Source organism: Bufo bufo, chromosome 4 (genome assembly GCF_905171765.1).
Source record: "Bufo bufo chromosome 4, aBufBuf1.1, whole genome shotgun sequence".
NCBI lineage: Eukaryota > Metazoa > Chordata > Amphibia > Anura > Bufonidae > Bufo > Bufo bufo.
In genome coordinates, this window is record NC_053392.1 from 613,905,558 (window position 1) to 613,970,474 (window position 64,917).

Below are 64,917 nucleotides of genomic sequence, written 5' to 3' on the forward strand. Positions count from 1 at the left end.
TACATTTTAGGTATCGCCGCGTCCTTATCAACCGGCTCTATAAACATATCACATGACTTAACCCCTCAGATGAACACCGTAAAAAATAAAAAATAAAAACTGTGCTAAATACACAATTTTTTTGTCACCTTACATCACAAAAAGTACAACAGCAAGCGATCAAAAAGGCGTTTGCCCACCAAAATAGTACCAATCTAACCGTCACCTCATTCTACAAAAAATGAGCCCCTATCTGAGACAATCGCCCAAAAAATAAAAAAAACTATGGCTCAGAATATGGAGACACTAAAACATCATTTTTTTTGTTTTAAAAAAGCTGTTATTGTGTAAAACTTACATAAATAAAAAAAAGTATACATATTTGGTGTCTCCGCATTCGTATCGACCGGCTCTATAAAAATATCACATGACTTAACCCCTCAGATGAACACCATAAAAACTAAAAAATAAAAACTGTGCTAAATAAACCCTTTTTTATCACCTTACATAACAAAAAGTGTAATAGCAAGCGATCAAAAAGTCATATGCACCCCGAAATAGTGCCAATCAAACCGTCATCTCATTCCGCAAAAAATGAGAACCTACCTAAGATGCTCGCCCAAAAACTGAAAAAACTATGGCTCACAGAATATGGAGACACTAAAACATGATTTTTTTTTGTTTCAAAAAATTATATTATTGTGTAAAACTTACATAAATAAAAAATGTAAAATAAAAACTGTGCTAAATAAACCATTTTTTGTCACCTTCCATCACAAAAAGTGTAATAGCAAGCGATCAAAAAGTCACACGCATCCCAAAATAGTGGCAATAAAACCGTCATCTCATCCTGCAAAAATCATACCCTACCCAAGGTAATGCCCAAAAATTGAAAAAATTATGGCTCTCAGAATATGGAGACACTAAAACATGATTTTTCTGGCTTCAAAAATGAAATCATTGTGTAAAACTTACATAAATTAAAAAAAAAGTATACATATTAGGTATCGCCGCATCCATGACAACCTAGTCTATAAAAATATCACATGATCTAACCTGTCAGATGAATGTTGTAAATAACAAAAAATAAAAAACGGTGCCAAAACAGCTAAAATGGGGCCACTTTTTGGAGTTTCTCCTCTAGGGGTGCATCAGGGGGGCTTCAAATGGGACATAGTGTAAAAAAAAACAGTCCAGCAAAATCTGCCTTCCAAAAACCGTATGGCATTCCTTTCCTTCTGCGCCCTGCCGTGTGCCTGTACAGCGGTTTACGACCACATATGGGGTGTTTCTGTAAACTACAGAATCAGGGCCATAAATATTAAGTTTTGTTTGGCTGCTAACACTTGCTTTGTTACTGGGAAAAATTGATTAAAATGGAAAAATTGAAATTCCGAAATTTCTTCTCCATTTGCCAATAACTCTTGTGGAACACCTAAAGGGTTAACGACGTTTGTAAAATCTGTTTTGAATACCTTGAGGGGTGTAGTTTCTTATATGGGGTCACTTTTATGGAGTTTCTACTCTAGGGGTGCATCAGGGGGGCTTCAAATGGGACATGGTGTCACAAAAACCAGTCCAGCAAAATCTGCCTTCCAAAAACCGTATGGCATTCCTTTCCTTCTGCGCCCTGCCGTGTGCCGTACAGTAGTTTACGACCACATATGGGGTGTTTCTGTAAACTACAGAATCAGGGTCATAAATATTGAGTTTTGTTTGGCTGTTAACCCTTGCTTTGTAAAAGTAAAAAAAATATTAAAATGGAAAATCTGCCAAAAAAGTGAAATTTTGAAATTGTATCTCTATTTTCCATTAATTCTTGTGGTACACCTAAAGGGTTAACAACGTTTGTAAAGTCAGTTTTGAATACCTTGAGGGGTGTAGTTTCTTAGATTGGGTCAGTTTTATGGAGTTTCTACTCTAGGGGTGCATCAGGGGGGCTTCAAATGGGACATGGTGTAAAAAAAAAACAGTCCAGCAAAACCTGCCTTCCAAAAACCGTATGGCATTCCTTTCCTTCTGCGCCCTGCCGTGTGCCCGTACAGCAGTTTATGACCACATATGGGGTGTTTCTGTAAACTACAGAATCAGGGCCATAAATATTAAGTTTTGTTTAGCTGTTAACCCTTGCTTTGTAAAAGTAAAAAAAATATTAAAATGGAAAATCTGCCAAAAAAGTGAAATTTTGAAATTGTATCTCTATTTTCCATTAATTCTAAAGGGTTAACAACGTTTGTAAAATCAGTTTTAAATACCTAGAGGGGTGTAGTTTCTATAATGGGCTCATTTTTGGGTGGTTTCTATTATGCAAGCCTCGCAAAGTGACTTCAGACCTGAACTGGTCCCTAAAAATAGTTTTTTTTTAAATTTCTGAAAAATTTCAAAATTTGCTTCTAAACTTTGTAACATCCCCAAAAAATAAAATATCATTCCCAAAATGATCCAAACAGAAAGTAGACATATGGGGAATGTAAATTAATAACTATTTTTGGAGGTATTACTATGTATTATAGAAGTAGAGAAATTGAAACTTGGAAATTTGCAATTTCTTTACAAATTTTGGGTAAATTTTGTTTTTTGTTATAAATAAAAAAGATTTTTTTTACTTAATTTTACCAGTGTCATGAAGTAAAATATGTGACGAAAAAACAATCTCACAATGGCCTGCATAAGTCAAAGCGTTTTAAAGTTATCAGCACTTAAAGTGACACTGGTCAGATTAGCAAAAAATGGCCAAGTCCAGAAGGTGAAATAGGGCCGATAGGCGAGAATTCCGCGCGGGTGCAGTGTGTGAGGTGAACGCATTGCACCCGCACTGAATCCGGACTTATTCAATTCAATGGGGCTGTGCACATGAGCGGTGATTTTCACGCATCACTTGTGCGTTGTGTGAAAATCGCAGCATGTTCTATATTCTGCGTTTTTCACACAATGCAGGCCCCATAGAAATGAATGGGTCTGCATGAAAATCGCAAGCAAGTGCGGATGCGGTGCGATTTTCACGCATGGTTGCTAGGAGATGATAGGGATGAGCAACCCCATTAAAGTAAATTCACTGTATTATTTTCCCTTATAACATGGTTATAAGTGAAAATAATAGCATTCTTAATACAGAATGCTTAGTAAATTAACTTACCTTATCCACTTGATCGCTCAGCCGACATCCTCTTCTTTCTTCTTCTTTCAGGACCTGCCAAAGGACCTTTGATGACGTAATCGCGCTCACCACGTGCTGAGCGTGGTGACGTCAGCGCAGGTCCTGCTGAATAAAGATAGAAATCTTTTATCTTCATTCAGCAGGACCTGCGCTGACGTCACCACGCTCAGCACGTGGTGAGCGTGATTACATCATCAAAGGTCCTTTTGCAGGTCCTGAAAGAAGAAGAAAGAAGAGGATGCCTGCTGTGCAATCAAGCAGATGAGGTGAGTTAAACATTTTTTTTTTTTAACCCCTCAATCCACATTTTACTAAGCATTCTGTATTAAAAATGTTATTATTTTCCCTTATAACCATGTTATAATGGAAAACCCAAACCCAAACTTCAAGTGAAGTCTGGGTTCAGGTCTGGGTACCACATTCAGTTTTTTATCACTTGCGTGCAAAACGCATTGCACTCACGTGGAAAAAACTGAACAACGGCACGCAATCGCAGTCAAAACTGACTGAAATTGTGTGCCTACTCGCACGGGTTTGCCACAATGCACCCGGATCAAATCCGGAAGGCCCGTGTGAAAGTGGCCTAAGGCTAGGGCTACACGGCGACACCTGTTGCAGCCAGGATCGCTGAGCAGCAGTGATCCCATAGAAATGAATGGGATCGCCGCAGCAGTCGCAAGAAATCCAGCTGACCAGTGTAGCTCTAGCCTAAAGGGTCTAAAGAAGTCACTGTGCTGTTTGGTGTCATGGTGGGTACCATACTGAACATGGACCAAAGAAAGCTAAGCTATAAGACCATCTCAAACAGCTTGACTGTTACTGTTACTCTTACTCTAGGGAGGTAGATAGGCCTTCTTCCTCCTCAAGTCCGCCACTGAAAATTCTGGGATTCAGTTTTTTCTGCAGAATCTAAATCTGGGTCACATCTAAGTCTCTTTGCAAGCGGAGGAGCCAGTGAACTTACCAAGGGCATGAAAGCGGAGACAGAAGCGTGGACCTCTTTTCTTATCATCAGTCCTATGTCCGTGAGGAGAACAAGTCGTTTCTCCTTCAGTGGTTTTGAAATACATTACACACAAAGCATTTTTTTATAGGAATCCTGTAGCTTTTTACAGCAGGTGAGACACTTTCATTTTCCTTTTAATTTGTCACATCCTTTTTAGCCTAAAACGAGAAGAATGGCCATAACACCTCCTGAACTACTGGAGTTTGGTCAAAGGATCAAGCAGAGGGTTCCATCAGTGCGCCCAAAGAATGGGAGGAGAACGCTGGAGCCCAGAACCCCCTTGGTGCTGTGAAGATCTAGTTCCCCAGAACTGCGTTGTGATCCTTGGCAAAAAAACATGAACCATGCGATTGCCATATTCAGGTAAATGGTCTGGGAAATGGGCTCAGAGCTCTCCTGTGAGAGGTATTAGCTTAGGCGACTAGGAGACCTGAAGGTGAGGCCGGCACCCCCTGGTCCAGAATCAGCCTACTCTAATATAAGTCAGAGATCCTCTCTGCTCTCATCCCACACAGTGACAGGAAGAACACTGGAGGGTGGTGGCGGGAGGGGATTTGTAACCTCTCTGTGCTCCTGTCCCTATAGAAGCAAATGAAAAAATTAAAATAAAAAAACAGCATGAATAATAAAAAAGTTATTTTTCAATTTTATATATAAAATTAAAAAACAAAAATAATTAAAAAAATGTCTGAACTGTACGGCCTCTTTCACGTGAGCGATACATTATGTGTCAGGATCTGTTCAGGGAAAACACTGGTGGTCTCGCACACAATTTCAATCAGCTTTGTCTGCAATTGCTTTCATTGTTTCCGTTTTTTTCCAATCCAGATTGTATCCTTTTTTTTTGCGCATGAAGAAAAATTGAAGAAAACCAATCTCCGAGCAAACGTCAGTAAATACCGCATTGCACCCAGATGCCTTCCGTTTTTTCACACAAGCTCCATTCACTTCTATGGAGTCAGGGCTGCATGAAAAAACGGAACATGAACATATAGAACAAGCCGCGATGTTTCCTGGATGCAAAGATGATCAGTGAAAGTCTAGGCTCATGTACACAGACCCATTGAAAGGAGTGAGTCAGGATGTAGTCTGGATGCTGTGCGTTCACAACAACGGAAAAATAATTTGTGTGAAAGAGGATTATAGTAGAATTTTTTTTCTGCACAAAAGAAGTAATAGAAAAAAAATGTGGTATTAAAAAATACAACTTGTTCTGCAATAAACCTTCATAAGCCTGTGTAAACGGAAAAGTAAAAAACTTAGTGTGCTCTCCGCATCGATTCCTGCCCCATTGAGAATGAATGGCTCCGCACCCGTTCCCGATATTGCGGACCCATTTACGGACGTGTGAATGGACCCTAAAAGAGAGAATCCAAAGATCTTTGTGCCTATTAAAAAATGTTTCTAGGAGCAGCTTCTGGAAGGAACTCCATCCGCCATTACAGCCGTGATCTGTATAGAGAGGAGCGGCCAGGAGCAACTGCAATCCAGACAATACCCGAACTTATCCTAACAAGTGATAGTATAGTGCCTGCAGGACCTGTGATGATGTCATGGTCATGTGATCAGTCACATGAGAGGAGGAGTAAAGCAGTAGAGGTTTCTCACTGTGCAGCACTTCCTGTCATGTGACCAGTGTGACGTCATCGCAGGTCCTGCAGCCCCAGGAGGTGAGATCTGCAGGTCAGTTATTGATTTGATTCAACTTTATTGTCATTACACATGTGAAGTACAGGGTAACGGAATACAGCTCTACAGCATCTAATCAGAAGTGCAAAGGGCAGCAGTGCAATAAAAAAAGTTATATACAGATAAGGATAGTGTAGAAAGTAGGAATAGTTATGGACAGATTATGTACAAATAAGTTATCTATACAGGTGTCTATATTGCGATACAGAGAGCAAATATACAGATGTACTATGGACAGATATACAGATGTGCTGATGTATACATTTATACAGATATACTGATGTATACATATATATAGATAAGTGGTAGGCAATTAAGAGTGCCGTGTTTGTGTGAGGGGAGGCGGGGCTTTAATTATTTAAACCTGGCTCTCCTGCCCCCACTTGTCGGTTCGAACGCTTTCGAATCGGCTCGTGGGTTGGCTATCCGTGCCAGAGAAGTCGCGTGTCTCATTGGTAGTTCGTGCGGTCGGCTGCGTCGGGCTCATCGCTGCGGAGAATAGGTAGGCCGGGTGGCTGCACACCCGTCTCGTTATGTATGTCATGTATGCCGGTCCCCAGCCGCACCTGTGACTGCCCGCACTTCCAATCCGCTCCAGGCACCCCGCTCCCACATGCAGCGTCCCCCAGGCTAAATGGTACAACAGCCTCCTCGGTCACCCCTCACCTGTGGCTCCGCTGCGGCGAGTCACACTCCCGCTCTCATACCATCGCGCGCAGCGCATCGGTCACGCCTGCCATCGGCTCCACAGTGCGGCTCACTGGCCTTCGGCGCTCCAGCAGGTCCTGGTCTGAGAGAGGGCGACACCTACAGGCCATGCTGGTACTGCAGTCCAGGTACAGGGCTCCTTGCTCAGCACCAGTGGCTAGGCACTAAGGCAGGCGTCAGAAAAAAAATAAAAAAAGGGTTTTAAGTATTAAATAAAAAGAGGGTTTAAGGAAGGGGGATGGCCACTTCGCCTTGCGCACGCAGCCTGGCCGCCCATAAGGCCACACGGTACGTCGGGAGTCAGTGGGTCGGTTTCGAGCGCAGCCGCGACAAACCGGTGGTTAGCTAGGGAGCGGTTGCGTGGGTGAAGGGTCACTCAGCCGGGGTTCGCTCACTCACATGTCTGTCCTTGTTTATTCAGGTCCACAGGTGGTTGGCTACTTTGCGATACGGTGGGGTGAGTCAGGTGTGGGGCGCATGCCTGGGCCAACCCCCTCTTTTACTCCTGCGTGGGCTTGGGGGACTGGGTATGGTGGCCTATCAATGCCCAGGCCACTGGCGCATGTCTTGCAGGGTGGCGCCTACAGTTGTGGCCTTTGGTGGGAAGTTAAAAAAAAATAATAATAATAATAATTAAATAGATAGAAATTTTGCTTTGCCAGGTCTGTCACGACTACAGACTCGTTATAAAGCCCTGCCACGACTGCAGGCATCAGTCTGTCACGACTACAGACCCGCTCTAAAGCCCTGCCACGACTGCAGGCATCAGTCTGTCACGACTACAGACTCGTTATAAAGTCCTGTCACGACTACAGACCCGCTCTAGAGCCCTGCCAAGACTGCAGGCACAAATCTGTTACGACTACAGACTCATTATAAAGGTCGGCCACAACTGCAAGCAGTAGTCTGTCACGACTACAGACTCGTGAGAAAGCCCTGCCACGACTGCAGGCATTAGTCTCATGTCAACAGACTCGTGAGGTAATACTACCACGTCTACAGGCGATGGTCCGTTACCGCTACTCTCGATGTAGGGTCCCCTCACGACTACAGGGGCTAGTCGGTCACATCCACAGACTCGGTCGCACTCCCGTTGACTACAGGCACTGGGTGGGCATCTACGGGTAGTTGCGTCACGTCTATGCACGTGGGTCAGCCACGGCCTGGGAGGTTAGCCTTCACGGTCACAGGTAGGTCCAGTCAGGCTTCAGTCTCCCAGCGGGTTCCAGTCACAACAACCAGCCCCTAGGTGAGGGGGGGCACTCCCGCAGCGGCGCACAATACCAGGGAGCTGTGCGGCTCCTCACGCGGCACACGATTCAAACCAGCGGGGCCGGGGCCCACGGTAAAGGAAGGGCTCTCTCTGATCCGGTGCACATTGCCAGGGAGCGGCGCTGCTCCCCACGCGGTACGAGTGTCCAGCCGGCGGTGGGTCGGCCCTAGCTGAGGGGGGGGGCTCCCCCGCACTGGTGCATTCTGCCAGGGGGCAGCGTGAGCTCCCCACGTGGCTGGGGGTAAAGGCTCCTCATCTTCAATAAAATCTGGCACGGGCCGCAGATCATAGGCGGTGGCTGGCTTCCTGCTGCTGGTCGTACATAAGGTTCCAAGGGGGTTATTTAGGCACAAGATGTTAGTTAGTCCGTGCAGGTGATCTGCGTTATACCATGCTCTTCATGCTCGTACTCAGAGCTGTGCCCATACGGGAGCTGCTTAAGTGGTTTATAGTAATAAGTATAGTAATAATAATTTTTTGTCTCTCACGCATGGCTTCTCCGTTTTAGGTTACACATATGACTCCGCCATTAGAGTCTCTCACGCATGGCTTCTCCGTTTTAGGTTTACACATATGACTCCGCCATTAGAGTCTCTCACGCATGGCTTCTCCGTTTTAGGTTTACACATATGACTCCGCCATTAGAGTCTCTCACGCATGGCTTCTCCGTTTTAGGTTACACATATGACTCCGCCATTAGAGTCTCTCACGCATGGCTTCTCCGTTTTAGGTTGGCACATATGACTCCGCCATTAGAGTCTCTCACGCATGGCTTCTCCGTTTTAGGTTACACATATGACTCCGCCATTAGAATCTCTCACGCATGGCTTCTCCGTTTTAGGTTTACACATATGACTCCGCCATTAGAGTCTCTCACGCATGGCTTCTCCGTTTTAGGTTGCACATATGACTCCGCCATTAGAGTCTCTCACGCATGGCTTCTCCGTTTTAGGTTTACACATATGACTCCGCCATTAGAGTCTCTCATGCATGGCTTCTCCGTTTTAGGTTACACATATGACTCCGCCATTAGTCTCTCACGCATGGCTCCGCCATTAGTCTCTCGCGCATGGCTTCTCCGCCTTAGGTTTACACAGATGACTCCGCCATTAGAGTCTCTCACGCATGGAGAAAAAATAAAAATAATTCCTCACCAGGCCCAGCTGCGCTGGGACTAGTCTCTCATCTCACCATAGCTAAGAGACTGATGGTCAATTCCTTGGCCAGTAATACTCTGTGGGCTTACAAGACAGCTTGGCGCCTGTATCAGAGATATGAGAACTGGCCGGGGGCCTATCACTCACCTATTGGGCTTCATCAGGGTTTTGCCACTCTCAATTAAACCTGTCCTATAGCACTGTTAACTATACCTGGCAGGTATTCAGCACCATTGGTACATGCTACATCCGGACCTACCGTCACTCTTCTCCGCCCACCCGATCAAAGCGGCGTTAAAGAGTTTGCGCAAGATGTCTGTTGTGAAACGACATGTGCGTCAGCCATTTACCGGTAGCTTGTTCAGGCCGTGACAGACAAACTGCAGGGTAAACCGTTCGGGCCGCAGGTTAGCGCTCTGGTAGAAACAGCCTGGTACCTGGCCTTCCATGGATTCCTCAGGTCAGGCGAACTCATGGGCACCAATACGCTGGCTGGGTGCTTGCGGAAAGGTCAGCTCATCCGGCGCGGGTCCATCTATGTCCTCGCCTTGGCCTCGTCCAAAACGTCACGGCCGGGGGGAATCGGTGGCGGTCAGATACTTTCCCACGGACAGCAGATGGTGTCCGGTGCAGGCCTTGGAGGCTTGGCTGCGTAGTATTTAGTCCAAGCCGGCATGTTCTCCCGTACTCGAACTAGGCAATGCCCGGCTAACCACCGCGGCCTTTCTTAGGTACATTCAGGTTTAGTTGACAGGTTCAGGGGTCGGTCCTCTCTGGATCACAGGACATTCCTTCTGCATGGGCGCGGCAGCTGCGGCGTCCATGCATAAGGTGCCAGTACATGTCATCAAACGGTTGGTTCGTCGCAGTTCCGCGTGTTCCATGCGTTATATCCCGGGTCCTTAATACGAAATGTCACTGGCTTTCGAGTTTTGGTTTTGTAGTTTCTGTTATCAAAGTCTTTCCAAACTCCTATGCATGGTTCTTTTGGCCCCTTTAGGCTACCCTTCGATAAGCAGTTCCGGCATAACTCTGCTGCTTCTAGGTAGGAGGGGGAGTATAGGCTTAGGTAGGGGACCCTCTTATCATGAGCCGATCCGAGCACAAGTGGTAGGCAATTAAGAGTGCCGTGTTTGTGTGAGGGGAGGCGGGGCTTTAATTATTTAAACCTGGCTCTCCTGCCGCCACTTGTCGGTTCGAACGCTTTCGACCCACCCAGAAGCCCTCCCTTCTTCTCAGGACTCATCATTGGTGTGGCCCCCTTTAGGCTACCCTTCGATAAGCAGTTCCGGCATAACTCTGCTGCTTCTAGGTAGGAGGGGGAGTATAGGCTTAGGTAGGGGACCCTCTCATCATGAGCCGATCCGAGCACAAACTGTTCTATTGCTATACAGACGGCGAATACACAGATGTACTAAGTATACAGATGTGCTACGTCCTCAATAGCAGGGAGTGTCGTCCCTGTGATGCTTTGGGCGGTTTTCACCACCCGCTGCAGCGCCTTGTGGTCAGCAACAGAGCAATTCCCATACCAGACTGTAACACAGTTGGTCAGAATGCTCTCTATCGCACACGAATAGAAGTTACCCAGTATGTCAGGAGACAGGTGGTTTTTCTTCAGTGTCCTCAAAAAAAAAAAGAGGCGCTGATGTGCCTTCTTGACCAGGCTGGAGATGTTGGTTGACCTGGACAGATTCTCAGAGATGTAGGTCCCCAGAAACTTAAATCTGGAAACCTGTTCAACAGCCTTGCCATTTATGTGGATAGGGTCATGGGTGTCTCTCTTCTCTTTCCTGAAGTCCACAATAAGCTCTTGTTTTGCTGGTATTCAGGAGCAGGTTATTGTCAGCGCACCACACATCTAGGTGCTTTACCTCTTCCCTATAGTCAGACTCACCGTTGTCAGTGATGAGACCAATCGGTGTCATCTGCAAACTTGATGGATGGAATGGAATTGGATCCATACCTAGGCCTGCAGTCATAGGTGAAAAGGGAGTAGAGGAACGGGCTCAGCACACAACCCTGTGGAATAGAGGAACAGGCTTAGCACACAGCCCTATGGAGTAGAGGAACGGGCTCAGCACACAGCCCTGTGGAGTAGAGGAACGGGCTCAGCACACAGCCCTGTGGAGTAGAGGAACGGGCTCAGCACACAGCCCTGTGGAGTAGAGGAAGAGGCTTAGCACACAGCCCTGTGAAGTAGAGGAACGGGCTCAGCACACAGCCCTGTGAAGTAGAGGAACGGGCTCAGCACACAGCCCTGTGGAGTAGAGGAACGCGCTCAGCACACAGCCCTGTGGAGTAGAGGAACGGGCTCAGCACACAGCCCTGTGGAGTAGAGGAACGGGCTCAGCACACAGCCCTGTGGAGTAGAGGAACGGGCTCAGCACACAGCCCTGTGGAGTAGAGGAAGAGGCTTAGCACACAGCCCTGTGAAGTAGAGGAACGGGCTCAGCACACAGCCCTGTGAAGTAGAGGAACGGGCTCAGCACACAGCCCTGTGGAGTAGAGGAACGCGCTCAGCACACAGCCCTGTGGAGTAGAGGAACGCGCTCAGCACAAAGCCCTGTGGAGTGCCAGTGTTGAGTGTGATGGTGGTGGAGCAGTTATTTCATGACCTAACATGCTGGGGTCTGTTGGTCAGAATGTCCTTGATCCAGTTACCGATAGGGTTGCTGATTCCAAGATCCACAAGTTTAGTGATCAACTTGGAGGGAATGACTGCTGATTTCAGCTCAGCATTCAATACAAACAGCATTCTTGCATAAGTATTCTTGTTGTCCAGATGTGAGAGTACACAGTGAAGCGCTGTAGATACAGCATCCTCTGTACTCCTATTACTTCGATAGGCAAATTGGTGAGGATCCAGTGTGGGGGACAAGCATAACTTGAGGTGTTCCAGGACCAGTCGCTCAAAGCACTTCATAACGAAGTTTTTGCACTGGTACAATAGAGGTGGTCTTGAAGCATGCTGGTACTACTGCCTGGGAAAGCAGAAGGCTAAAGATATCAGTGAAGAGCCCTGCAAGCTGCTGAGCACATGCTCGAAGCCACGTCCAGGAATGCCATCAGGGCCAGCAGCCTTGCGAGCGTTGATGCTGCTCAGCGCGTTATGGACATCTATGATGGTGAGAGTGAAGGTATGGAGGTCAGAGGGTAGGGTTTTGGCAAACTTTTTCTTATTGTCCTTTTCAAAACGAGCGTAGAAGTCATTTAGCTCATTGAGGGAGGACACAGTCATTGCTGTCAGTGTGGAATTGCTGAGCTTATAGTCAGAGATGGCCTGAATGCTTAGCCACATGCGTCGTGGGTCAGAGTTGACAAAGTGTTGCTCCACTATCAGCTTGTAGCTGTGCTTGGCCTTCTTGATGCCCCTCTTCAGGTCTGCCCTGGACATACTATAGGCCTGAGCGTCACCTTATCTATAGGCAATGTTATCTGCCTTTATTAGAAGCCGCACTTCTTTGTTCATCGGGGGATGAACAAGGCACTTCCTTGTTGGGCAGGGGATGTGTGACTTGGTTCTGGGTTCATTAGAATGGAGCGGTTCTATAGCTGATATATAGCAGGTCCAGCCAGCAGGGGGCAGCACCGGCCATAGAGAGTTTCTGCTCACACAGTCTGGAGGTCAGGAGGGGAGTTCTCCTCAGACATGTCTGCTCTCCCCCTGGAATATTAGGAGACCCCCAGACCCCTGTAAGAGGGGCTGTTCTCCTGGATTAGAGGGGTCTTCCATCACACAATGTTCTGTGATATCACTAGGATATGGAGTCAGTGTGTGATCGGTGGGGACAACCTCTTCTAGATGATGGGGCTGCAGCGATGTGTCCTCTCCTCACTTTCCCTGCACAGTGGAGGCCGGAGCTCTAATGAGCAGGGACTGTGGAGGAGATTCAGCAGTAAAGCAGCTCTGCAGCCCCTTCATTCTCAGGATTAGTGGGGTCCTGATAGAGGCGAGCCCCCACCTACCGCACACTGATGACGAGTCCTAGTGATTGTCACGGTCTCTCCAGTGACAGGGGTCAGAAGAACTAAGAGATTGGCTGCACGTGATGTTATGACAGTCCCTTTGGTTTCACTTTGTTCAATGTTGTTGCTGGTCATGACCACACCTCTCGTCTCAGGTGTAGATTAAGTGGTCATTCCAACTCCTGTTTAGTCGGACCTCACCCATCATGCTATGAGGTTGATAGCTCCTTTTGGATGTTGGAAGTGCTGGTGTTGGTTCTCCTCTGAGTTCCTGCTCGACCGCATACTTCCTTTATTTCTTGTTTGTTGTACTTCCCTACCTTTTTGGTATTAGGCCTGAGGGGGTCTGCTGTTCCTTCAGCTGGAAAGGAACAGGCCATCCGTTGTCCTGACACTATTTTAGGGCCCTGTTAGGGTGAGATAGGGCTTAGTTTCCTGTGTATGAACATTCCTACCTTCAAGGTCTGTTCATACTGTCAGTAGTCAGGGCTCTGATTAGGGACTCACTAGGTGTGACCATCCCCCTATCCCTAGTTTCCAGCCTAATACCTTTCCCCTCCCCCCTCTGTGTTTGGTGTGGAGTTAGTTCCCACACCACGCCGTGACATTATCAACCGCCGCAAACCGTCATTTCTGTTTGTGTCAGTGAGGCTATGGACCCTATTTCTGCACTGGCTGGACAATTGCAGGGTCTGTCTTTGGAGGTAGCTGACCTCCGCATGCAGATCCAGGGATCACAGGCTGCTGGTGCCTGTAGTAGTTACCAGGCCTGTCCTGAACCTAAGGTTGCACTTCCGTATCGATTTTCGGGGGGAAGCGATAATTTAATTTGGTTCAGAGAGTCGTGTAAAATGTACTTTAGAGCCCCTTTCACACGAGCGAGTTTTCCACACTGTTCCTAAGGCCTCTTTCACATGAGCGTGTCGGATTAGGTTCGGATGCGTTCAGGGTGCAATCAGTGAAACTCACACCATAGTTCAGTCAGTTTTGTCTGCGATTGCGTTCAATTTTTTCTGCGCAGGTGCAATGCGTTTTGATGCATTTTTCACGCGCATGATAAAAAACTGAAGGTTTACAAACAACATCTCCTAGAAACCATTAGTAACATAGTAACATAGTACATAAGGCCGAAAATTTGTCCATCCAGTTCGGCCTGTCATCCTGCAAGTTGATCCAGAGGAAGGCAAAAAAAAACCCAGTGAGGTAGAAGCCAATTTTCTTCACTTTAGGGAAATAAAAAATTCCTTCCCGACTCCAATCAGGCATCAGAATAACTCCCTGGATCAACGACCCCTCTCTAGTAGCTATAGCCTGTAATATTATTACACTCCAGAAATACATCCAGGCCCCTCCTGAATTCCTTTATTGTACTCCCCATCACCACCTCCTCAGGCAGAGAGCTCCATAGTCTCACTGCTCTTACCGTAAAGAACCCTTTTCTATGTTTGTGTACAAACCTTCTTTCCTCCAGACACAGAGGATGTCCCCTCGTCACAGTCACAGTCCTGGGGATAAATAGCTGATGGGATAGATCTCTGTACTGCCCCCTGATATATTTATACATAGTAATTAGATCTCCCCTCAGTCATCTTTTTTCTAAAGTGAATAACAATAATTTTAATAATCTTTCAGGGTCCTGTAGTTGCCCCATTCCAGTTATTACTTTAGTTGCCCTCCTCTGGACCCTCTCCAGCTCTGCTATGTCTGCCTTGTTTACAGGAGCCCAGAACTGTACACAGTCCTCCATGTGTGGTCTGACCAGTGATTTGTAAAGTAGTAGGAATATGTTCTCATCACGGGCATCTATGCCCCTTCTGATGCAACCCATTATCTTATTGGCCTTGGCAGCAGCTGCCTGACACTGGTTTTTGCAGCTTAGTTTGCTGTTTATTAAAATTCCTAGATCCTTTTCCATGTCAGTGTTACCCAGTGTTTTACCATTTAGTATGTACGGGTGACTTGCATTATTCCTTCCCATGTGCATAACTTTACATTTGTCAGTGTTAAACCTCATCTGCCACTTATCTTCCCAAGCCTCCAATCTATCCAGATCCCTCTGTAGTAGTATACTGTCCTCTGTAGTATATATACCGTATACTGTCCTCTATAGTATATATACAGTATACTGTCCTCTGTAGTATATATAGAGTATACTGTCCTCTATAGTATATATACAGTATACTGTCCTCTGTAGTATATATAGTATACTGTCCTCTGTAGTATATATAGTATACTGTCCTCTGTAGTGTATGTATATATATATATATATATATATATATACAGTACAGACCAAAAGTTTGGACACACCTTCTCATTTAAAGAGTTTTCTTTATTTTCATGACTATGAAGGCATCAAAACTATGAATGAACACATGTGGAATTATATACATAACAAACAAGTGTGAAACAACTGAAAATATGTCATATTCTAGGTTCTTCAAAGTAGCCACCTTTTGCTTTGATTACTGCTTTGCACACTCTTGGCATTCTCTTGATGAGCTTCAAGAGGTAGTCCCCTGAAATGGTTTTCACTTCACAGGTGTGCCCTGTCAGGTTTAATAAGTGGGATTTCTTGCCTTATAAATGGGGTTGGGACCATCAGTGGCGTTGAGGAGAAGTCAGGTGGATACACAGCTGATAGTCCTACTGAATAGACTGTTAGAATTTGTATTATGGCAAGAAAAAAGCAGCTAAGTAAAGAAAAACGAGTGGCCATCATTACTTTAAGAAATGAAGGTCAGTCAGTCAGCCGAAAAATTGGGAAAACTTTCAAAGTAAGGGCTATTTGACCATGAAGGAGAGTGATGGGGTGCTGCGCCAGATGACCTGGCCTCCACAGTCACCGGACCTGAACCCAATCGAGATGGTTTGGGGTGAGCTGGACCGCAGAGTGAAGGCAAAAGGGCCAACAAGTGCTAAGCATCTCTGGGAACTCCTTCAAGACCGTTGGAAGACCATTTCAGGGGACTACCTCTTGAAGCTCATCAAGAGAATGCCAAGAGTGTGCAAAGCAGTAATCAAAGCAAAAGGTGGCTACTTTGAAGAACCTAGAATATGACATATTTTCAGTTGTTTCAAACTTGTTTGTTATGTATATAATTCCACATGTGTTAATTCATAGTTTTGATGTCTTCATAGTCATGAAAATAAAGAAAACTCTTTGAATGAGAAGGTGTGTCCAAACTTTTGGTCTGTACTATATATATATATACATACAATATACTGTCCTCTTCAGTGTTAATTACTTTACACAGTTTAGTGTCATCTGCAAAAATTTATATTTTACTGTGCAAGTCTTCTACAAGATCATTAATAAATATATTAAAGAGAATAGGGCCCAACACTGACCCCTGAGGTACCCCACTAGTGATAGTGACCCCTCCAGTACTGACCCCTGAGGTACTCCACTAATGACAGTGACCCAATCTGAGTGTGTACCATTAATAACCACCCTCTGTTTTCTATCACTCAGCCAGTTACTTACCCACATACAGACGTTTTCTCCCAGTCCGAGCATTCTCATTTTATATACTAACCTTTCATGTGGTACAGTGTCAGATGCTTTGGAGAAGTCCAGATATACGACATCCATTGATTCGCTGCTGTCAAGTCTAGAACGCATCACTTGTGCGTTGCGTGAAAATAGCAGCATGTTCTATATTGTGCGTTTTTCACGCAACGCAGGCCCCGTAGTAGTGAATGGGGCTGCGTGAAAATCGCAAGCATTCGCAAGCAAGTGCGGATGCGGTGCAATTTTTACGCACGGTTGCTAGGAGACGATCGGGATGGGGACCCGACCATTATTATTTTCCCTTATAACATGGTTATAAGGGAAAATAATAGCATTCCTAATAGAGAATGCATAGTACAATAGGGCTGGAGGGGTTAAAAAATAAATAAATAATTAAACTCACCTTAGTCCACTTGATCGCGCAGCCCGGCTTCTCTTCTGTCTTCATCTTTGCTGTGCACAGGAAAAGGACCTGTGGTGACATCACTACGCTCATCACATGGTCCGTCACATGATCCATCACCATGGTAAAAGATCATGTGATGGACCATGTGATGAGCGTCAAAGGTGACATCATCAAAGGTCCTATTCCTCAAAGAAGAAGACAGAAGAGATGCCGGCTGCGCGAACAAGTGGATTAAGGTGAGTTAAATTATTATTATTATTTTTATTAACCCCTCCAGCGCTATTGTACTGTGCATTCTGTATTCAGAATGCTATTATTTTCCCTTATAACCATGTCATAAGGGGAAATAATACAATCTACACAACACCTAACCCAAACCTGAACTTCAATGAAGAAGTTCGGGTCTGGGTACCACATCAGTTTTTTATCACGCGCGTGCAAAACGCATTGCACCCGCGCGATAAAAACTAAACAACGGAACTGAAAAACTGACTGCAATTGGGTACCTACTCGCGCGGGTTTGCCGCAACGCATCCGGACACCCTTGTCTGCAAGGGGCCTATAGAACATGCTGCATTTTTCACGCAATGCAGAACTGATGCGTGAAAAAAAAACGCTCATGTACACAGACCCATTGAAATGAATAAGTCAGGATTCAGTGCGGGTGCTATGCGTTCACGTCACGCATTGCACCGCGTGGAAAACTCGCTCATGTGAAAGGGGCCAAAGAGTTGGTTTTATCATTTCGTTGCTTAAAGGGGACGCTCAGTCTTGGGCTTTTTCTCTACCGACCGGATCACTGTCCCTCCAGTCGGTAGACGAATTTTTCAGAGCTCTAGGTCTTATTTACAATGACCCGGATCGGATCTCCCTGGCCAAGACCAAGTTATGTGGTAATACGGCAGGGAGAGCGTTCTGCAGAAATCTATTGCTCTTAAATTAGGACATGGGCTACGGATATGGAGTGGAATGATCCAGCTCTCCGTAGCCAATTTTGCCAGGGATTATCCGAGAAGATACAGGGCGTGTTGGCTTTTTACGAAAATCCCGAGTCATTAGAAGCGGCTACGTCCCTTGCTGTACGTATAGATAGACACCTGAGAGATCTAAGGTCCCTCACTCTCAGGACGAACTATCATATAATATGGCGGCTTCCTCTGAAACTCTGGGTGGAGAGACTCCTGAGTTTATGCCTGGTGAAAAACCTATGCAGTTAGGGGGAGCTACCCCTGGACCTACTTGCAAGAGTGTTAGGCCTCTTGCACACGAACTACACGGATTAGGTCCAGACGCGTTCAGGAAAACTCGCACCATTTCGCAAGCAAGTTCAGTCAGTTTTGTTTGCGATTGCTTTCAGTTGTTCAGTTTTTATCGCGTGGGTGCAATGCGTTTTGATGCGTTTTTCACACGCGTGATAAAAAACTGAAGGTTTACAAACAACATCTCTTAGCAACCATGAGTGAAAAACACATCGCATCCGCACTTGCTTGTTGATGCAATGCGTTTTTCACGCAGCCCCATTCACTTCTAGAGCTTGCTGCGATTTTCACGCAACGCACAAGTGATGCGTGAAAAACACCGCTCGTGTGCACAGCCCCATAGAAATGAATGGGTCCTGATTCAGTGCGGGTGCAATGCGTTCACCTCACGCATTGCACCCGCGCGGAAAACTCGCCCGTGTGAAAGGGGCCTTTGATGACGTAATAACCATGTTATAAGGGAAAATAATAAAAGGAATAGAACACCTAACCCAAACCCAAACTTCAAGTGAAGTCCGGGTTCAGGTGTGGGTACCACATTCAGTTCTTTCTCACGCGCGTGCAAAATGCATTGCACTCACGTGGAAAGAACTGAACAACGGCACGCAATCGCTGTCAAAACTGACTGAAATTGTGTGCCTACTCGCACGGGTTTGCCGCAATGCACCCGGATCAAATCGGATTTAGTCCGGATGCTGTGCGTTCACAACAACGGAAAAATCATTTGTTTGAAAGAGGATTTAAAGTAGAATTTTTTTTTTCCGCACAAAGAAGTAACAGAAAAAAAATGTGGTATTAAAAAATACAACTTGTTCTGCAAATAAGCCCTCATAAGCCTGGGAAAACGGAAAAGTAAAAAACTTATAGGACTTGGAAGTCGGCGAAGAAAATATAGAAATGACAAACAAAAATGTAAGTAAAAAAATTCTGTGTAAGGGGTTCATTCACACGTCCGTGGTGTACTGCGGATCCGCAATACACCCGGCCGGCACCCCACATAGAACTGCCTACTCTTGTCCGCAATTGCGGACAAGAATAGGACATGTTCTATTTTTTGGCGGGGCCACGCTTCAGAAATGCGGATGCGGTGAGCACACAGTGTGCTCTCTGCATCGATTCCTGCCCCATTGAGAATGAATGGCTCCGCACCCGTTCCCGATATTGCGGACCCATTTGCGGACGTGTGAATGGACCCTAAAAGAAAGAATCCAAAGATTGACTGCAGATTATATATAAGTTGGGGCAACAATATTATTACTTTGTGCCTATTGCAAAATGTTTCTAGGAGCAGCTTCTGGAAGGAACTCCATCCGTCATTCCAGCCGTGATCTGTATAGAGAGGAGCGGCCAGGAGCAACTGCAATCCAGAACATACCCGAACTTATCCTAACAAGTTATAGTATAGTGCCTGCAGGATCTGTGATGATGTCATGGTCATGTGATCAGTCACATGAGGGGAGGAGTAAAGCAGGGGAGTTCTTTCACAGTTCAGCACTTCCTGTCATGTGACCAGTGTGACGTCATCGCAGGTCCTGCAGCCCCAGGAGGTGAGATCTGCAGGTCAGTTATTGGTCTTGGTTCAACATTATTGTCATTACACATGTGAAGTACAGGGTAACGGAATACAGCTCTACAGCATCTAATCAGAAGAGAGCAAATATACAGATGTACTATCTCCAGAAGTAATGGTGAGAGGGAAGGTATGGAGGTCAGAGGGTAGAGTTTTGGAAAACTTTTTCTTATTGTCCTAATCAAAACGAGCGTAGAAGTCATTTAGCTCATTGAGGGAGGACGCAGTCATTGCTGTCAGTGTGGAATTGCTGAGCTTATAGTCAGAGATGGCCTGAATGCCTAGCCACATGCGTCGTGGGTCAGAGTTGACAAAGTGTTGCTCCACTTTCAGCTTGTAGCTGTGCTTGGCCTTCTTGATGCCCCTCTTCAGGTCTGCCCTGGACGTACTATAGGCCTGAGCGTCACCTTATCTATAGGCAATGTTATGTGCCTTTAGTAGAAGCCGCACTTCTTTGTTCATCGGGGGATGAACAAGGCACTTCCTTGTTGGGCAGGGGATGTGTGACTTGGTTCTGGGTTCATTAGAATGGAGCGGTTCTATAGCTGATATATAGCAGGTCTAGCCAGCAGGGGGCAGCACCGGCCATAGAGAGTCTCTGCTCACACAGTCTGGAGGTCAGGAGGGGAGTTCTCCTCAGTCATGTCTGCTCTCCCCCTGGAATATTAGGAGACCCCCAGACCCCTGTAAGAGGGGCTGGTCTCCTGGATTAGAGGGGTCTTCCATCACACACTGTTCTGTGATGTCACTAGGATATGGAGTCAGTGTGTGGTCGGTGGGGACAACCTCTTCTAGATGAAGGGGCTGCAGCGCTGTGTCCTCTCCTCACTGTCCCTGCACAGCGGAGGCCGGAGCTCTAATGAGCAGGGACTGTGGAGGAGATTCAGTAGTAAAGCAGCTCTGCAGCCCCTTCATTCTCAGGATTAGTGGGATCCTGATAGAGACGAGCCCCCACCTACCGCACAGTGATGACGATTCCTAGTGATTGTCATGGTCTCTCCAGTGACAGGGGTCAGGAGATCTAAGAGACTGGCTGGCTGCACGTGATGTTATCTGACAGTCCCTTTGGTTTCACTTTGTTCAATGTTGTTGATGGTCATGACCACACCTCTTGTCTCAGATGTAGATTAAGTGGTCATTCCAACTCCTGTTTAGTCTCACCCATCATGCTATGAGGTTGTTAGCGCCTTTTGGACCACATACTTCCTTTATTTCTTGTTTGTTGTACTTCCCTACCTTTTTGGTATTAGGCCTGAGGGGGTCTCCTGTTCCTTCAGCTGGAAAGGAACAGGCCATCCGTTGTCCTGACACTATTTCAGGGCCCTGTTAGGGTGAGATAGCGCTTAGTTTCCTTTGTATGAACATTCCTACCTTCAAGGTCTGTTCATACTGTCAGTAGTCAGGGCTCTGATTAGGGACTCACTAGGTGTGACCATCCCCCTATCCCTAGTTTCCAGCCTAATGCCTTTCCCCTCCCCCCTCTGTGTTTGGTGTGGAGTTAGTTCCCACACCACGCCGTGACATTATCAACCGCCGCAAACCGTCTGTCATGCCCTGCTCAGGCTATGTGCGGAGGTCTGCTAGCCTTTTGTTTTGTTTTGGAGTCGAGCTAGATCCGCCTCCCTTCAGGTGCACTGGGTGGGGTCGTTGGTTTTAGTTTAAATCACACCCACTCCCAGTGTTCCTTGCGGGTTATAGCTTCTGTCTGGCTCTGTGGAAGTAAGGAAGAAAGGATTGGCTTTTCCTGCTCAGAAAAGATAAGTGGTTTTTCTGTTCTCTTGTGGTTTGCTGTCTAGGCTGTTAGAGAGACACCTGCCCCTCCAGGTTCTGAGGGTGCAGGCTGCCTCTATTCCCCTTTTACCATCTCAGGGATTCTAGGGTATTTTCAGCCCAGGCACGAGGACATGTTATTCCCACCTTAAGGGTCTGAACGTGGGCATAGCAGTATAGGGAGAGCTGGTAGGGATTTGTCAGGAGGTGACCTTGATCCCCAGCTTCTCGTCTAGAAACTTGTTTGTTTATTTTTCTATGTATTTGATATCCTGTCCACCGTGACATTATAACCCTCCAATACTTTGACTGCCATTGCTCAGCGGTTTTGAGATGGAGTCAATTGATACACTAGTTGATCGCATGCAGGGATTATCCCTAGAGGTTGCGGATCTGCGTAATTCGGTCACACGGTGTCAGAATGCTCTGGCATCAGGTGCAAGTCAAATTTATGGGGAGCCTAAAGTCGCTCTCCCTGATAGATTTGCAGGGGGTGTGGATGACTTTATCCGCTTTAAAGAATCATGCAAGTTGTATTTTCGGCTGCGTCCATCTTCGTCTGGTGATGAAAGTCAGAGGGTTGGTATAATCATTTCTCTGCTTAAAGGGGACGCGCAATCCTGGGCCTTTTCTCTGCCGCCCGGTTCTCTGGCCCTGGTCGGTGGAGGAATTTTTTAAAGCCTTGGGATTAATTTATGATGACCCCGATAGGGTCTCGATGGCGGAATCTAAATTGCGTAATTTATTGCAAGGTGAACATACTGCAGAGGCTTACTGCGTTGAGTTTAGGAGATAGGCTACAGAGTCAGAGTGGAATGACCCCGCATTACGTAGTCAGTTTTGTCAAGGGTTATCTGAGAGATTGAAAGATGCCCTTGCCTTTCATGAGTACCCGGATACATTGGAGAATGCTATGTCTTTGGCAGTACGGTTAGATAGACGTATTAGAGAGAGGTGTAAGGCTCCCTCCGCGCAAGGGATCCCTTCTGTGAGTGGTTTCGTCTCACCTGCTCCCCAGGGTGATATTACATGTAACTCTGGGGTAGAAGAGGAACCCATGCAGCTGGGTCAGGTATCTTTCCGTTCTGGTAGTAGAGACTTTAGGAGATTCCATAAACTATGTTATTACTGTGGGAAAAGTGGTCATTTTATTTTTGCTTGTCCTTTTGTTAAACCGCATGTTGATGAGAAAGAATCACAAAGAGGTTTACTTAAAGAGAAAAAAAAAACATTCCTGACTCTTGGTAGTGTGAATAGAGTGGTGGAGCAAGCAGGTATGCAAGCTCCCTGTAGTACTCTTTTTCTCCTTCCAGCTATGGTGGCGCTAGACTCAAGAATTTTTTTTGTTGAAGTATTCATTGACTGTGGTGCTGGGGTAAACCTTATTGATTCTCTTTTTCTTCAAAATCTGGGTCTAAGTACTTGCACTTTAGAAAGAGAGATTCCGGTTTTCGCAATTGATTCTTCCCCTCTTTCTCAAAGGAGTATCACTCATATTGCTCATGGTATTCTGTTAAGGGTGGGTGATTCACATGTTGAGATTATGTCTTGTTTTGTCATGAAGGACTTGCCCGCTCCTATAGTCTTAGGGTTACCGTGGTTGACAAAACATAACCCAATTATAGATTGGCAAGCAAGACAGATCATTGGTTGGAGTGAATTTTATTAGAATAATTGTCTTGGCACATCTATCTCTGGATTGTCTACTACGGCTCTACCTCTGTATCTCTCAGATTTTGCGGATGTCTTTTCGGAGGGTGGGGCTCAGGAATCGCCCCCTCATCGTGACTATGATTATCCAGTTAATCTCATTACAGGGGCTAAATTGCCAAAGTCTCGGCTTTACAATCTTTCTCAACCTGAAAGAGAGGTCATGCGGAAGTATATTGCCGAGAGTTTGGCAAAAGGTCATATTAGGCCATCTAAGTCGCCAGTCGGCAGTGGGTTTATTCTTTGTAAAGATAAAGGATGGATCGCTGAGACCTTGTTTGGATTTCCGGGAATTGAACCGTATTACGGTCCGTGATGCGTATCCCCTTCCTTTGATCTCCGATCTTTTTGATCAGATTGTTGGAGCCAAGGTGTTCTCCAAGTTGGATTTAAGAGGGGCCTACAATCTGATCAGAATCAAGGAAGGGGATGAGTGGAAAATGGCCTTCAACACGCACGAGGGTCATTTTGAAAATGTGGTTATGCCTTTTGGGTTAACGAACGCGCCAGCGGTATTTCAGCGATTCGTCAATGACATTTTCCACCATTTTGTGGGGAGGTTCGTGGTAGTTTACTTGGATGACATTTTAATTTACTCTCCTGATCTGAAGACCCATCAGGATCATGTGAGACAGGTTTTGACGATCCTTCGGGAGAATAAATTATATGCCAAATTGGATAAATGTGTGTTTTCTGTGCAGGAGCTTCTGTTTCTGGGATATCTGCTTTCTGACTCTGGTTTTCGTATGGACCCCGAAAAGGTCCGGGTGGTTCTGGAATGGGACCGACCGGAGAATCAGTAAGCTTTGATGCGGTTTTTGGGGTTTACTAATTATTATAGAAAATTTATTTTGAACTATTCTACCATTGTAAGACCTCTTACCGATATGACTAAGAAGGGCGCCGACGTCTCTGTCTGGTCGGATGAGGCATTGCAGGCCTTTTCAACTGGTTGGCCTTTTCAACTTTTCACTGGTTGGAGGGGGCATCTCACCCCATTACAGTATATACGGATCATAAGAATTTGGCTTACCTGCAATCTGCCAAGCGTCTGAACCCTAGACAGGCCAGATGGTCACTGTTTTTTACCAGGTTCAATTTTGTGGTTACTTTTCGCCCGGGGGTTAAAAACATCAAGGCAGATGCGTTGTCTCACAGTTTTCTTGGGGGATGTGATTTAGAGGATCCTGCTCCGATTTTGGCTGATGGGGTGGTGGTCTCCACCCTGTACCCTGAATTGGAGATGGAGGTGTTGGGAGCCCAGGAGGGGGCTCCTGGTTCTTGTCCCCCAGGGAAGTTGTTTGTTCCTGATAGACTGCGATACAAGGTATTCAAGGAACATCATGATATTGTCCTTGCTGGACATCCTGGTGGTAAGTCCACCTTTGATCTTGTCTCCCGGAGGTTCTGGTGGCCCGGGTTACGTAAGAGCGTTGAGGATTACGTAGCAGCTTGGGAAACCTGTGCACGGTCAAAGGTTGCTCATACTCGACCTGCTGGTTCACTTCTTCCTTTGTCTATTCCGTCTCGTCCTTGGACGCACTTGTCTATGGACTTTATTACGGATCTGCCAAGTTCCGCCGGGAAAACAGTAATTTTGGTGGTTGTTGACCGTTTTAGTAAAATGGCTCACTTTATATTGTTAGCTAGTCTGCCCAATGCCAAGACTCTTGCGCAGATTTTTGTCGATAATATCGTGAAATTGCATGGCATTCCTTCGGATGTGGTTTCTGATAGGGGCACGCAGTTTGTCTCCAGGTTTTGGAGGGCGTTCTGCTCTCGGCTTGGCATTCAACTTTCGTTCTCTTCGGCTTTTCATCCGCAGTCAAATGGGCAGACAGAGCGTACTAATTTAAAACCTGGAGACCTACTTGAGGTGCTTTGTGGCTGAGAATCAGGAGGACTGGTCCTCATTCTTGTCCCTAGCAGAGTTTGCTTTGAATAACCGTAGGCAGGAGTCCACGGGTAAGTTGCCATTTTTTGGCGCATACGGTTTTCATCCTCACTTTGGTACCTTTTCTGGGACTAGTTCCTCTGGGATGCCAGAGGAGGAGAGATTTTCTTCTGCCTTGTCTTCTATCTGGCGGAGGATCCAAGTGAATTTGGAGAAGATGGGTGAGAGGTATAAGCGAATGGCTGACAAGAGACGTATGACTGGTCCGGACCTGTGTGTGGGTGATCTGGTGTGGTTGTCTACTAAAAATATTAAACTGAGAGTACCATCTTGGAAACTGGGTCCAAGATTTATTGGACCGTACAAAATATCTGCGGTGGTCAATCCAGTAGCATTTCGGCTGGATCTTCCGCAGACTTGGAGGATCCATGATGTGTTCCACAGATCTTTACTGAAAAAATATGTGAAACTGGTGGAACCATCACCATTGTCTCCTCCTCCTGTTCTGGTTGATGGAAATTTAGAGTTCGAGATCTCCAGGGTTCCCTTCAGTACCTGGTACACTGGAGGGGATACTGCCCTGAGGAGAGGATGTGGGTTCCGGCTCTGGATGTTAGTGCCAGCCGATTGGTTAGGGCTTTTCACAGATCCCACCCGGATAAGGTTGGGCCGGGGTGTCCGGAGGTCACCCGTAGAAGGGGGGGTACTGTCATGCCCTGCTCAGGCTATGTGCGGAGGTCTGCTAGATTAGCAGCACGTGTCTAGCCTTTTGTTTTGGAGTCGAGCTAGATCCGCCTCCCTTCAGGTGCACTGGGTGGGGTCGTTGGTTTCAGTTTAAATCACACCCACTCCCAGTGTTCCTTGTGGGTTATAGCTTCTGTCTGGCTCTGTGGAAGTAAGGAAGGAAGGATTGGCTTTTCCTGCTTAGAAAAGATAAGTGGTTTTTCTGTTCTCTTGTGGTTTGCTGTCTAGGCTGTTAGAGAGACGCCTGCCCCTCCAGGTTCTGAGGGTGCAGGCTGCCTCTATTCCCCTTTCACCATCTCAGGGATTTTAGGGTATTTTCAGCCCAGGCACGAGAACACGTTATTCCCACCTTAAGGGTCTGAACGTGGGCATAGCAGTATAGGGAGAGCTGGTAGGGATTTGACAGGAGGTGACCTTGATCCCCAGCTTCTCGCCTAGAAACTTGTTCGTTTATTTTTCTATGTATTTGATATCCTGTCCGCCATGACACCGTCATTTTTGTTTGTGTCAGTGAGGCTATGGACCCTATTTCTGCACTGGCTGGACAATTGCAGGGTCTGTCTTTGGAGGTAGCTGACCTCCGCATGCAGATCCAGGGATCACAGGCTGCTGGTGCCCATAGTAGTTACCAGGCCTGTCCTGAACTTAAGGTTGCACTTCCGTATCGATTTTCGGGGGGAAGCGATAATTTCATTTGGTTCAGAGAGTCGTGTAAATTGTACTTTAGAGCCCCTTTTACACGAGCAAGTTTTCCACACTGTTCCTAAGGCCTCTTTCACATGAGAGTGTCGGATTAGGTTTCGATGCGTTCAGGGTGCTTTCAGTGAAACTCACACCATTTTGCAAGCACGTTCAGTCAGTTTTGTCTGCGATTGCGTTCAGTTTTTTCTGCGCGGGTGCGATGCGTTTTTCACGCGCGTGATAAAAAACTGAAGGTTTACAAACAACATCTCCCAGCAACCATCAGTGAAAAACGCATTGCATCCGCACTTGCTTCCGGATGCAATGCGTTTTTTACTGAAGCCCCATTCACTTCTATGGGGCCAGGGCTGCGTGAAAAATGCAGAATATGGCCCCTTTCACACGGGTGAGTTTTCCACGCGGGTGCAATGCGTCAGGTGAGGTTTTTTAGGAAAAAATTGATTTGCACCAAATCTGAATTTACTCATTCTTCGTGGTAACGAATCACATTTTTTCCTAAAATGGCTGCTGCACATGTTAGGACATGGAGCAAAGAACTCTGGGAATGAGGGATCACCCACAATGCCATGCATGCAGCCAATCAGCAGCCAGCCAGCCCTGTGATGTCACAGCCCTATAAATACCCTCAGCCATCTTGGATTTAGCCATTTTCCAGTGTATTTAGTGCAGGGAGAGACATTAGCAGACGCTAGGAAAGACTTAAAAACTTTTATTTTTGCTGAATAGAAGTTCAGGAAAAGGATAGAGAGGAATCATTCCACAGTATTGAAGCAGAACAGGGTTCAGTAGGGGAGTTTACAGCCTGGGTAATAGGAACAATCCTTGCTGCACTGACTGCGGATCCAAATTGCCATTATACAGCTGCTTTCAGGTTTGCAATAGATGATACCTCTAATTTCAGCAAACCGTTCTTGTTATTGGGGTGCAAGTGCTGTGTGATACAGCCATTAACAGGGTGTATTACTAGGAAATATTTCTATGTCTTATTAGCCCTTGTGCAGTGCAGTTATATGTTCTAAAGCCTTTTTTGGCGTGTATAAGTGGGACAGAAATAAGGGCTTATTTGTCATTCAGCTGTGAAGTTATATGTTCTAAAGCTTTTTTGGGGTGTATTAGTGGGAAAAAAGTATTATTTGCTATTGTGTGCTGAAGTTAGAAAATTACAGCCCTTTTTGGCGTGTATTAGTGGCAAAAAAAGTATTATTTGCCGTTCAGTGCTGCAGTTATATGTTCTAAAGCCTTTTTTGGCATGTATTAGTGGCAAAAAAATGATTATTTTCCGTTATGTGGTGAAGTGACAAAACTACAGGTTTCTTGGGGGGTGTATTAATTTCCTTTTTATTTACTTATTTGATCTAACAGTATGTCAGACAGAGAAGTGACAAGCCCTGCACAGAGGAGTGACAGAGGCCTAAATGTTTCTGGCGCAGGCACAGGTCGCAGCAGAGTAAGGGGGCATGGCAGCAGGGGTCACATCCAGTGGCCTGAGCCCAGTGTCAGCTAGCGGTCGTGTCTTGACCAGCGATTCTTGAATGGTTGACTTGGTCATCCACTTCATCCCAAGTGACATCAGACACCCCCAGCCAAGAGTCGGTGGGTTCGTCAGACACAATCCCTAGTTGGCATAGTCCGGGAGCAGGCCCTGTGCCCTCACCTGTCCTCAACCTGCCTCTGTCCTAGTCTGTTCCCTTAGCCAGAGAAGTATTATATGCTGTGGGATCATCTCCCCTATACAGCGAGGACGAGCTACTAGAGGACAGTCAGCAGCTACTGCCCAGCCAAGATCTAGGGGAGACATCCGCCGCTTCCTCCAGTAGGCGGGCAAGTAGTGATGAGGAGAGTGGTGTGGGAGCTGGTGTTGTGAACATGGCCATTTTCCGAATCTGTGGGCAGAAGGTGAAGCATGGCCAGGGTGTTGGCACCACGGCTCTGCGTCAACATATGCAGCGTCATCCTAAAGTGGCCTGGCAGAACCGTGGCTCCAATGTGGTGGCCCAGCCTTCAGCAGCAACCAACAGCTACATCACCCAGTGGCATGCACCTGATTTCAGGCAGTCAAGGCTTCACCACCTCAGCCGAAGGGAGCTGTCTGTCCTTCCCATCATCTACTGGTCCTGATGCTCCTGCTTCTCGCCCTCCTGCTCCTCATCAGTCATTCCGCCAGCAATCAATCACCGAAGCGATTTCCAAGAAACAACAGTATGCGTACACTCATCCAACGGCACAGAAGCTTAACGTGCTCCTGGCCAAGTTGCTGGTACTGCAATCCCTGCAGCACTGATGGCTTGTGTCAAACTGAGGTGGAGAGTCCCAAGCCGTCATTTCTTTGCCAAAAAGGCAGTACCAGCCCTGCACAAATATGTAGAACAGAAGGTTGGCCAGTCACCTTGTGCATGGCAGCGCCAACGTGTGGAGCTGTAACTAACGTCAAGGACAATATATGTCCTTTACGGCGCAGTGGGTAAATGTGGTTCCTGCCCAGCCAAAACAGCAACTTGGCCAGGTGACACGGCTTCCGCCTCCACGTTCTCATGCCGTTGGTCCTGCGACAATGTCCGCCTCTGCTTCCTCATCCTCCACCGCGTCCTCAGCCTCCACTGCAGGGACAATTCACAGTGCCCCTCCAGCATACCACATGTGCAGGGCACGGCGGTGTCACGCTGTTCTGCACTTCGTTTGCCTGGGCGAACGGAGTCACACAGGGGAGGAACTTCTCTGTGTCCTTCATCAAGAAATTAAATCCTGGTTTTCTCTGCGACAACTAAAAATCAGAACCATGGTGACCGACAATGGGAAAAACATGGTGTCAGCGCTATGTCAAGGAAGGCTGAGCCATGCTCCCTGCATTGCGCACGTGTTCAATCTGGTTGTCAAGCGGTTCCTGAAGTCTTCCACGCATCTGCAAGACATACAAAAAATGGCCAGGAAACTTTGCATGCACTTCAGCCACTTGTACACTGCCAAGGACACCCTCATTGAGCTGCAGCGGCAGAACAGCATCCCCCAATATAGGCTGATATGCGACGTTTTCACCCATTGCAATTCCACTCTCCATATGTTGGACTGACTATACGAACAGAGAAAGGCCATAAACGATTTCTTGGTGATCCAAGCGGACAAGAGTACTCCCCTATGTAACTCCGATGTCAGCCACTGGCAGCTCATGTTTGACACCTGTCATTTGCTTAGGCCCTTTGAGGACGCCACGTTATTTGTCAGTCGCCAGGACTATGGGTTGAACGTAATTCTACTGCTTCATATCCTGGAACAGATGCTGGTACATCTCTCCTGTGACAGGGGTCAGAAGATCTAAGAGACTGGCTGCACATGATGTGATCTGACAGCCTCTTTGGTTTCACTTGTTTCTGTGTTGTTGCTGGTTACGACCACATCTCTTGTCTCATATGTAGCTTAAGTGGTCATTACAACTCCTCTATTAAGTCTGGTCTCACCCATCATGCTATGTGGTTGATATCTCCTTTCTGGTCATGGAGGTGCTGGTGTTTGGTTCTCCTCTAAATTCCTGCTCATCCGCAGTTAACTGTCTTTTCCCTCTTTCTTGTTCGTTGTATTCCCCTATCTTTTCGTATTAGGCCTGAAGGAGTCTCCTGTTCCTTCATCTGGGAAGGAATGGGTCATCTTTTGTCCTGACACTATTTTCAGGGCCCTTTAGGGTCAGATAGGGCTCTAGGTTCCTGCGTATGAACATTCCTACCATCGAGGTCTCTTCATACTGATAGTAGTCAGGGCTCGGTTTAGGGATTCACTAGGTGGTGACCTTTCCCCTTTCCCTAGTTTCCAGGCCTAGTACCTTTTCTCTTCCCTCTTGTGTTCGGTGTGGAGTTTACTACCCACACTGCGCTGAGACAGCTGGTCAGGGGACCGGAGACTCAGTGTCTACATATCACGGCCACATGAGCCCTGTGGGGCTGAACTGGAGGTGGAGGAGGACATTGGAGCACAGGTGACAGGAGAGGAGGAACAGGAGCAGCCAGAGGAGTAAGAGGGAGATGAGGAAGACCAGGCAGATGACCTAGGCACACCATGGCAGTATGCAGTGGAGATGGAGGCAGGGTGTCCCTCCAAGTCACTTGCGCAAATGGCCCGCTGCATGCTCACTTGCTTTGGTAGTGACAGCTGAATTGTCACCATTTGGCAGAGGGATGACTTTTGGCTCTCCACCTTGTTGGACCCTTGTTAACCCCTTAAGGACACATGACGTATGGGTACGGCATGTTTCCCGAGTCCTTAAGGACACATGACGTACCGGTACGTCATGTGTTGTTCCGATCACTGCCGCCCGGCCGGCTGTGATCGGAACAAGGTGCCTGCTCAAATCATTGAGCAGGCACCTCGGCTAAATGCGCGGGGGGGTCCCGTGACCCCCCCATGTCCGCGATCGCAACAAACCGCAGGTCAATTCAGACCTGCGGTTTGTTGCGCTTTCTGCTGTTTCTGATCGCTGCGGTCCCTGACCGCGGCGATCAGAAACTTTAGTGTGCCGAAAATATATTTTTATCACCCCCCCTGCACCTCTGAATGATTTTAGCCCGGTGGGAGGTGCAGGGGGGGTGTTGCGGGCGGTGGGGGCGGTGCGGGAGGCGGGCGGTGCGGCAGGCGGGATCGCGATCCCCCGCCCGCCTCCCATTGAATAATCGTTGGTGTAGAGTGGGTATACCAGGGTGCCAGCACATTGCTGGCACCCTGGTATAAACGGCTGACATCGGTGATGCGATGTCAGCCGTTTAACCCTTTCCATACAGCGGTCCGTACGGACCGCTGTATGGAAAAAGTTAACAGTAAGAGGGAGCTCCCTCCCTCTCCGATCGGGGGGCTGCTGTGCCTTTGCAGCCCCCCGATGGAGAGGGAGAGAGCTCCCAGACAGCCCCCCGCCAGATCCCATCCTTACCCTTCCCCGTCTGCGCAGTTCTGAGCAGACGGGGAAGGTTCCCATGGCAACAGGACGCCTCTCAGGCGTCCTGCTGTCCATGGTGCTGAACAGATCTGTGCTGAAAGCATAGATCTGTTCAGTGTAAGTAAAATACAGTACAGAACAATATATATTGTACTGTACTGTATTATACAGACATCAGACCCACTGGATCTTCAAGAACCAAGTGGATCTGGGTAAAAAAAAAAGTGAAAAAAAGTGAAAAAAAAGTAAAAATCAAAAAACACATTTATCACTGATTAAAAATTAAAAAAATAACATTCCCTACACATGTTTGGTATCGCCGCGTCCGTAACGACCTGATCTATAAAACGGTCATGTTACTTTACCCGAACGGTGAACGCCATAAAAATAAAAAATAAAAAACTATGATGAAATTGAAATTTTGCTCACCTTACTTCCCAAAAAAAGGTAATAAAAGTGATCAAAAAAGTCGCATGTACGCCAAAATTGTAGCAATCAAACCGTCATCTCCTCCCGCAAAAAATGAGACCCTACTTAAGATAATCGCCCAAAAACTGAAAAAACTATGACTCTTAGACTATGGAGACACTAAAACTTTTTTTTGTTTTAAAAATGAAATCATTGGGTAAAACTTACATAAATTAAAAAAATGTAATACATATTAGGTATCGCCGCGTCCGTGACAACCTGCTCTATGAAATTACCACATGATCTAACCTGTCAGATGAATGTTGTAAATAACAAAAAAAAAAAACGGTGCCAAAAAAGCTAATTCTTGTTACCTTGCCGCACAAAAAGTGTAATATAGAGCAACCAAAAATCATATGTACCCTAAACTAGTACCAACAATACTGCCACCCTATCCCGTAGTTTCTAAAATGGGGTCACTTTTCTGGAGTTTCTACTCTAGGGGTGCATCAGGGGGGCTTCAAATGGGACATGGTGTCAAAAAAACAGTCCAGCAAAACCTGCCTTCCAAAAACTGTATGGCATTCCTTTCCTTCTGCGCCCTGCCGTGTGCCCGTACAGCGGTTTACGACCACATATGGGGTGTTTCTGTAAACTACAGAATCAGGGCCATAAATAATGAGTTTTGTTTGGCTGTTAACCCTTGCTTTGTAACTGGAAAAAAAATATTAAAATGGAAAATCTGCCAAAAATGTGAAATTTTGAAATTGTGTCTCTATTTTCCATTAAATCTTGTGCAACACCTAAAGGGTTAACAAAGTTTGTAAAATCAGTTTTGAATACCTTGAGGGGTTTAGTTTCTTAGATGGGGTCACTTTTATGGAGTTTCTACTCTAGGGGTGCATCAGGGGGGCTTCAAATGGGACATGGTGTCAAAAAAACAGTCGGCGCACCTTTCACTCTACGCCCCGCTGTGTGGCCGTACAGTAGTTTACAGCCACATATGGGGTGTTTCTGTGAACAGCAGAGTCAGGGCAATAAAGATACAGTTTTGTTTGGCTGTTAACCCTTGCTTTGTTAGTGAAAAAAATGGGTTAAAATTGAAAATTAGGCAAAAAAATGAAATTCTCAAATTTCATCTCCATTTGCCAATAACTCTTGTGCAACACCTAAAGTGTTAACGACGTATGTAAAATCAGTTTTAAATACCTTAAGGGGTGTAGTTTCTTAGATGGGGTCACTTTTAGGGAGTTTCTCCTCTAGGGGTGCATCAGGGGGCTTCAAATGGGACATGGTGTAAATAAACCAGTCCATAAAAATCAGCCTTCCAAAAACCAAACGGCGCACCTTTCACTCTACGCCCCGCTGTGTGGCCGTACAGTAGTTTACGGCCACGTATTGGGTGTTTCTGTAAACAGCAGAGTCAGGGCAATAAAGATACAGTCTTGTTTGGCTGTTAACCCTTGCTTTGTTAGTGGAAAAAATGGGTTAAAATGAAAAATTAGACAAAAAAATCAAATTCTCAAATTTCCTCCCCATTTGCCAATAACTCTTGTGCAACACCTAAAGGGTTAACAATGTATGCAAAATCAGTTTTGAATACCTTGAGGGGTGTAGTTTCTTAGATGGGGTCATTTTTGGGTGGTTTCTATTATGTAAGCCTCGCAAAGTGACTTCAAACCTGAACTGGTCCCTAAAAATTGAGTTTTTGTAAATTTCGGAAAAATTTCAAGATTTGCTTCTAAACTTCTAAGCCTTATAACATCCCCAAAAAATAAAATATCATTCCCAAAACAATTCAAGCATGAAGTAGACATATGGGGAATGTAAAGTCATCACAATTTTTTGGGGTATTACTATGTATTACAGAAGTAGAGAAACTGAAACTTTGAAATTTGCAAATTTTTCCAAATTTTTGGTAAATTAGGTATTTTTTTGTGCAAAAAAAATAATTTTTTTGACTTCATTTTACCAGTGTCATGAAGTACAATATGTGACGAAAAAACAATCTCAGAATGGCCTGGATAAGTCAAAGCGTTTTAAAGTTATTAGCACTTAAAGTGACACTGGTCAGATTTCCAAAAAATGGCCTGGTCCTTAAGGTGAAAATGAGCCCGGTCCTTAAGGGGTTAATGGTCCAAAATAGGGGCCTTTTTTACACCCGCTGAGAGGGAGGACAAACTGAACTACTATAGAGTCATCCTATGTAGTCAGTTGGCCGCTGCCTATCTGCGCCATCTTCCATCCTCTTGCAGGTATGATCCTGCCCTTTGTGCTCTTGTTCCACTGCCATGGCTGCTGTGGCAGGAATTTATGGGTATGAGCAGCACCAGCTCCATCAGCAGCAGATTGAGACCAGAGTTGATGATGAGCAGCTTTCTTAACCCACCTAGTGATGAAACTACTCACCAGCAGCAGCAGCTAGACATGGAGCAGAACCTGAACCAGCAGGTAGTGGCATACTTGGACAGCACCCTGCCACCCCATATTGAACATCCGCTAGACTACTGGGCAGCCAAACTGGATTTGTGGCTGCTGTGCTGTCTGGCCAGTAGTGTGGCATCAGAGCGGGTGTTCAGTGCGGCGGGGGCCATAGTTACCCCAAGGAGAACTCGCCTTTCCACCCAAATTGTGGAGAGACTGACATTTGTCATAATGAATTAGCCGTGGATCAGCCGGGATTTCCACCCACCAATGCCTGATGCATCAGATTAGATCATCCATGCTGCCTCACCCAAACCTTGAAAAAAGAGATTGGTTTCTTCTGGCTACCTGCTTCAGCTACAATTCTGATGCTGCCACCCGCCTGATGCCACACATATGATGCCAAGTGCTCCATATTATACCCACCATCTTCAGCGGGTACTGTTATTGCCACTCACCTCCCCATTCTGTCACCGGGTCACTCTGTAATCTCCTGATACTGCTGCCACGTCACTCAGGTCTCCTCATGCTGCTGCTGCTACCTCCACACTATGTCACCTTGCCTTTCTGTGGTCTCCTCATGCTGTTCTAAATCAGCACTATGTCACTGGGCCACACTGTGGCCTACTCATGCTGCTGCCACCTCCACACTGTCGCCTTGCCACTTTGTGGTCTCATGCTGCTGCTAAATCAAGACTGTGTCACTGAGCCACTCTGTGGCCTCCTCATGCTGCTGCCACCTCCACACTATGTCACCTTGCAACTGTGGGGTCTCCTCATGCTGCTGCTAAATCAAGACTGTGTCACTGGGCCACTCTGTGGTCTTCTCCTGCTGCTGCCAACTCACAACTCTGTCTCTGGGCCTCTCTGTGGTCTCCTCATGTTGCTGCCACCTTAACACTATGTAAATGGGCCACTTTGTGGTGCCATCATGCCGCTGCTGCAGCCACCTCCCCACTATGTCACTGGGCCACTCTGTGGCTTCCTTATGCTGCTGCCACTTCAACACTATGTAAATGGGCCACTCTGTGGTCTCCTCTTGATTCTGCTGCTACCACCTCCCCAATTTGTCACTGGGCCACTCTGTGGTCTCCTCATGCTGCTGCCACCTCAACACTATGTCACCTTGGGACTGTGTGGTCTCATCATGCTGCTGCTAAATAAATACTGTGTCACTGGGCCACTCTGTGGTCTCCTCATGCTGCTCCCAACTAACAACTCTGTCTCTGGGCCACTCTGTGGTCTCCTCATGCTGCTGCCCCCTCAACACTATGTAAACCGGCCACTCTATGTTCTCCTCATGCTGCTGCTGCCACCTCCCCACTATGTCACTGGGCCACTCTGTGGTCTCCTCTTGCTGCTGCTACCTTACCACTATATCATTGGGACACCCTGTGGACGTCTCAAGCTGTTCTCCCACCCTCCCCACTCCATGACTGGGCCACTATTTTGCCTTTTTTTACCTAGTTGACATAATCATTTATTTGACCCTTCTTCTGATCTGTCAGAAGGACGGAAAAATAAGACGCGCAATGGATTATTTCTGTGTAGCAGCTGTAAGGCCTGTATGGTCTCATCAGAATTGGCTTATGATTTGGTAGCCAAAAGCAGGAGTGGGTACAAAACACAGAAAACATGCAAATATTGCATTCACGTGTCATCTCTGTTTTGGATCCACTCCTGTTATTTTTTTTTTTTTTTTAGCAATACTGATGGATTATTGACCAAATGCTGACCGAGTGAAGGCAAATGCTCAAAAGACAGGATCCATTTTTTGGGTGGTTATTGTTCTGACAGACCAGAGGAAGGGTAAAATAATCAGTAACGTCAATACAAACTTACTGCTGACACCCGCTCCACTCTGTCAGGGGGGCTCTACTTGTATAAGCGTTTAATAAAACAGGTTCTGTAGACATCTATGTGGAATCAGCTGACCACAGTGTAAAATAAGTGCGCTCTTTCACGCTACAGTACTGTAGGATCTTGGGCTTCTGCACGGTTCTTTATACCTGACACTGACCTGTAAGGCTGAGTTCACACTTGAGTTATTTGGTCAATTTTGGCCTCGTAACTGCCCAAATAAGTGAAGTGTGCAGTGATTCTAAGAGTGACGCCTGTCATGTGCGTGTCATACAGACTCACAGTATTGTTTCACTACCCCAGTAGACTCCCTATGAATGTTACTGCAAGGCACAGTGTCCTACACCACTATACAGGCTTTCTGCAGCCAGAAAATAGCATTTTTTTTAACGCGATTCACCGCAAATAAATTCATATAGAATCTTTTCGGAAAATTCGGCAAACCGGCCGAATCCAAATTTTGAGAAATTCGCTCTTTCTAATTAAGGTCTATAATAAAAAAAATCATACCTCATCCATTTGATCGCAATATGTCACCACGCACAAGATATCGCGTGGGATCGTCAATCAAGATGGCGGCAGGCTCTTCGCATTCAAACGGATGAGGTAAGAATGACTTTTTTACCCCACTTCAGGGAAAATTGATTTTTTACCACGAAGCATGAGGAAATTCGGCTTTGCGGTGAATTAAATTTTCCCTGAGATTCGCTCAACACTACCCATTTATAAAGATATTTATACTCAAAATAAAGATTAGATCTGGCTGCTGTATGTGGTACACTGCCGATGTGTGTCCTGTGTAACACTGTATTTACTACATAGCACAGGCGGCTGAGTGATATGGTTATTACCAGTCTATGTAAAAAAGAGTTAGATAGCTAAGTACACTATTGGTAATGCCTTTATAATTCTTAATTGTAAAACACTTAACTTGACATGTTCTTCCAAATGTAATGTGCTCTCAATTCTCCTTGATTTCCACCATTTTCTTAGGGTACAGGACTCCCTCATTTTTAAAGACAATGGTCCTTTCCATCAATGACCCACCAAGGATGGAGAAGGACAGAGACCACATGGCTGCGAGGATATTAGACCTCACCCTGGAAATCATCTCCTTGATAACTGGAGAGGTGAGAGTCTCACATGACATCACTCTTATCTCTAGTAATAAACCAGCGAAATGACTGGAAAGGTGAAGGATTCTTAGAATCTCTGTAGTGATCAGCATCTCCCCATACACAGGATTACACAGTAGTGAAGAAGTCGTCTGGTGAGTGTGTGACACCCCGTGTGTCAGGAGGACGGAGCAGGACCCAGAGCCCCATCACCGAGCCTCCACCTCATTCCCTGATACATGAGCAGAAGATCCTAGAACTTACCACCAGGATCACTGAGCTGCTAAGCGGAGAGGTTAGTGCTGCTGGGAATGCTGGGACATTATACAATAACGCCATGGGATGGGTCTGGTAATGACCTTATTCTTGTGTTGTCAGGTTCCTATAAGGTGTCAGGATGTCGCTGTCTATTTTGCCATGGAGGAGTGGGAATATTTAGCAAAACACAAGGATCTGTACAAGGATGTCATGATGGAGAACCATCAGTCTCTCACATCACCGGGTAAGAGGAGACCTTCTATGACCGTAGAGGAGAGAACAGTATTGAAAGTTAGTGTTGAAGAAGTGGTTGTAGATCCACTGTGCCACTGAACAGATTTGGCTTCGGGCTACTTAAAAAAGGAGTAATTGGACCCCATGCTTTTCACCCTTTTATTAATATGGACTCTACTGTGGGGAAACAACCAGACCATCTCCTCTTGGTGTAGTTTCTATTCAGTGGCTGCTCATCCAGAAGTGTAATCAGGAAACAAGCTGAGGTCAGGGCAGGTAGTGTTTGTGAAATCCAGTAAACAGTCCAAAAGTCAGGCAGCAAAGGGTGAAATCCTGTTAAAAGGAAGAGATCAATACATGGCAAATGAGCAGAGTAATGATGCACCTTCGCAGGAAACTGGCAACTAGTACCTAATATTCAGGCACCCTTCTACAGGGGAGGGTGCCTAAAATAACCCTGGCTAGTTATAAGCCAGACAGATTAGGACAAACACGAGCTGGCCCCTAAAGAGCCAGAGGAAGTACACAGTCCTGAAGCAAGTCTAGTGATGGTTTTAGGGTGACACGTTGCACCAATATATGGTGGGGAAGATCTTGTAGGATATGGAACTGTGCTCTATTATAGGAAAGGAATTGTTGCTTTTAGGCTTTTTGTACAATATGTTGCAAGAATTGCTGTCAATTAGTCCCACAAAAAAACAACCCAGTTTTTTTTTTTACACAAAAGTTGCTAAAGCATATATAACATGTCACGTAAAGTAGGGAACAATGCAGCTCTAAATTCCACCCGCAACACTGTCCCTACCTACTTGGATGATCTTTCCTAAATGGCAGCCCCCAACTGGTGGAAGGTCCATAACCTGGATAATTGCATGGACCTAAACGAGAGGGGAAACAAAAGTCAGACAGGCCAGAGAATAAATGTCAGAAACAAAGTGAGAAAATCCAATACCAGAGTGGGTTAGTTGTCAGAAATCCAGAGGTACAAACAGTGAAGCAAAACATTCTTGTGTGGCAAAGAGGACCAATCACGGGCAACTTTGGCCAAAAGTTGTCTGTTTAAATACAGGAAACACATGATGCCGGCAACAAGCCTGATTGGTATCTGGTCCCTGATAGGTTGACCAGCCTCAGCAACTAAATAGTGGTGGCTAGAGGCTAGGATCACAGCAATGGTGTAGGCAAGTACATGACAGTACCCACCTTTAACCACCTCCGGACCGCCTAACGCAGGATCGCGTTCTGGAGGTGGCAGCGCTGCGCACAGTCACGCATATATGCGTCATCTCGCGATGGCCGAGATTTCCTGTGAACGCGCGCACACAGGCGCGCGCGCTCACAGGAACGGAAGGTAAGAGAGTTGATCTCCAGCCTGCCAGCGGCGATCGTTCGCTGGCAGGCTGGAGATGTGTTTTTTTTAACCCCTAACAGGTATATTAGACGCTGTTTTGATAACAGCGTCTAATATACCTGCTACCTGGTCCTCTGGTGGTCCCATTTGTTTGGATCGACCACCAGAGGACACAGGTAGCTCAGTAAAGTCCCACCAAGCACCACTACACTACACTACACCCCCCCCCGTCACTTATTAACCCCTTATTAGCCCCTGATCACCCCTGATCACCCCATATAGACTCCCTGATCACCCCCCTGTCATTGATCACCCCCCTGTCATTGATTACCCCCCTGTAAAGCTCCATTCAGATGTCCGCATGATTTTTACGGATCCACTGATAGATGGATCGGATCCGCAAAACGCATCCGGACGTCTGAATGAAGCCTTACAGGGGCGTGATCAATGACTGTGGTTATCACCCCATATAGACTCCCTGATCACCCCCCTGTCATTGATCAACCCCCTGTAAAGCTCCATTCAGACGTCCGCATGATTTTTACGGATGCACTGATAGATGGATCCGATCCGCAAAACGCATCCGGACGTCTGAATGAAGCCTTACAGGGGCATGATCAATGACTGTGGTGATCACCCCATATAGACTCCCTGATCACCCCCCTGTCATTGATCACCCCCCTGTCATTGATCAACCCCCCTGTAAAGCTCCATTCAGATGTCCGCATGATTTTTACGGATGCACTGATAGATGGATCGGATCCGCAAAACGCATCCGGACGTCTGAATGAAGCCTTACAGGGGAGTGATCAATGACTGTGGTGATCACCCCATATAGACTCCCTGATCACCCCCCTGTCATTGATTACCCCCCTGTAAAGCTCCATTCAGATGTCCGCATGATTTTTACGGATGCACTGATAGATGGATCGGATCCGCAAAACGCCTCCGGACGTCTGAATGAAGCCTTACAGGGGCATGATCAATGACTGTGGTGATCACCCCATATAGACTCCCTGATCACCCCCCTGTCATTGATCAACCCCCTGTCATTGATTACCCCCCTGTAAAGCTCCATTCAGACGTCCGCATGATTTTTACGGATCCACTGATAGATGGATCGGATCCGCAAAACGCATCCGGACGTCTGAATGAAGCCTTACAGGGGCATGATCAATGACTGTGGTTATCACCCCATATAGACTCCCTGATCACCCCCCCTGTCATTGATCACCCCCCCTGTCATTGATCACCCCCCCTGTCATTGATCACCCCCCCTGTCATTGATCACCACCCCTGTCATTGATCACCCCCCTGTCATTGATCACCCCCCCCTGTCATTGATCACCCCCCTGTCATTGATCACCCCCCTGTCATTGATCCCCCCCCCCTCTGTAAGGCTCCATTCAGATATTTTTTTGGCCCAAGTTAGCAGAATTTTTTTTTTTTTTTCTTACAAAGTCTCATATTCCACTAACTTGTGTCAAAAAATAAAATCTCACATGAACTCACCATACCCCTCACGGAATCCAAATGCGTAAAATTTTTTAGACATTTATATTCCAGACTTCTTCTCACGCTTTAGGGCCCCTAGAATGCCAGGGCAGTCTGGTATCCAAATGTCTAAAAATGCCCTCCTAAAAGGAATTTGGGCACCTTTGCGCATCTAGGCTGCAAAAAAGTGTCACACATCTGGTATCGCCGTACTCAGGAGAAGTTGGGGAATGTGTTTTGGGGTGTCATTTTACATATACCCATGCTGGGTGAGAGAAATATCTTGGTCAAATGCCAACTTTGTATAAAAAAAGGGAAAAGTTGTCTTTTGCCAAGATATTTCTCTCACCCAGCATGGGTATATGTAAAATGACACCCCAAAACACATTCCCCAACTTCTCCTGAATACGGCGATACCACATGTGTGACACTTTTTTGCAGCCTAGGTGGGCAAAGGGGCCCATATTCCAAAGAGCACCTTTAGGATTTCACAGGTCATTTACCTACTTACCACACATTAGGGCCCCTGGAAAATGCCAGGGCAGTATAACTACCCCACAAGTGACCCCATTTTGGAAAGAAGACACCCCAAGGTATTCCGTGAGGGGCATGGCGAGTTCCTAGAATTTTTTATTTTTTTTCACAAGTTAGTGGAAAATGCTTATTTTTTTTTTTTTTTTTTTTTCATACAAAGTCTCATATTCCACTAACTTGTGACAAAAAATAAAAAGTTCCATAAACTCACTATGCCCATCAGCGAATACCTTGGGGTCTCTTCTTTCCAAAATGGGGTCACTTGTGGGGTAGTTATACTGCCCTGGCATTCTAGGGGCCCAAATGTGTGGTAAGGAGTTTGAAATCAAATTCTGTAAAAAATGACCTGTGAAATCCGAAAGGTGCTCTTTTGAATATGGGCCCCTTTGCCCACCTAGGCTGCAAAAAAGTGTCACACATCTGGTATCTCCGTAATCGGGAGAAGTTGGGGAATGTGTTTTGGGGTGTCATTTTACATATACCCATGCTGGGTGAGAGAAATATCTTGGCAAAAGACAACTTTTCCCATTTTTTTATACAAAGTTGGCATTTGACCAAGATATTTATCTCACCCAGCATGGGTATATGTAAAAAGACACCCCAAAACACATTCCTCAACTTCTCCTGAATACAGAGATACCAGATGTGTGACACTTTTTTGCAGCCTAGGTGGGCAAAGGGGCCCACATTCCAAAGAGCACCTTTCGGATTTCACAGGTCATTTACCTACTTACCACACATTTGGGCCCCTAGAATGCCAGGGCAGTATAACTACCCCACAAGTGACCCCATTTTGGAAAGAAGAGACCCCAAGGTATTCGCTGATGGGCATAGTGAGTTCATGGAAGTTTTTATTTTTTGTCACAAGTTTGTGGAATATGAGACTTTGTATGAAAAAAAAAATAAAAAAAAAAATCATCATTTTCCACTAACTTGTGACAAAAAATAAAAAATTCTAGGAACTCGCCATGCCCCTCACGGAATACCTTGGGGTGTCTTCTTTCCAAAATGGGGTCACTTGTGGGGTAGTTATACTGCCCTGGTATTCTAGGGGCCCAAATGTGTGGTAAGGAGTTTGAAATCAAATTCAGGAAAAAATGAGGAGTGAAATCCGAAAGGTGCTCTTTGGAATATGGGCCCCTTTGCCCACCTAGGCTGCAAAAAAGTGTCACACATCTGGTATCTCCGTATTCAGGAGAAGTTGAGGAATGTGTTTTGGGGTGTCTTTTTACATATACCCATGCTGGGTGAGATAAATATCTTGGTCAAATGACAACTTTGTATAAAAAAATGGGAAAAGTTGTCTTTTGCCAAGATATTTCTCTCACCCAGCATGGGTATATATAAAATGACACCCCAAAACACATTCCCCACCTTCTCCTGAGTACGGAGATACCAGATGTGTGACACTTTTTTGCAGCCTAGGTGGGCAAAGGGGCCCATATTCCAAAGAGCACCTTTCGGATTTCACAGGTCATTTTTTACAGAATTTGATTTCAAACTCCTTACCACACATTTGGGCCCCTAGAATGCCAGGGCAGTATAACTACCCCACAAGTGACCCCATTTTGGAAAGAAGAGACCCCAAGGTATTCGCTGATGGGCATAGTGAGTTCATAGAACTTTTTATTTTTTGTCACAAGTTAGTGGAATATGAGACTTTGTAAGAAAAAAAAAAAAAAAAAAAAAATCATAATTTTCCGCTAACTTGTGACAAAAAATAAAAAGTTCTATGAACTCACTATGCCCATCAGCGAATACCTTAGGGTGTGTACTTTCCGAAATGGGGTCATTTGTGGGGTGTTTGTACTGTCTGGGCATTGTAGAACCTCAGGAAACATGACAGGTGCTCAGAAAGTCAGAGCTGCTTCAAAAAGCGGAAATTCACATTTTTGTACCATAGTTTGTAAACGCTATAACTTTTACCCAAACCATTTTTTTTTTACCCAAACATTTTTTTTTTATCAAAGACATGTAGAACTATAAATTTAGAGCAAAATTTCTATATGGATGTCGTTTTTTTTTGCAAAATTTTACAACTGAAAGTGAAAAATGTCATTTTTTTGCAAGAAAATCGTTAAATTTCGATTAATAACAAAAAAAGTAAAAATGTCAGCAGCAATGAAATACCACCAAATGAAAGCTCTATTAGTGAGAAGAAAAGGAGGTAAAATTCATTTGGGTGGTAAGTTGCATGACCGAGCAATAAATGGTGAAAGTAGTGTAGGTCAGAAGTGTAAAAAGTGGCCTGGTCTTTCAGGGTGTTTAAGCACTGGGGGCTGAAGTGGTTAAGGAGGAACCACTGGACCCTTAACCAACGACCAATGCTTATCCAGATGAGTTTCATGAACGTTCTTAATTCATTTGTCAGCATGCATATCTCTATAAGAAACTCATGATCTCTCCTTTTGTCCATCACATTTCCAATGAGCCAGATATTGTACTTTACCTTGTCTTACTCTTCTGGAACCTAAAGTTTTAGTGACCTCATATTCCAGCTCTCCATGCACCTCATCCGAAGAAAAAGGTCTCAGGAGGGATGAGAGAAGTGACATATTTATAGAGTAGAGACCTGTGGAACATTATAGAGTAGAAACCCTTGTGGAACATAGAAAGAAAACCCCAAAAAGTGACCCCATTTTGAAAACTACCCCCCTCAAGGAATAAATCTAGTGGTGAAGTAAATGCTTTGACCCAACAAGAGTTTCATAGAATTTAGAAACACATTTCCAACATAAAGTTGTTTTAGCATCAAATTTTTCATTTTCACAAGGGGTAACAGGAGAAAATGCACCCCACAATTTGTTATGCATTTTTTCTTGAATACGGCAACACCGCAAATGTGGTCATATACCGCTGTTTGGGAGTACGGCATCATTCAGAAGGGAAGGAGCGGCATCAGGATTTTCTAACAATTGTAGCTGTTTGGGGGCTTGATTTTTGCGGGATGGGCTGTAGTTTTTATTGGCATCCTTCATGTTTGTATATGTCTTTTTGTTCACTTTTTATACAATTTTTTGTGGGGGTGAAGTGGGCAAAAATGGCAATTCTGTCAGTGTTGTTTATTTTAATTTTTTATGTGGTTACTCTTGCGGTAAATATTCTAGGATTATTTTGTTCTGTGGGTTGATATGGCCATGGCGATACCAAATTTATATTTTTTTATGTTTTACTACTTTTTCAGAATAAAATCACTTTGGTGTTAAAAATAAATGATATTTTTCTTTGCCCTATACTAAAGTCCATAAAATGTTTGTTTTCACCAATGTAGCTGTGAGGGGGCTTGTTTTTGTGGGACAGGCTGTAGTTTTTATTGGTACATATGACTTTTTGATTACTTGTTATTTCTTTTTTTGTGGAGGTGAGGTGACAAAAACAGAAATATCGTCATTGTTTGTTACATAATTTTTTTTACAGTGTTCACCACGTGGGATTAGTAACATGATACTTTTATAGATCAGGTCATTACGAACGCGCCGATACCAATTGTGTTTTTTTTTTTGTTTTTTTTTCACCTTTTTCTTGAAGATCCAGTGGGCCTGATGGTCATATATTGCAATGCACTGTATTGTCACTGTTACACTTACACCAAGCCTGATCAGCCTTAGGTAAATGGCAGCCCGGATGCCTTTGTAAGTTAGCATACAGTTACTTCCAAATGCGTGAAGGGGTTAAAGATTCATAATCAATTCAGTAAGAAGTTTCACGTTTTTTCACATTCCTATTTAGAAAGAGTTACAGGGGTATTCCGGTTGGAGCAAGTAATTCCTGTATCTACAGGATAGGGGATAACTATCAGATTGGTGGGCGTCCTACTGCTGGGATCCCCACTGATCAGGCGAACGGGGGCACCATACCCCCTGCAGGCTGCTCCCCTGAAATTACCGAAGAGGCTTGTCGCACAAATGCACGCGGCCACTCCATTCATTTCTATGGGAGTTCCAGAGATAGTCAAGCACTGTACTCTACTCCAGTCATTTCAGGGGAGCAGCAAGGGGCAAGGCCCCTGTTCTTGTGATCGGTGGGGGTCCCAGCGGTAGGGCCCCAACCGATCTGATAGTCATACCAGGGGATAACTTGTTCTAATCGGAAAAACTCTTTAATGAAAATAAATCAGTAAGTTGTATGTGCACTAAGATTGGCAAAAAATCTAGAATGCAACAATGGAAAAAAATATTCTTCCTAAAAGCCAAAAATAGGTAGGCAGTGAAATGGTTTAGGGGATTCAGAGGCTGAGAATTGAAAAAGATAGGTGTAAGTAAAAAAAGAAAGAGGAAAGTAGTTGTCATAATATGCAAAGCAAAATAGAGCATGACAACAAAAACAAAACAGAAGATGTACGAAAACTTGTTGAAAGGAAAATGAAGTTGTTGGCCAAGAAAGCCAATCAAATCACTTCTTTAACTTTACAAAGACTGCCTGAATAATGATAGTTGGAATTGTAGTGGTTGCCACTAGCACCAGTTCTAATAATTTCTCCTATTTACTTTGTTTCCTGTCTCGACTGATTAATAAAAAAAATTGGTTCTGGGAAAGTAAGAAAATTTTGTTTCATTTTCTAGGTGAAGACAGGATAAGATATTCCAATAAGCATCTCCATTTCTCTTCATACCATCAAGCAGAAGATAACAATACCACACAAGCTAATTCAATAACTCCTAATGTACCCTCAGTTCTTCACAGAGGAGATCTATCCACCGATACTGCTGGACACAAGAAACCTTCAACACTGATTGGCAGAACAAGAACTAAACAGAAATGTGGGAAACATTTTAAAAGGAAATCTAATCTTTTCTTGCTTGAGAGAAATCATGGAGTGAAAAAGTCATTTTCATGCTCAGAATGTGGAAAATCTTTTAGCAAGAAATTATTTCTGGATCAACATCAGAGAACTCACACAGGAGAGAAGCCATTTTTATGTTCAAAATGTGGGAAATCTTTTAGTCGGAAATCACTACTTGTGTACCATCTAAGAATCCACTTAGGGGAAAAGCCATTTTCATGTCCTGAATGTGGGAGGTGTTTTAGTCAGAAATCAAATCTTCATAGACATCAGAAAGCTCACACAGGGGAGAAGCCATTTTCATGTTCAGAATGTGGGAAATGTTTTAGTCGGAAATCACAACTTGAGATCCATCTAAAAAGCCACATAGGGGAAAAGCCATTTTCATGTCCTGAATGTGGGAAATGTTTTAGTCAGAATTCGTATCTTCTTAGACATCAGAGAACTCACACAGGGGAGAAGCCATTTTTATGTTCAGAATGTGGGAAATGTTTTAGTCGGAAATCACAACTTGTAATCCATCTAAGAATCCACTTAGGGGAAAAGCCATTTTCATGTTCTGAATGTGGGAAGTGTTTTAGTCAGAATACGCATCTTCTTATACATCAGAAAGCTCACACAGGGGAGAAGCCATTTTTATGTTCAGAATGTGGGAAATGTTTTAGTCGGAAATCACAACTTGTAATCCATCTAGGAATCCACTTAGGGGAAAAGCCATTTTCATGTTCTGAATGTGGGAAGTGTTTTAGTCAAAATTCGTATCTTCTTAGACATCAGAAAGCTCACTCAGGGGAGAAGCCATTTTCATGTACTGAATGTGGTAAATGTTTTAGTCTGAAATCATCTTTTGTTAGACATCAGAAAGCTCACTCCGGGGAGAAGCCATTTTCATGTCCTGAATGTGGTAAGCGTTTTATTCAGAAATCAGATCTTCATAGACATCAGAAAGATCACACAGGGGAGAAGCCATATTCATGTTCAGAATGTGGGAAATGTTTTAGTCTGAAATCGTGTTTTGTTAGACATCAGAGAACTCACACAGGGGAGTAGCCATTTTCATGTTTAAAATGTGAAAAATCTTTTAGTCAGAAATCACGTCTTGTTAGACACCACAAAGTTCACACCGAGGAGAAGCAATTTTCATGTTCAGAAAGTGGAAAATTTTTTAGTCATATATCAAGTCTTGCTAAACCTCAGAAAACTCACACGGAAAAGAGAAGCCAATATAAGTCAGAAATACAAGACATAATGTAACTCACACATTCTTACTACAGATGGCAGGATCTCAGTCTGTGAATCAGTTATAGATACAAGCCAGGTCTTGTTTTAAAGCTGACAATCCGGTGAAGAGAAATCCAGCACTGCATGGGGATCCAGGTAAAATCTCTTTTATTTCATGTGCTATAACATCCAACAGACCAGTATAGAAGTCGCAAATATGTTTCAGACCCATCGGTCCTTACTCATAGGATAGTTTTCTACTTGCTTCAAGGAAAGCGGCAGTTGGGGAGTTTGACTGGGGCGGCACACCTGTCAATCCATTACACAGATGTCCTCAGGTGAGCTGAGGGAGGATGGAAACCTCCCATTGATAACTACAGTATGCTATAAGTAAAGACTGTTGGGTCTTAAACTTGTAAACAACTGCACCAGTATGTTGGAAGTGCTACTTCATAGAATAGAGAGATTTTATCTGGATCCCTGTGCAGTGCTGGATTTCTCTTCACGTTTGATAATTTGCTCCAAAACCTTCCATGCATTTAGGGAGTATCCATGAGAAAAGAGGTGAGCTGAACTGTGTTATGTATTTGAAGCTGACAATCTAGGCTTCAAAACAAGATCATGGTCCAAGGCCTTTAGAAACAGGTGCCAGTGAAAGCTGCATAAACCTGCAGCTCTTACTCACAAGACAATTTCTAAGGGCTATATCTCCTGATGTGAAGCAGGTAATGATCCTGTAGTGGCACCAAAATGCTTGATGACCTCTCACCTTGATAAGTGCACAGGACCTAAACTAAAGGGGAAACAGAAGTCAGACAGGACAGGTTGGAACCAGAGAATAAAAGTCAGAACCAAAATGAGAAACAAACTCTTGAGTATAATACGAAACAGGTCAATACCAGGGAGTTACATCAGGAGTCAAATAGTCGAATTCAGGAATGGGTCAGCAATCAGAAAGGCTGAGTTATAAACAGTGGCACAAAACACGCTTGTGTGGCAAGAAAGACCAATCACAGGCAACTGTGGTCAGTAGTTGCCTGTTTAAATACTCTGCCAACACCAAGCCCAATTGGTCCAGCTTCCCATAGCCACCATAGCAATGCAGAGATTGCCACGGTAGCGCGGGCAGATAAGTACATGGCATACCTATACTTATTTGGGAAAATCATAATCGTACTGACCTGCAGAATGAAGGTACCATATTTTTATTCTATATGGTAAGCAGTGCAAATTTCCAAATGCAAATGGTGGAATTGCTGTTGTTTTTTCACATTCCCACACAGAAAAAGTTAATGAAATAAATCCATACGTTGTATGTGCCCTAAGACTGCCCAAAAAGTTGGAAGGCAACCGTGGAAAAAATCATTCATCCTAAATGCCTAAAATATGGCAGTAATGGGGTTTGGGGATACAGAGGCTGAGAATTGAAAGGATAGGTGTAAGTAAGAAAAGAAAGAAAGAAAGTAGTATTCATAATATATAAAGCACAAATAAAGCATGACAGCGAAGACAAAAGAGAACATGTATTAAAGCTTGTAGGGAAATAAAATTGAGTTGTTGCCCAAGACAAACAATCAAATCCCTTCTTTAATTTTCCAAAAGCTGCCTGAAAAAGTATAGTTGGAATGGGATTGGTTGCCATTAGCACTGGTTTTGATAATTTCTCCTATTTACTTCATGCTTCCTAGCTTGATATTGTCTCAATAAAGCTTGATTAATATAAATAAAATTTGTTTTAGGAAAGTAGGAAAATTTTGTTTTAATTTTCTATGTGAAGACAGGATGAGAGACTCCCATAAGCATCTCCATTTACCACCCTATGATGAAGTAGAAGATAACAATCCCACACAAGATGATTCAATAATTCCTAATCCCTCAATCCTTCACAGCGGAGATCTATCCACTGATACTGCTGGTCACAAGAAACCTTCATCAAAGCAATCATTAATTGGCAAAACAAGAAAAAAACTGAAATGTGGGAAATATTTTAAAGGAAATCTGATCTTTCCTTATATGAGAGAAATCACAGAGATAAAAGGTTATTTTCGTCAGAATGTGGAAAATCTTTTACCAGGAAATTTATTCTGGATTCACATGAGAGAACTCAGACAGGGGAGAAGCCATATTCATGCCCAGAATGTGGGAAATGCTTTTGTCGGGAAAAAAAAAGTCTTGCTACACATGAGAGAACTCACACTGAAGAGAGGACACTACCGGTCAGAAGTACAGGACATAATGCAACTCATACATTCTTACTACATATGGCAGGATCTCAGCTTGTGAAGAAACTATCGATGCAAGCCAGGTCTTATTTTAAAGCTGACAATCATGTGAGGAGAAATCCAACACTGCACAGGCATCTAGGTAAAATCTCTTTATCCCATGCAATTAAACATCTGACAGATCAGAAAAGAAGTAGTTAATATTTTTTAATCCCAACATTTCTTATTTATGGCATAATTTGCTACCTGGTACAAAGAACAGTGGCAGTTGGGGACTTTTACTGGGACAGTTCAAATGACAAACCATTACATAGGTTTCTTAAGGTGAGTGCAGGGAGGACAAAAACCTCCTGTTGAGAACTGTGCTATGAGTAAAGGCTGTTGGATCTGAAACTTGTAAGCGACTTCTGTACCGATATGTTGAATTTTTTATCGCATGGAATAAAGAGATTTTATAAGGCTCCAGCGCAGTGCTGGAATTCTCTTCATGTGTTTGTGTCACAGCTATATTGGTGTTTGACCGTGACGCGGTTGCCGTGCAGACTGGTTGCCAGGGCAACTTGTGGTTTGCACGTGCACTTCCCCTTTAAGGTGTGTCTCCCTGCTGTTTGGTGAGCAAGGGGTTAATCTTCTGGCTACTGGGGATTAAGGTGTTTCCTGGGTGTGGCCGCAAGCTTGATATAAACCTGTGGCTTGCTGGCTGGTTACAGTTGTACTACAGCCTTGCTTGGTGTTGGAGCTTTCCTCCCTGCCTGGGTGTTCCAGCCCAGTCCTTGAGGGCCACCTTATGGAACATAAATTGTCCTCCCTTTTGTACTCTCCTTGTACCTTTACCCTCACTTGTTGTTTGTTAGGTGTGGGTTTATGTTCAGGGTGTGTTGTACGGCTTCTTGGTTGTTACATGTCTGGGCTGTTGTTGGTGTTTGTCCCTACATGTATGTTTGATGTTTTCCCTGTATGTTGAAGCCTGTATGCAGCGCTGCTTGGGGCTGCCATGCACTGTGTGAGCATGGGGGGCTCTGGCAGAGTTGGTATGCTGGATTCCTGTGTGGGTTGTTTGTACTGTGACCTGCTGTGTGTTCGGGCTCCTGTACTGATGCACAGGTTCTAGTTGTGGACGCTTCTGCAGGTAAGTGAGTTGTCTTGTTGTTCTTACCTGCCGATCCTCTAGCTGTGTATGATCTCTCCTCTTCCCTGCTTCTAGGCCTTTCGAGACTCCTGTTCCTCCGTGTTGTGGATGAACAGGTCATCTCTACCCTGCTCCTATGTGAGGGATTTACAGGGCGATATTAGGTATCCAGGGTATGAGCTGTCCCACCATCAGGGTCCGCTCATACAGTTAGGAGTTAGGGAGAGGATTAGGGACGCAATAGGAGGTGACCTGCTTCCTTATTCCGGCGTACTGGCCTAGCAGCTACCCTTTATCCTTTTTAACATTGTACGGTTGAGGGTTTCCCCTACTCCCCACCGTGACAGTTTGATCCCTTTCTCCAAAGCCTTCCATGCACTTTGGGACTATCCATAAGAAGAATGGTGAGCTGGACTGTCTTCTTTATTTAAAGTTGCCAATCTAAGTTTTAAAACAAGACCATGGTCCAAGGCCTTTAGAAACTGGTCCCAGTGAAAGCTAGGGCTATATCCGATGTGGAGCAGGTAGTAATTCTGGTCTTGTTTAAATGCTTAGATTGTTGGCTAGAAACAAGACCTGGATTGCATTTCTGGCTGCAACACAGCCAGGTATATTCCAGGAAAAAAGTGTCCCTCCCACCTCTTCAGCCAGCTGTGATGTTGGCTAGTGTGGAGGAGGGGAGAAGTCCAGTGTAGGAGCTGTCAACAGGCTGCAGAAGGAGAGACATAGATTATTTTTGCCAGTGCAACTGTATAAAAGCACAGAAGGAGGGTAACATGGACTTCTGTAAATGTTATCAACCCCCCCCATCAATTATAGAGCATACCTATTCTGATTGTCTCTGAGCCTAATTATGCTTTTCATTTACTCCATGACCCAGAAGTTTACCAGCATCTAAATCATATCACGAATTAGTTGCGCAAAGCACAATAACATATTTTAACTCATTGACTGCAAATGATCATTTTTAGGTAGTGTACCTAGTTAAAAAAAAGTATTCAGTTGCTTGAAACCAGATTTTTGGCCTTACCAGTTCTAAAGATTTGTGCGTGTACACGTGGACAAAATTGTTAATACCCTTCTGTTAAATAAAGAAACACCCATAATGATAACTGAAAGAACTGACAAGGGCAGAGGCGTTGCTAGGGTCTCAAAAGATCCAAGCCCCAATAAATATTGCCCAGTTCTCTAAGTCGCTTCCCGCTCCCCCCACACAACGCATTTTGCTGTACTTGCTATACAGTAGCACATACCTGTCACATCCAGTGCCTCCAGGTGACGTCTCCTCCAATATAGATCTTCTCTGTCATCATCTTCTCCATTTGGTCCGGACAACTTCTTTCAGCCGCGCCTTGTCTCTGCAGAGTGTGAGACACAGACATCATAGCTTCCTTACACTTCTATCATCATTCCCCAACCTGGAGTCCCCACAGTCTTATCCTGCTGCTCGCTGTTCTCCCCAATACCCCCAAATACTATCCTGAAGAGATATGAGTGCCCCCATAGTAATAGTGCTCCTCATACTCCCACCAATAATTCCCTTCTAGAATGCCCTCATTAGTAATACTGCCCCCTACAGTGATAACGCTCTCCAAGAATGCCCCCATTAGTAGACGAGCTCTCCAGTATTAATAATACCCTCACAAAGTGTGACAGTGTAAGGGGAGGGGAGGAACACCAGAAAGACAACAGAAGGAAAATGACCAGGAAATAGGCTTCAAGGCTAGGAACAGGGAAATGGTGACCACCTACGAAAACCCTAAACCTAGCCCTGGCTCCTGTCAGTATGAATAGACCCTGAAGGTTGGAATATTCATACACTGGAAACCTAGGCCCTAGAAACCCTGAAAAGCCCTAGGATTCGCGACAGGGTGTGAGACTTGTTCTTTCCCAGAAGAACGAACCAGCGTCTCCCTGAGGCCTAGTAAGTGACGAGCAAATTGGAGCAACAGAATACTAAGGGAAGTACACTTATCTTAAATAGAAAATGGATAAGCAGGAACTTGGATGAGGACAACACACCAGCTCTTCTAACTCCAGGCAGAGAATATCAACCTCATGGTCAGAAGTGCGAGTCCAGATTAAATAGAGGAGCAGTAATGACCACAAGCTACACCTGAAACAAGAGGTGTTGTCATACCAACAACAACACTGCAAAGTGAAAACCGAGAGGCTGTCAGATAGCCTCACGTGATGCAATTCTCTCAGATCTTCTAACGTATGTCACGGGAGGGATCGTGACAGTACCCCCCCCCCCCTTTTATGGGTGACCTCGGGACACCAAGGACCGACCTTACCCAGATGTAAATAACATTGACGTTGGCCGCTGGAACCCACATTCTCTCCTCTGGACTGTAACCCTTCCAGTGAACAAGATATTGGAGGGAACTACGGAGAATTCGTGAATCTACTATCCTGAAGATCTGAAATTCAAGATTACCATCCACCATGACAGGAGCGGGAGGCAAGGACGGTTCAGCAGGTTCGACATATGTCTTCATCAATGATTTGTGGAAAACATTATGAATTTTTAAAGCCTGCAGAAGTTCAAGATAAAAGGCTACCGGGTTAATAATGGCAGAGATCTTGTATGGACCAATAAACCTTGACCCAACTTCCAAGAAGGTACCTTCAACTTAATGTTTCTTGTGGACAGCCACACAGAATCACCCACTCTCAGGTCCGGACTACTCGTACATCTCTTGTCAGCCATAAGTTTATACTTGTTGCCCATTTTTTGTCAAATTATTTGGAATTTTCCGCCAAATAGATGACAAAGAAGAGGAAAATCTTTCCTCTTTAGGCATACCAGAAGTCTCAGCATCAGAAAATGTGCCAAACTGCGGATGGAACCCATATGCCCCAAAAAACAGCGATTTTTCAGTGGACTCCTGCCTACGGTTATTTATGGCAAACTCGGCCAAAGACAAAAATGAAGACCACTCTTCCTGATTCTCAGAGACAAAGCATTTCAAATAAGTTTCCAGATTCTGGTTAGTGTGCTCAGTCTGTCCGTTCGACTGAGAATGAAAGGCCGAAGGGAAGGACAATTGTACCCCCAGGCGAGTACATAAAGCCTTCCAGAATTTGAAAACAAATTGACACCAGACACCACATCAGAGGGAATACCATGTAGCTTCATGAATCACAGTTTTTCCTGAGGAATTCGGCAAATCTTTGATAAAGTCCATGGACAAATGAGTCCAAGGTCGGGAGAGGATGAACAACGGAAGTAGAGATCCTGAAGGCCGAATATGTGTCACCTTAGCACGTGCACAGGTACTACAAGCTCACACATAACCCTCAACACATTTACGCAACCCCGGCCACCAGAATCTATGAGAAATGAGATTGACAGTGGATCTGCTCCCAGGGTGTCCTGTGAGAACCGTACAATGATGTTCCTTGAACACCTTGTGCCGCAATTCATCAGGAACAAACAACACTTCTGCCTCAAGGTCGGGATAAAGGGTGGGTATTACCACCCCTTCAGCCAATATCGGAGCAGGATCTTCCAAATCACCCCCCACACACACACACACACACTCGACAAAGCATCCGCCTTGACTTTCTTAACCCCAGGGCGATAGGTGACAACGAAATAAAATCTGGTAAGAAACAAAGACCATCTGGCCTGCCTTGGGTTCAGGATTTTAGCTGAAATAAATGATAAAGTACATGGAAGATATACTATTGGACTGTAGTATTCAGGGTAAATTGCCGTTTTGGGATAAATAAGTGGGTTTTGGGTTGCAGTTTGGGCACTCGGTCTCTAAAAGGTTCACTATCACTGGTCTAATATGACTGTTGGCTAAACTCTCGGTGATATATTCTCGCATGGCAGCTCTTTCAGGTTCGAAAAGATTATACAACAGAGAATTGGGCAACCTATCTCCGGAAACAAGGTTGTGGAGGCAACTCCTGGTCTCCACTTTTAGAGAATACATCAGAAAAATCTGAAATAAACGAAGGTGCAACTTTAGTGGCTACCACAGCAAGGGATGTGTTAAGGGCACTTTCACACTTGCGTCAAAGTTTTCCGCTATTGAGTTCCATCCTAGGGGCTTAATACCGGAAAAAATCTGAATGGAAAGCAATCCGTTCAGGATGCATCAGGATATCTTCAGTTCAGTCCTTTTACGGTATTTGGACAGAGAAAAAAACGCAGCATGCTACATTCAAAAATCCTGAACACTTGCCGGAATGCTGGATCCAGGTTAATTGTGCGTATCATAGACCCCTGTAAGAGATCAGGTGCTGCTAGGCAGAAGGGGGCAGACCCCCTCCCTAGTTTTAAATTCATTGGTGGCCAGTGCGGCCCCCCTCCCTCCCTCCCCAGTATTATATTCATTGGTGGCCAGTGCGGCCTCCCCTCTCCCCCCCCCTAATTAAAATCACCTTCCCCCATCATTGGTGGCAGCAGAGAGTTCCGATCGGAGTCCCAGTTTAATCGCTGGGGCTCCGGTCGGTTACCATGGCAGCCAAGATGCTACTGCAGTCCTGGCTGCCATGGTTACTTAGCAATAGAAGCATTATACTTACCTGCGATGTCTGTGACCAGCCGGGCGCTCCTCCCACTGGTAAGTGACAGGTCTGTGCTATAAGCAATGCGCCGCACAGACCTGTCACTTACCAGTAAGAGGAGCGCCCGGCCGGTCACAGACATCGCAGGTAAGTATAATGCTTCTATTGCTAAGTAACCATGGCAGCCAGGACTGCAGTAGCGTCTTGGCTGCCATGGTAACCGATCGGAGCCCCAGCGATTAAACTGAGACTCCGATCGGAACTCTCCGCTGCCACCAATGATGGGGGAAGGTGATTTTAATTAGGGGGGGGGAGAGGGGAGGCCGCACTGGCCATCAATGAATATAATACTGGGGAGGGGGGGAGGGGGGCCGCACTGGCCACCAATGAATTTAAAACTGGGGAGGGAGGGGGTCTGCCCCCTCCTGCCTGGCATCACCAGATCTCTTACAGGGGGCTATGATACGCACAATTAACCCCTCAGGTGCGGCACCTGAGGGGTTAATTGTGCGGATCACAGCCCCCTGTAAGAGATCGGGTGCTGCCAGGCAGCAGGGGGCAGTTATTACACAGTTCTCAGTATATTCTAACTTGAAGCGTCCCTATCACTATGGGAACGCCTCTGTGTTAGAATATACTGTCGGATCTGAATTTAACGATCTAACTCAAATCTGATGGTATATTCTAACATAGAGGCGTTCCCATGGTGATGGGGACGCTTCAAGTTAAAATATACCATCGGATTGGAGAAAACTCTGATCCGATGGTATAATAGGGACTCCTGACTTTACATCGAAAGTCAATGGGGGACGGATCCATTTGCAATTGCACCATATTGTGTCAACGTCAAACGGATCCATCCCCATTGACTTGCATTGTAAGTCAGGATGGATCCGTTTGGCTCCGCACCGCCAGGCAGACACCAAAATGACTTTTTCCTTCATGTCCGTGAACCTCCAAAAATCAAGGAAGACCCACGGAAGAAAAAACGGTCACGGATCACGGAACAACGGAAATCCATTTTGCGAACCGCAAAAAAAACGGTCGTGTGCATGAGGCCTAACCATGGTAATCAACTCCAATGTACACATCACCACATCTATCATGCGTAGAAACATAACATAAACTCCTATATAAATCTTACGCCACACAGAATAATAAACAACATCTTTATTACATGATCTGAAATAGGACATACATACAGTTGCAAGAAAAAGTATGTGAACCCTTTGGAATTATATGGATTTCTGCACAAATTGGTCATAAAATGTGATCTGATCTTCATCTAAGTCACAACAATAGACAATCACAGTCTGCTTAAACTAATAACACAAATAATTAAATGTTACCATGTTTTTATTGAACACACCATGTAAACATTCACAGTGCAGGTGGAAAAAGTATGTGAACCCTTGGATTTAATAACTGGTTGAACCTCCTTTGGCAGCAATAACTTTATGTTTCCTGTAGTTGGAGATCAGACGTGCACAACGGTCAGGAGTAATTCTTGACCATTCCTCTTTACAGAACTGTTTCAGCAATATTCTTTGGATGTCTGGTGTGAATCGCTTTCTTGAGGTCATGCCACAGCATCTCAATCGGGTTGAGGTCAGGACTCTGACTGGGCCACTCCAGAAGGCATATTTTCTTCTGTTTAAGCCATTCTGTTGTTGATTTACTACTATGCTTTGGGTTGTTGTCCTGTTGCAACACCCATCTTCTGTTGAGCTTCAGCTGGTGGACAGATGGCCTTAAGTTCTCCTGCAAAACGTCTTGATAAACTTGGGAATTCATTTTTCCTTTGATGATGGCAGGCCCTGACGCAGCAAAGCAGCCCCAAACCATGATGCCCCGACCACCATACTTCACAGTTGGGATGAGGTTTTGATGTTGGTGTGCTATGCCTCTTTTTCTCCACACATAGTGTTGTGTGTTTCTTGCAAACAACTCAACTTTGGTTTCATCTGTCCACAGAATATTTTGCCAGTACTGATGTGGAACATCCAGGTGCTCTTGTGCAAACTGTAAACTTGCAGCAATATATTTTTTTGGACAGCAGTGGCTTCCTCTGTGTATCCTCCCATGAAATCCATTCTTGTTTAGTGTTTTACATGTTGTAGATTCGCTAACAGGGATGTTAGCATATGCCAGAGACTTTTGTAAGTCTTTAGCTGACACCCTAGGATTCTTCTTCACCTTATTGAGCAGTCTGCGCTGTGCTCTTGCAGTAATCTTTACAGGACGGCCACTCCTAGGGAGAGTAGCAGCAGTGCTGAACTTTCTCCATTTATAGACAATTTGTCTTACCGTGGACTGATGAACAGCAAGGCTTTTGGAGATACTTTTATAACCCTTTCCAGCTTTATGCAAGTCAACAATTCTTAATCGTAGGTCTTCTGAGAGCTCTTTTGTGTGAGGCATCGTTCACATCAGGCAATGCTTCTTGTGAAAAGCAAACCCAGAACTGGTGTGTGTTTTTTATAGGGCAGGGCAGCTGTAACCAACACCTCCAATCTCATCTCATTGATTGGACTCCAGTTGGCTGACACCTCACTCCAATTAGCTCTTGGAGATGTCATTAGTCTAGGGGTTCACATACTTTTTCCACCTGAACTGTGAATGTGTACATGGTGTGTTCAATAAAAACATGGTAACATTTAATTCTTTATTTATTAGTTTAAGCAGACTGTGATTGTCTATTGTTGTGACTTAGATGAAGATCAGATCACATTTTATGACCAATTTGTGCAGAAATCCATATCATTCCAAAGGATTCACATACTTTTTCTTGCAACTGTATATGACACAAAAGTTAAAAATACATATATTATAGGAGAGCAAGAATATGGAGAAAGGTCTCTCCAACCATATGAATAAAGGTGCAATAATACAGCTCAACAGTCACTATACATAACCCTCCGTAAAGTATAACACTAAGGCCCCTTGCAGACGAGCGTGTCCGGATTACATCCGGATGCGTTGCGTCTGCGATCAGGGAAAATTGTGCGAGTAGGTACGCAATTGCAGTCAGTTTTGACTGCGATTGCATTCCGATGTTCAGTTTTTATCGTGCGGGTGCAATGCATTTTGCACGCGAATGATAAAAAACTGACTATGGTACCCAGACCTGAACCCAAACTTCTTCACTGAAGTTCAGGTTTGGGTTAGGTATTCTGTAGATTTTAATTTTTTCCCTTATAACATGGTTATAAGGGAAAATAATAGCATTCTTAATACAGAATGCTTAGTAAACTGTAGATTGAGGTGTTATAAAAATAAATAAAATGAACTCACCTGTTCCAATTGATCGGCACAGGTCCTTCAGCTGTTCCAGTGCATTAGATTCAATTGCATTGCCTCCTGAGGATGGCAATACAGTTGTATCTGGCAGGCAGGACATTCAGGGCCTGGGACAATACATCAGGGGCCCAGGCCCCAAATGTTTTAACCTAGCAATGCCCCTGGACAAGGGTTCTAAAAAATGTAAAAAAATAATAATAATACTGAAAATCAGCTAATGGAAATCAGACATTGCTTTTGAATTGTGGTTCAACGGAATAATTCAAAAAAATAAAAACATACTAATAACACTGGCCTGGACAAAAATGATGATACCTCTAGAAAAGATTGAAAGTAAATTGACTACAGGGACATGATAAACTAAGGTGTGTCTGGTAATTAGTATCACAGGGGTCTTCAAACTTGTAATTAGTCAGTCTGCCTGTTTAAGGCCCCTTTCACACGGGCAAAAAATTCTGCGCGGGCGCAGTGCGTGAGGTGAACGCATTGCACCCGCACTGAATCCGGACCCATTCACTTCAATGGGACTGTTCAGATGGATTTTCACGCATCACTTGTGCGTTGCGTGAAAATCGCAGCATGTTCTATATTCTGCGTTTTTCACGCAACGCAGGCCCTATAGAAATGAATGGGTCTGTGTGAAAATCGCAAGCAAGTGCAGATGCGGTGCGATTTTCACGCATGGTTGCTAGGAGATGATACGGATGAGCAACCCCATTAAAGTAAATTCACTGTAATATTTTCCCTTATAACAATGTTATAAGGGAAAATAATAGCATTCTTAATACAGAATGCTTAGTAAATTGTGGATTGAGGGGTTAAAAAAGAAAAAAAATTAACTTACCTTATCCACTTGATCGCTCAGCCGGCATCCTCTTCTTTCTTCTTCTTTCAGGACCTGCCAAAGGACCGTTGATGACGTAATCGCGCTCACCACGTGCTGAGCGTGGTGACGTCAGCGCAGGTCCTGCTGAATGAAGATAGAAATCTTTTATCTTCATTCAGCAGAACCTGTGCTGACGTCCCCGCGCTCACCATGTGGTGAGCGCCATTACATCATCAAAGGTCCTTTGGCAGGTCCTAAAAGAAGAAGAAAGAAGACGATGCCGGCTGCGCGATCAAGTGGATAAGGTAAGAATTATTTTTTATTTTTTAACCCCTCAATCCACATTTTACTAAGCATTCAGTATTAAGAATGCTATTATTTTCCCTTATTACCATGTTATAAGGGAAAATAATAAGATGAATGACGTGATGACGTAGACACGTACGTCACGCTCTCCACCCTCCCCAGGGCTCAGCTACTTCGCTATCCTGACCCTCCTGGCGTCTCTGCGGTGATTCCTGCCCATATGCTCCCTACGGTTGTGGGGAATGTGCTCCTGTTTTAACCGCTGACTCCTAGCCTCCTGCCTTCTCCTGGTCCTCCTGTTCTCTTCCCCTGTGCCGCCGGGACCAGTTCTAGTTCCCCTGTTGGATCTCACTGGCGAGCTTATATTTGCGAACTCTGCGTGACCTGATTCGCCTGCTCGCCGCTCTCATCTGCTGCGTGGGTGGCGAGCGCTTGATTCTCAGCTCACCTGGGAGCCTTGTCCTACTTCTTCCGCATACATCACCCCCCCCCCCCCCCCCATGTCTCCAGTTCTTGCTGATCTTCCTCCCCTCTCTCTGTGTGCCGAAGTGACTAACCTTGCCGTGATTGTGAGTGTTGCCTGGTCCCCCTCCGCGTGTTCGACCTTCTCCTCGTGTCTGCAGCCTTTCCGGACCTCCTCCTCTCCTCCCCTGTGCCGCGGTGGCCAACTGTGCTGTGACCGCTTCGACTGACAGCTTCTGGACGGGCTTTTGGATTCCATCGGGGGACTCTGCTTCCCCTTTGCTTTGTGCATCGGCGGCTCCGCTGTCGCCCTGGTCGGTGATACTGCTCTTCAGGTGGACGGACGGGGTATACTAAAGCTGGTGAGATTGTTCCTTCTTCCTCTCCCTCTGGCTTATTGTGTCTCCATATGCCCTCTACCTTTAATACTGACCACTGATTAAAACTGTTTCAGCATTTTATGACATTTTCAATTTATATGTTGTAAAGCCTACTGTTAGTATCCTCACTGTTGAAAGAGAAAAGTGAGGTGGCTAAAAGCAAAAGAGGCGGAAGGGGGAAAGAGAGAAAAAAAATGTGAATTATAAATACAAATATAAAAGCACAAAGCGAAAGAAAAGAAGGAAGAGGAAAAAAGGGGGAGAGAAATATAAAGTGAGGGGAGGAAAAAAAAGAAAAAAAAAAAAAGAAAAAAGAAAAGGAGGCAAAGGAAAAAAAAAAAAGGAAAGAAAAAAAAATAAAAGAAAAGAAGGGGGAGAGAGGGAAAAAACCAAAAAAAAAAAAAAAAAGGCAAGAAGGAAAAAAAAAAAAAAAAGGAAGGGGGAGAGAGGGGAAAGAGAAGAGAGAAGAAAAAAGAGAAGAGAGAAAGAAAAAAGAAGAGGGGAAGGGGAAAGGAAAAAAAAAAAAAAAAAAGAAAAACAGGATCAAGGCATGGCTCCAAAAGCCAATAGGCGCTCGGCTGATCTCTCTAGTCAGAAACAGGGCACCAAAACTTTTGAAACAACAAAAATAGATCAGTTCCTGAGGTCTCCAAGGGTTAACACGAGGGGCGAACAAAAGGACCTTGCCTCTAGGAAAAATGGTGACCCGGAAATGACCGAGATAGAATCACAAAAAGTCTCTAGACAACCGGAAGAAGAAGAGGGTATAATGGGAGAAGTTATGCCCAATGACAATCCCTCTCCGTTAGAAGAAATACTCCTAGCAGTTAAACAAAATGGGGACTTAATACAGGCTGTTACAACTCAACTTGGATTTATCCAGGTTGATGTGGGTCTGATAAGAGATGATTTGTCGAAAATCCGAGACAGAGTTAATAATCTTGAGAGCTCTACGGCCTTGATACAGAACGAATCCCAAAAAACAAACTCTGAAGTCTCCACATTGAAACTAGAGTGTAATCTTCTGAAGAAAAAGGTGGCGGACCTTAAGGATAGGTCGCGAAGATACAACGTGAGAATAATAGGGATCCCAGAGGGTGCTGAATAGAAGAATCCTACTCAATTTATACAGAAGTTAATTTTTGAGAATTTCGGAAAAGACTCCTTTTCCCCTTTGTTTATGATAGAAAGAGCCCATCGGGTCCCAGGGGGTAAACCGATCCCAGGGAGACAACCTCAGACATTTCTTGTTAAGTTATTGGCTATAGGGGATAAAGATATGCTATTGAGAAGGGCGAGGGAATGCTCACCGGTTGTATATAATGATAATAGACTGGCTTTTTTTCCGGATTTTTCAAAAGACATACAAGAAAGGAGACGAACATTTATAACGCTAAAAAAGAAGCTGAGAGAAAGGGATATTAAATATTCTCTCATGTTCCCAGCAAAATTGCGGATTATTTTTAATGATAAAATCCTATTTTTTGATACTCCAGATAAAGCCGCGGACTGGCTTGAACAAAATGATCTGTGACTTAATTGTTTCAGGATTTGGTGGGAACAATAACTGTTATGGGGGGTTTATATCCCCAATTGTCCCTTTCTCTGTTTCTTAACAGGGAGGGCTGAGTGTGGGGAGTGTGGGAGGGATGGTCATAGGAGAGAAATCTACTACAATACGTGGTGGATTACCTATACGGGGGGGTGGGGTTTGGGGTGGGAGATGGGCTGTGGTGCGTCAAATTTTATTTATTTATTTATTTATTTATTTTTTTCTCTTGTTTTTGTTCTATCTAACCGCTTTTGATAATGACAACTAGAATCCTTGCTTGGAATATACGTGGATTGGGGGATAGAGGAAAAAGACAAGCGATCTTTGATTTGACACAGGTTCACCTACCAGCAATAGTATGTTTGTTAGAAACTCATCTTACTGAAGAGACCTCTAGGGTGGTCGGCAGGGGATGGGCTGCGCACACGTATCATTCTACCTTTTCCAGCCACTCTAGAGGTGTTACTGTCTTGATACATAGACAGATTGACTTCGTCTGTGAGGCATCCTCTGTCGACCATCAGGGGAGATTTATCTTCTTATACTGTAAATTAAGGGGGAAGACATGTATTTTGGCTTTTGTCTATATTCCACCGCCATTTTCCTTTTTGGTTCTTAATTCTTTGTTATTGTTTATGGATAAATGGCCAGAGTGCCCAACAATGATTATTGGCGATTTCAACTGTGTCATTGATCCTCTGCGTGATAGGGTCTCTACGAGTGTCAGGAGAGATAGCCCGATTCAGGGGTCTCCCCTGGCACGGTTTTGTTCTGAGGCGGGTTTTGAAGATGTGTGGGGACATCTAGGACAGGGGAAAAGGGCCTTTTCATGCTTCAGTAAAGCAGGTAAATCTATGTCTAGAATAGATCTAGCATTGATAAATAGTAAATACGTGAAATTCGTAAAACGAATGAAATATGAAACAAGGTCAATCTCGGACCATTCACCGTTACTCCTTGAACTCTGTTTAACTCGGGAAAGACACATACAAAAACCCCCTTTTAGATTAAACCCTTACTGGTTAACAGTAATAAAGACACATGAAACAATTCAGAATGAAATTGGTCGATTTTGGGATAACAACTATGGCTCAGCAAAAATCCAAGTGGTATGGGATACCTTCAAGGCATATATGAGGGGAATGATGGTCAGTAATATTGCGAACCTTAGAAAGGAGTATGGGAAAAAACAGAAAAATCTGGAAGAACTTGCATCAATGGCGACACAATCCTTTTATATGAATAAGACGGAGGAGAATAGAGAAAGTATGCAAATGGCCACACAAGTATACTCTAACTTTTTATTGGACAAGGCCCAACAGGGCCTTTTCTTTAAAGGGCAAAAATATTTTACGGAGTCAGGGCGACCTGGTAAACTTTTGGCCAGAGTGATCTCAAGCCAACAATCCAAAAAATATATAGATAATGTTAGATTGGTTAATGGTAAGATGGTTAGCGGGCAGGGTCCTGTAGAGAAGGCCTTTGTGGACTATTTTTTGGATTTGTATAAAGCTGATTTGAAGATCACAGATGATAAGATGGATGCCTATCTCGATGACATTTCTTTTCCAACTATTTCGGAGGCGCAAAAGAAAGCACTGGAATTGGATGTCTCAATACAGGAACTTGAGGGAGCGATTAAACTATGTTCGGCCAACTCCACCCCTGGCTCAGATGGACTTCCATATGAATTCTACAGTAAATATGGGGACCTTATTTTCCCCAGACTGCTGGAGGTCCTTTCTGATTCAGTGGAGGACGGGAAGTTACCAGATTTAATGTTGGAAGCCGTAATAACATTAATTCCAAAAAAAGGCAAAGATCCCGTAGATCTAGAATCATATAGACCAATCTCACTGCTCAATGCAGATGTAAAGCTTTTTGCGAGGATTTTTGCCACAAGGCTTTCTGGGGTTATTTCCTCCATTGTCCATCCGGATCAGAATGGCTTTATTCAAAACAAGGGCACACACCACAATCTTCATCGGCTCTTTGCTAATATTCAGGCCCCTGGGGGGACCGCTCGCTCCATCCTGTCACTGGATGCCTCTAAGGCCTTTGAAAGGGTGGAGTGGCGATTCCTCTGGAAGGTTCTGGTAAGGATGGGCTTTGGGGAAAGATTCATAGGCATTCTGAAATTACTGTACAGATTCCCCAAGGCAAAATTGAGTCTCAATGGGATCCTGACAACTAGCTTTGATTTAAATAGAGGGACGCTTCAGGGCTGCCCACTATCCCCATTGTTATTTGATATTTATATTGAACCTCTTGCGCTGGCCATCAGGCAGGATTATCAAGTCAAGGGATTTGGTACGCTAGGAGTGCAGGACCGTATTTCCTTATACGCGGATGATGTTCTTTTTTTTATAGACCATACGGAAACAACTCTCCCCAGAATTATTCAAATGGTTGAGTCATTCGGTGAGGTGTCCGGTTTTCTTATAAACTGGTCTAAGACCAGTTTGATGCCAATAGACCCCCTACCACAGAAAGAGGTTCTTGTGACGCAGTTGGATATCGTTGATTCTTTTCAGTATCTGGGTTTGATTATCTCACCCAGGGTTCAAAATTTTCTACAACTTAATCTGATTCCCATGGTGACAAAGATTAGAGCTAAAATAGGGATCTGGTTGAGACTTCCCCTGTCTAGAGCCGACCGAGTTTCATTGGTCAAAATGGTGATACTACCACAACTTCTTTATGTGCTTAGGAATACACCTATTTGGATACAAGATAAATACTTTAAACTTATGGAAAGAATAATTAATGATTTAATATGGGGAAGAAAACGAGTGTGAATAAAGTTAGAACATTTGTATAAATCACTGGAGTGCGGGGGTTTAAATCTCCCTTACTTTAAAGGTTATTTTATTGCTACCCAGCTATTGATGTGCTATGAATCAGAAAACAGTGCACTTCTAGGGAAAATAGTGGGTAGCCACGTTCACAGTAATATATTCACTCTTCTGGAATCTGGGTTATTGAGGAGCCATGAGCAGGGCTATAGAGAGACTATAAAACTACTCCTGAAAGTGTGGGCTACTACTAGGACATGGTTGAAGGTAAAGGGTTCACTTACATTTACGCCTCTTTGGCATAATCTGCACCTACAAAG

General features: G+C 44.8%; 1 protein-coding gene across 1 annotated transcript; it reads left to right on the forward strand.

Annotated features, from left to right (window-relative positions):
- Positions 1-37,511: 37,511 nt before the first annotated feature.
- Positions 37,512-49,454, forward strand: LOC120999705 (zinc finger protein OZF-like). The gene is made up of 3 exons (XM_040430727.1): positions 37,512-37,521; positions 37,605-37,728; positions 45,660-49,454. The coding sequence occupies exons 2-3, from the start codon at positions 37,644-37,646 to the stop codon at positions 46,928-46,930; spliced, it is 1,356 nt and encodes a 451-aa protein (XP_040286661.1). The 5' UTR covers positions 37,512-37,521; positions 37,605-37,643; the 3' UTR covers positions 46,931-49,454.
- The last annotated feature ends 15,463 nt before the right edge of the window (positions 49,455-64,917 follow it).

Excerpts from the sequence above, each read along its gene's own strand:
- LOC120999705 (XM_040430727.1), top strand. The coding sequence starts at position 37,644 with ATGGAGGAGTGGGAATATTTAGCAAAACACAAGGATCTGTACAAGGAT. Across the intron at positions 37,729-45,659 it reads TCAGTCTCTCACATCACCGG|GTGAAGACAGGATAAGATAT; the intron begins GTAAGAGGAGAC and ends TTCATTTTCTAG.